The sequence below is a fragment of the Anopheles ziemanni genome, chromosome 2 (genome assembly GCF_943734765.1).
Source record: "Anopheles ziemanni chromosome 2, idAnoZiCoDA_A2_x.2, whole genome shotgun sequence".
Taxonomy (NCBI): Eukaryota; Metazoa; Arthropoda; class Insecta; order Diptera; family Culicidae; genus Anopheles; species Anopheles ziemanni.
The window spans coordinates 86,649,746-86,718,971 of NC_080705.1; the positions used below are offsets into that span (position 1 = coordinate 86,649,746).

General features: G+C 42.4%; 2 protein-coding genes across 2 annotated transcripts; one reads left to right on the top strand and one right to left on the bottom strand.

Annotated features, from left to right (window-relative positions):
- Positions 1-2,541: 2,541 nt before the first annotated feature.
- LOC131294628 (uncharacterized) lies at positions 2,542-29,544 on the bottom strand. The gene is given in 10 exon segments (XM_058322672.1): positions 2,542-4,418; positions 6,675-6,834; positions 7,850-7,955; positions 11,896-12,034; positions 13,932-14,146; positions 14,526-14,635; positions 16,182-16,206; positions 16,208-16,242; positions 26,522-26,697; positions 28,701-29,544. Coding segments are annotated over 10 exon segments (3,687 nt in total).
- A 5,446-nt stretch (positions 29,545-34,990) lies between these two features.
- Positions 34,991-37,827, top strand: LOC131294629 (uncharacterized). The gene is made up of 4 exons (XM_058322673.1): positions 34,991-35,008; positions 37,294-37,401; positions 37,465-37,539; positions 37,636-37,827. Exons 1-4 carry the CDS (start codon positions 34,991-34,993, stop codon positions 37,825-37,827), a joined length of 393 nt encoding a protein of 130 aa, XP_058178656.1.
- The last annotated feature ends 31,399 nt before the right edge of the window (positions 37,828-69,226 follow it).

Below are 69,226 nucleotides of genomic sequence, written 5' to 3' on the forward strand. Positions count from 1 at the left end.
TCCGGGTGAATAAAGTTACTTAATTAAACTAATCGTTTAGTTACTAAGTTTCTCTGTAAAGGACATGAGTGGCATAAACAAAATAAGCACTTTGGGGATTATGAAATTAAGGGGTCCTGTTTGAATATTGATCTAGTTTTCTATTCAATCAGTTGGTTTCCGAACTCAATTTGTTCCGATTTTCTTCGATTTATTGTAGCATTGTCATTTGGCTGGGGGAATCAATTTATACCTTTATTGATATATATTTGTTCGAGAAAAACGTGTTTCAAATTTGAAACACATTGATCATAGAATTCCAATAATGCACAATACGCTCAATTGAGTGAACTAAAAGATGAGTTTAATAAAGGTCATAGATTCTATAAAACAAAGTTTTTACTGAAATGTGAAATATCATCATCCTATGAGTAACACTAGATTCTTGGAAATCCGTATGCTGCTTCAGCGCTATTTTTCCAACGCCTGACGCAAAGCGCACACCGCGAAGATTTTATTCTCAGTAATGCACAAGCGTCAAATACGAGCCACCAGGCGCCTCCACTCACGCCATCGCCATAAATAAGTTGGTTTAAGACGAAAAGAGGACTTTTTTATATTGTTGGGACCTATGCAATCGTAAGCTTTTTGATTTTGTCTGAACCAGAGTGTATTTTGTATTGTTTGTCGAGCCGGGGCAACAAAGTGCCCCGCAGTACAAATAATAATCAAATTAAATTTCACAGCCGTTAATAAACTGTGTTATTTAACTGTTAGCAAAACACGGAAAGAGAATGGAAGATTGTAAAGTGTTTGTAAAACAGAAAGAACCGATAGGTTTCGAATCCACAAACGCGAGCAAATAGGGTAAACTTTCCAATAGTCGACACTTTAAAAAGCTTTAAGCACTTCATTAACTTACTGGCGGCAATCTGTAGGCGTAATCTAACACTTATTGACCTCGTGGAAAATGAACCATCAAATTGCATCGACAGCTCAGTCGCGCGCCGACACGAAAGTGGCTCCAATGAAAAGGAGAGGAATAAAATTACTACTGTATGACGAGGTAAAGCCCCGACTTAAGATGGGGAAAGGAGGCCTCACAAAGAACATAAAATCGGGACGTTTATTATTTTCGCGTTCACCGTCACGCACAATAGAATTTTCTGGGCATTAGTAAATAATATCGGGCACGGAACGGAGATCTTATGATTTCATAAATATCCCAAATTATGGTATCAAATAGCAACGCACGCTTCCGGATCGGTCTTGCTTTTCGGGGGCTCCGACGTTACTGTACGGTGTTGTACTCGCAATAACAACACGAATGTCATATTTTACTGTTTGTGTTCCGTCGGAGGCAGCGTAAGGTGCCCGTGGGATTTTGTGTCGCCGTCCGTCCCCACCGGAAGTGGAAGTAACGTAATGCATTGCAACGTTTGGCGGGCAAATTGTAGAGAAATGTTGGTGCTGTTTACGCAGCAATTGTAATCCAATACAAACAACTTTACCCATATCGGATTCAACCGGTGGGAAGCTTGTGCTCCATCAAGAAGATAGTAACTTTTGTTACGTGTTGCTACTCTGTACAGTTCATAAATTGATTTTACGACCAAGATTTCGACTTACTGAAGGGACGTGTGTCGGTGAGGGGGAGAACATGGAAAGTGTTGATAAGCTGTTGTTGTTTCCTGTGTGCCTTCAGAAAAGGGCACGCAGGATACAGAAATATGACATGATAGTTCAAAGCACGAATCAATTATTCAGAAGCACTTCCGCTTCAACGAAACAAGAAATTCTCAGCGAATTTCAATTCTTGGTTATGGCAAGGTAATGACGACAAGCAATGCTAAATTATGCAATATTAAAACAGATGTTCATCTCATCCATCAACCTAATGCCGAAAAATCTGAGAATTCTAAATGAAAAATAAAAAGAGGAACAAAGTGACACAACATAAAGCATTAAGATACACTTTGCAATAGAAAAAAAAACACTAAATGAAGCATCAACTCGTAAATGTTTTCAAACAAATATGATATAAACTAGGTGAGTATTTTAGTGCAGACGATTTCTGAATAAAATGGGTTTGGTGTTGTATGTACGGTAATGTTATGTTTGTTATCAGTTTATTGATTTGTATGCACTTTGTTCATTTATTGTTCAATTATTTAACCTTCATAGTTTATCTTTTACATTCTTATATTTGTTAGTTCAGCAATCTCTTATCATCAAAAAATCCTTAAACTCTCTGCTAAACCGAATGTGTTCTGGGTTGTATACTCTTTGTCGAAGGTTTTGGATTAAAATGTAATTTACTAAAACGCACAGGAGAATACCTCCGAAGGAAGGTTTTATTCGGAAAGTCTCCCTCTTGCGCCCATATTTCATCGCCACTTTGAGAAAAGGATTTTGATTGTGCTTTGTCTGTGTGACTTTGTTGCTGGGGTGTTCTGTTTTACGTTAGTTTTGTCTTTCTGTCCGCCGTGACATTGTTTACGATTGGATAAAAGTTTGCTTCTGGTTCCGGTTCCGTCCGTTAAAGTTTTTTTCACCACCCACTCATACCGACACCTCTTCGGTGTATTTGGAGCGATCGTTCAGATCGATGACTAACCGTTTTTCGGGAGATTTTTTCTTCTTCCCTCCACCGGAACTGGGTGCTTCCGTGTTGTTGCCCCCACAGCCACCGCCTCCTTCACCGGCCGTTGACGTTCCTGGTGAGTTGGTAGTGCTTCCGCCACCGGTACTACTACTACTACTACTAGAGCTGTTGTTGCTGGTGGTGCTACTGTTGGCGTTGACAGCTCTGTTCCCTCCATCCTCCATTCGCTTGACACCCGCGGACCCCTCCGCCGACGGAGTTGACAGTTGTCGGTCAACTCCCGTCCCGCCGGTTTCCGACCCGTCCACCTTCGAGGCACTCAGCTCCACCGGTGCACCGGAAACACGGGATTCCGGTTCTGGTGCTTCACCGCTCGGTTCCCTCAGCCGACCACGCGGCACGCCCCGCGACCGGTTCTCGTTCTCCAGGTTCTGCAGGGCCGTCGTGAGTGCGTTTCGCATGAGAAAGTGCTCCTTGAGACTATCTATCCTACTGCTATTGTTGGCATACAATTTGTTAAACTTTTCTAGATTCACCAACCGTGTCGCCTCGGCGGCCGCTCTCTCGTCCTCCACCGTCGCCTGTCCCGTGGCTGTGGCCGGCGATGGTGACAGTTGAGCGAGTGTCCCCTCCGCACTGCGCGCTCCACCACCCCGTCCCGACACGTAGGACGCATGATTATCTAAACTATCACCGGAACTGGAAGTTTGTCGTTGGCGCTGCTGCTGCTGCTGCTGGGTCGGGTGTGTCTGGTGTGGCGCCTGCTGCTGCTGGTGGTGGTTGTGGTGGAGGTTGTGTTGATGCTGATGTAGCAGATTATCACAAGATTCGAAAGCTTTTGTACTGAACTCACAGTACTCGCTGGTGCTGGAGGCACGCTGATGCTGCGGTGGATGCTGATGCTGCTTCTGCTGCTGGTTCTGGTGGTCGTAACGGGTCGGTGCAACATTCCCCACACCGGCGAACTGACAGTTCAGCACCAGCTCCGAGTTGTGCTGTTTGGCGGTTCGCAATGGCACCGACTGGCCCGCCGTCCCGGATCCGGAACCGGAACGGTCGCTCACTGCACTTATCTTACAATTACAATTAACCGTACTGCCAGCATTGGCCAGCTGGACTGCACTGTTGGAATAATTTATCACACTATCATTGCGCCGATGCTGCTGCTTCTGCTGCTGTCGATGGTTTCCGGAGGACCGGTTCGAGGCGCAGCAGGTGCAGCAGCAGGTGCAACGACGACCCTCGGCCACGTCCCCATCGTAGAGAGCTTCCCCGCCGTCACTGCACATACACTGGAGCTGCTGATGGTCCAGCCGGAAGTCGCTGCCATCGATCGATCGGGCCTCTCGTTGCGTCTGGCGTCGCTCGCCCTCCTCCTGCCGCCCACTCCCATCGTCCGACGTGTCGTCCGTGATGGTAATGCGCGTGGGCGAAGGCAGCATCCCGTTCGGACCACCGGTTGCGACGGGTGTGGTTATGGTTAACCCACCACCTCCACCACCACCAGCTTCAATTTGGCCATTTGGAATGGTCGCGATAGTGTTGGTGTTGGTGCTCTTGTCCAGTCGGACCACAGCGGAAGCAGCTGAGGGTGATGCGGAGTTTGCGGCGCCCACCGTCGGTCCACCGTCGGTCTGGATGGCTTTCAGTGGACTTGGGGCACCGATGGCCGGCGGGGGCCGGAGTGAAGTGCTACGGCAGGCTTCTATGAGGCTCGAAACGGTCAGGATGGCGGCGCCACGCTGTGGTATACGTTCGTACAGTCGCTGGAGCTGAGTGTAGAGGAGCTTCAGTTCTTCCAGCGCTTCCGTCTCCGTCAGGCGACCTTCGTTGGCTGTGGAAGGGGAAGAGTGGCAATAAGAGCAGAGGAAGGTTATTAAAGATTCATCATCCGATAGCTTGTCTGCGGAGCCAACTGACGGTTTTGGAGAAATTTAAACTCTCATGTGTGGTTAGGACTCATGAAGTACTTGTTTTGGGGTGCGTCAGAACTTTAATACTCTGAAAGTTTCCAGGATAAAGTTGCATTATAATCTAAGCAATAAAGCTATTCGAAAATTAATAAGACTATCTTCATGTTTAAAGTTTTCATGTGTCAGAAAATGCTGTGTGTATTTGAATTTCATCTCAGATTATTTTTTGTAAGGTAACCTTCTTCGTGACGCAAAAAATGTCCCTTTGTTTGTTCTTTTGAAAGAATTTTGACATGTATCTATTTGTATAATCAAATTAACTTTTTTACCTTAGAAATCTAAGGCCTTACAATACTTATTTGTTCACAACTTCGTTTGATTTTGTGAATAATAAAAGGACATTTTTCTATTTTCCTTCTCGATTTCTTCGGTGTAAAAGTGTTCGGTATGAATTTCCCTTTCTCTTTTTCCTACTATGATCTACTATGATCTGCATATTTAGTTTATAGCAGCAGTTATAAAATTAGATAGAGTTGATTTAACAAATTGCTCGTTCGAAAACGTGACCATATGAACTAATTTTTTGATAATTTATTAGCCCGAACAAGCGAATGCAGCTTCTATGCGGCCACATAAAATTTAGGTCGTTTATCGAACCGGACATAAAATATGACTAAAAATTCTTCCTTGGTTCCTTCTCTGCGCACCGGATGAACATAATTGGATTGCTAGTGGCGGTGAGGATTCCTTCCTGTTCCGACCGAAAATGGCCACTCCTGTGTGGCCCTTCCGGAAAAATGATGGCTGGGCTTCTTTTTTATTTTTACTGACCCAATCAATTCCAGCCAAACACACTTGAAAAGGAATGGTCCTAGGGCTGTGGGACTTCGGAAAGGGCTTCCGGATTTCATCTACCAGTTGCTAGCTGGCTCGATGGAGTGATAATGAAAATAGCTGATCGATCATTCTGATCGAGTGCGGAATGTGATAACGATAATTCATGGTCTGGGTGGAGCCCCAGGGGGTTGAGAGGGGTCCAAAAGGGCATATATCCCGGGTGTGGAATCGAACCATCGACCGCCCATTACTGCATTCATCATCCGGGATTCGAGTGCCTCGTCATCATCCCGGCTCCAAGCACTTCCAGTCTCTCCCTTCGCTTTTATCAACCTCTGTTCTTGTGTTGAACGCCCTCAGGGAGCTGTTGAACGCACTTGGTCGGTCGATTCGAGATGCGAACGTGGTGTCCAGCCGTTCCACTGAAAAAAAGTCAAGTCTATGTACGAAAAATTGGACCGATGTATCCCGGTGAACCCTCGGCTTATTCGCTTTATGGCCGTTGCACTGCAGCAACTTTTCCGAAAAAGTGATTTATCGAAATTTGCCTCGGGTTCGTATGTAATTAGTTTGCTCAGTTATTTGCTTCATGCGGAACAAATAGAAGGGTCCGTTGGAGAAAAATCCCCATACCAAAGGGATGCAATGGGGATAGAACGGAAAGGAAACTCGAGCAAAATTCTATTTCCCTTGGATTCTGGAATGAAAGTGACCGACAATGTATTTTTTGCACTTTTTGTATCTGCACTCTCTTCGTTGTCCTCACTTGATTTCTAGACCCCTTTGCTTGATAAATTGAGCTCCTAGTTTAGCCTGGTAACCTCACACATACCCCCACAGCTCGCTCCGAGTGGTTCCGGTCCGTATGTCAAATAGTTTTCCAAATTGAATTTAATGAAACGAAAACAATCTGGCATCCTGCTGCATCGGTCCCGGTGGCGTTGTAAAAAGTGGAATCTTTCCACCTCAATGTCCTGCAGAAAGGACTTCCTATGTCCGTAAAAAACCAACCCTATGTAGGGTGCATCGTACGCACTGAGGCTGTTGCCTGTTCTAGCTTATTCTTCTATTTTTCTCTCCCCACTCGAGCACCCACAACTAGTCTGCTGGTTCTTGATTACTTGTACGAACATTTCCGGAACAGCATGCCGTGGTTTGCTGTAAGCATCCAATATACTAGAACTGGCTGTCGACAGGATTCGATAAATTCTAGACCCAACCCCCCCAAACACCGAGTTTGGTCTTTAACCTTTGCTTCGAATTCACCCTCACACATGCATGCATTTTCCATTCTTGGATTTGACCGAAGTGTCTGTGCCACCGAAGCATACTGTACTTACCCATGTTGCCTCCGAGCTGGGCGGTAGACGTCGTGACGCTGCTGGCGTTGGCAAATGTTCGCTCGTGCGAGCGGCTAATAAATTTAGCACCAGATGGCTTGATGCCCAGCCCGGTCTGATCGTCCTGATGCTTGCCACCTCCACGGAACACCAGGTAGACCTGATCGAGAAGAGGAAAACAACCGGGTCAAATAGAAGAGAAAACGAAAATCCGTTCCCAAAAGAAAGAAAGTAATCGTGAATGACATCGGGGAAAAAGACGGGGGCGGTAAAAGTTTCCCGGAACGACGCAAATCACCACGACAGGTATTGAGGAGGAAAGCTTTCTTTGCGGGTGAAAACTCGAAAAACTTGCCGGGAAGTAGAATGGAGAGCAGGAAATGTAAACGGGAACGGTATTTACAAGGAATCGAATTAGGCATTCGGTCTGGATTCGGCGAAGAACACTGGGAAGCGTTTCGGGTAGTAGATATGTCGAAAGTCTTGATTGCGAATTCATCTTAAAACCATTTTTTTCGGTCGACAGTTCTTGTAAAATAAATTTGCTGGATTTTGATTCTGGGTTCTGATGAATCGTTCGGTGAAGAGGGTCCAGATGAAGGTTGAATGTTTTGAGAAGCTTTTGGCACAAATTCTCTTGTGGGAATTTTGGTGAGTGTATTTGATTATTTTAAATTTTCCGTACATAAAGTTTTGTTATGTTTTAAAACTCCTGAAAGTCAGATTAATGTAACCAAAATGAAACACCGATTACAAGCGGGTTCCCTTCAAAGATATTAAAAATGAAGTAAAACGAAATGAGCCTAAAATATGTCTAATGTCTAGCAATCATTATATGCTTCGAAATTGTAATATTGAGAAAAAAAAACAGTTTATCGCGGCACAAAGTCATCAGCAGTGCGATGCAACAAAAAAGAATTAGAGATAAATCATAAACAATTGTATTTTTGGATGATGAATTCTTTCTTTTATGGATTCACAGAAAACAAAACAAAACAAAACAGGTAAGGTATCAGCTGAAGCTCGTTTCGCTGAAGCATAACCCAATTCGCTTCCAGTTGGGTTGAGCAGAATGATGATGAGAGAAACGTAGGACAGCAAAAGCCTTCCGCAATATCCTCGGATAAATGGATGACCGATGAGTTCTCCGCCATCGTCCGGGGTGTTTTCCTTACCTTGCTGCCAAAAATCAAACCCAACAGTAGTGTGACCGTAAGCTGCGTGTGGCAGAAAAATATGATGTACAATAAATCGGGATTAGCCGGTGATTGCAGGAACAACCTGTCGGGCAGAGAGTTGGAAAGGTGTAAGAGAAAACCCGGAGTCAGTATGAAACGGCACGAATGAAAATAGATAGAGCTGAAAGGAGAAACAATCGTCGAATTCCGTACAAAAAAGGAACAAAGAAGTTTCGCACAGAAGCAAAACGGGCGTTTCGCCGGCAGCCAAGTTGCGAATGAAATATCACCAGCTAGATGGACCAGTGTAAAACATTAACAGGACATTGCCACAAGGAGCTGTCGAGTGGAGCGGAGGGACGAATAAAAAATGATGATCACTTCCGGTCACTGGAATGGCGCAAAGGCGTCCAAGTACGAAGGAAAGCATAATGACCGTCAACACTATCATCCGCGTTGGTCTGGTGGAAAATCTCGATTGTTTTTACTTTCTCTATTATTGCTACTCTTTGACGTGCCCAGCATGCTTGAGGATTATGCGATGATTTTTGCTGTTGAAAGTGTTAACGCTTTTCCCTGGAAAGATGTTCAATGGTAAACCATTTCAGTTTATTACAGATTAAAATTGAAAACCTCTTGGGGATTATTTTTCTACAAACTTTCAATTTATAAAGAAAACCATTCTCAAAATTTAATCCTCTTTGTTAAATCATCATCAATCCTACGCAAAAGAGAAATTGTGACATTCCTCAATAAATAAATCTGCAATGCTTGTCCTGGATACTAGAATCACTTGGTAATTATGTTGACCGTGATTCTTTACGTACCAGAGAACTCAACGGTAGAGCCACGGAATCTCAGACGTCATCTAATGATCGTCATCTGCTACAAGGTTACTTGCAATGAGCCAGCAAAAATACTGTTTCGGAAGTAGTTTGAATATTTTATAACTTTATTTTTTCCATTTTTTTGTCATTTAGCTGTAATGTTCAGTACACTTTATTCGCTTGACCAATTGTACTTCTTGGACTAGCTTCTTAGCTCTCTTTAATGATGATTTTTCCCGTTGTTCCGGCGCAAGATGTATTTCTGAAGAAATGGAGCTCTCAAATGACCCTCTCAATGTTGGCAGCACCGAATGCTACGACGAACTAGCTGGCACGATTTATTATCCTGGGACCGACTTTTTGCGGCTGACGTGACAGAACCGCTTGAAGCCATCCGCCAACTAGGTTGATTTATTTTACACCATGTTTCGTTTGTTTTAGTAAGGTTTTCCTGTCATGGAGAAAAGCGTTACGTTTTCACCGCATCATCCAAACACTTTTCACAGGATAGACAATATTTCATCTTATCCGGTTAGTGAGTGTGCATTCAAGTGGGTTTTCTTGTGTGCGTTGTTTCATCTTCCATTTCCTAAATCAACAACACCTTTTTTCGACTGATTCAAAACGCCTGGATCTTAAACCATCCACTTGAAGGCAACCATTCTATTTATTGCATGTGGCAAAGAGTTTAGTAAAAATCTTCCCTACTTGAAGTTATCGTGGCTATCTGATGAAGAGTAAAATAAATAAAAAACAAGAAACCTCTTCAATCCGAGACAAATTGGATGACTTTCCATGGTCATCTTATGTCTAGTATGGCGGGCGTATGAAAAAGTGCAGAAGTCTCTCGAATTATCAACTCGTTCCCTTAGATTTAAGAATGAGTGATAAAGTCTGCAATCGTTCAGGTTCGAGGCATAGACACATATTTTTTTACAGTCGAAAATGTGAGTTACCTTACTAGAAAAATGGGCTGCATATTCACGGAAATCTGAATTGTTTGTGTAAATTGAACAAACAATACGCTTAACAAAATAGAAAGTATGACAAAACACTTAACAAGATACTTGGTAATCAAAAGTGGAAAACAAGGTGAACATGTTTAATAAATCAACCACGTAAAACACAAGAGCAACAAATAAACTTTTCCATCATAAAGTTCAATAAATCGGTACGGATGAAGGCCATTTTCGTTGAACCTTGGATTAGTATAGCTGCATCTGTGGCACTTACTTGTGCCTTAATCATATGCTGGTCGAGCGCGGTTTACTCCATGTCCTCCCGACGTCCGCGTAACCAGTGGAAGGCAAAGGAAACATTGGTCCATAAATACCGCTCGCCTTGAATTTCAACGAATCCTATTTGCATATCCCGAACCCGACCGAGACAGGCTGACCGGCCGATCGACCACTCGAACACGGTCCATCTACACAACCCGGCGCGCTGGAGCCATTAACAGTAAATGCAGACGCAAGATAAGGGAGGGACAGAAAAGAGAGCGATGGGAAAGTGGGGTGAAAAACCATCAAAACTCTTCCCTCCCGCAATGTCTCCGATGCGTTAAGATAGTCGGGGTAAGTTAAGGATGGACATTAAAAACCCATCATCCAAAAGGTCGATAGAAGGTGGTGAGGCGCTAGTGAGCTTTCTAATCCATAAACTCAACACATGCACAAATCGATACGGACGCAAACAAGCCTGGTCTCGGTTTAGGGTGACTTTTCCGTCCGATTTTCCACATTACATTTACTTTTGAAAATAGATCAAAGCGTTTTGAGTATTATCTTGGCGGTTTTAATGAGAGCAATCGACATCGCAACCAATAATCAACCCGAGGACATCGATGATCCTGACCATGCTGGTCAGAAAAATAGGGAAATTCACCACAGAATGCAATATCGACACGCGGTTTGTGTGCGTCAGTGCACGTTTGTGGTTTTACGCCAAAGGCATCGCACCGAATCGGAACTTCCAGCTCTCATGACCCGCAATACGGTGGCGATAAACCAACCATATGTAGCCGGAACATTCCACGAAGGATAGTGGATTGAACTCACTGAAAAACGACTGATCAACGATAAAAAGCATCGTTTGGCACATCATTGGCAAACGTGCTTGCCTTTTCATTGTAGCAATCTGCCTGAACATCCGGCCACAGCGATGTGTCTGCTCCGGATATTACGCCTTGAGGTCGTTTTTTGCATTTCCTGTGCGGAACAGTAAAACGATAGGGTTGTTTTTTATCCCCAAGTCGATTCGATGACAAGTGAAGTGTTTAAGGATAATGATTTCCATATTAAAATATTCATTTTTCTGCTGGACAGAGGATGTTACTTCGCTCTAGCCAAATAGCTTTGCATATTGGCTTGGTTGGTAGTGAAACGGGAGTTGGTTGAATGCATAAATAATCTCAACATTTGCTAGTCACTCGCCTTTTTTCCCCTTGTTGTAAAGCTCACTTCATTGCACCACTTTCATTTCGTTAAATATTCATTCGTATTGAATGGCGTTCGATTCCCTCGTGGGTTTGGGTGTCTGCACGTGAATGCCGCGAACATTGACCGATCCGCAAATTAATATTCAATCGGCCGTTTTGGTTTGATGTGTATTGCTTTCGTTCTGCTTGTTTTTGTGATTCCAGTGTTTCAAGAAATGTGTTTTTGGTCTTTTTTGTATCCGTTTTCTTTGTTAAATTTAGCACGGGTTTGTTGACAATTACATCTCATACGATACTTTTGTTTTCATCGTCATGTGTTTTGCACTTTGGATTACTTTATTATAGCTTTTTCTTCTTTTCTTCCTTCTTCTTGCTTTTCTTTCTAGGCGTAACAACCATCTTGGTCACGCCTGTCCATTAAAGGTGCCATGCCGCTCATAGGCCGATTTTCCGAACCGCATGAACGTTCGGCTGTTGGGGAATATAATATGACATAGTTGTCATAAAACATTGCGCGTATCTTCTTCTTCGGGTATGATACAGTTTCAAGGGCTTGCTGGAAAAGTTGAAGAAACATGCCAGTTTTTGTCATCGATCCCGATTGGCCTCGATGAGCAAGGTCACCAAACATTCAGGCACAACTCAATATCCGATATTCGATTCACTTCCCGGAAGTGACTACACGCCATGAACACCACAAAAGCGAACAAAACCTCTCGGGCTCATAATACATTCAATGCCGATGGAAGGACACATGTGTTTATTTACGATATACTCACATTGACACGTTGAGGAAGCACGTCAGAAGAAACTCGTTGTAGATCGCCATCGATATGAAGCGGCTTTCGTTGAACTCGGACGGTGCCTTCCGCACCATGATGCACAACCGGACGCCCCATGCCAGGAACAGGACTTCCACTGGAGGAGGACAGGACACGAGTACGACATTCGTCCAGGATCGATCCGCGCGTCCCGTCACATGTGCGGCGAAAATGTGGTGTAATGTTGCGTTGTTTGGGGGTTTTATTATGTACACATTTTTATTTTTGGTCATGTTTTGTTTTCATTCACGGTCGTATATCAGCGGCACCGACGACATCCGGAAAAGCGAGCACGTTCCATCGGGTCGGACCGCGGCGAGTCGAAAGCTCGAACGGTCGGAAAAGAGAATAAAGATACGATATAGACAACGTATAGCACGTTAACCTCTATTTTTTATGGTAGTACAATACACCCCGTTACATGAAGCTTTCTTTATGATGAGTATACGGTAGCGGATTACCCGCGGAAAAGTTCTGGAGGGCAAACATATTTCTGCCCAGTTTCGGTCGGTAAAATAAACCATTTTTATTAGTTGAACAAAAGCTTTTTCAAAGAAATCCCGAAGTTGAGAAAAAACAAGTTCGTTAAAAAGTTTTCTAATAAATATTGCTTACAAAAACACGCATTCACTATTGAGTCAGTAGCTCAAAGAACCTTAGTGTTCTAGTTTTCGCAAACGTTTTAGTCTGATATAAACATAAGACTGAAACTTTTGACTAGCCCTTTTGAGCCTTTTTTGTAGTTCATTTCCTCATTTTTCCTAACAGCATGCTCGAGTGGTGTGCAGTTTGGGCCGCTGTTTCTGCGAGCAGGTGAGTCTATCCAGGGTTAGTTCCGGGATTTACTACCGGGCTCTCCGGCAAACTATATCCGGAACACGTTGCTGCTCTGTTGTTCGGCAATATGGTTCCCATCGGAAGGAGGTACAAAAGGTTCAATAACAGCATGCACTTCACACGAAAAAAACCAACTCATGGGTGCATTATGACAAAGCACAATAAGGAGACAAGGTGAGGAATAAAAGGGCGTCTTTTCGACTGCACCATGTGCTAGTAATTTGGCTCTTGACACACTGCCTGCACAAACCATTCTCTCAGGGCCGATAGTGGATACATTAAGGGCAGCGCATTGCGAAATTGTGCCGGAAAAATGTAACGTAGTCAAGCGGTTCTTTCCTGGAAGCACATGCATCATAGTGGAAAACCAACGGTTCACATGCTTGAAAGTGTTGCAAAGGGAGAAGAATCTCGTCGAAAGGAATTTTGCTACAATTTTACAGTACGAAATGAATGAATCTTTCATTCAATTTTATGAAAGACTGTGTACTTATGAGATAGCAGATAGTTTTTTCTATGAAACATCATTCCCATGCCAAGAAAAAACTAACACAATGGATACATCCATTGATTATGTTAAGCTTGGGCAAAGTAGCACAATATTGAAACCATTCCAACACACCGTAACCATGAAAGTGGATCTTTAAAAACGGCCAAAACCAAGGCCAAGCAGCCAAGTACTAAGTAAGGGTTATTTATTTGTTTTAAAGTGAAATGCACCCATGCAAAACCTTTTCTCTTTAAGAATCCTTTTTTTCTGCCGTCAAGACAGTCGTAACTTTCACTGTTTAATTAAAGGCCGTTTGTAATTGGAAGTTAGTGGCCGTTTTAAACAAGTGGCAGGGGAAAAAAAACTCGAATCAAACCGAAGGCAAGGATCACTCCGGGAAGAAAAACAACAAGTAAATTTTCTTTTAAAACAGATAGGAAGGAAAGCATGATAGGTCCAACACCATATCCCTCGCACCACCGCGTAGAAAGCCAATTTAACGGGCGAAAACATTTTAATTAATCCACCAACTAGATCATCGCCGTAACTCATTAACCCTTGCTGCGGGACCATCCGCTTTGGGGGGATGGAAAAATGGAAATCTGTGGGCAGGCTCGTGACCGTCGGGCATGAAAGAAAGAAGCGGGTTGGATGAAAGGCTACTTACTCGAGGTGAAGGTATGATCCCACCAATCCGTTTTGCACAGGAAAGCCTTCAGGTTGTCCGCAGTCCGGCCAACAATCACGACCGGGGGCGCGACCAGCGTGCGAACGAGCAGCGCTATTCCGACGAAACCGCAGAGCACTCCGAGCCGCTTCAGCAGATACGCGTCCGTTATCTTGACTGCCTTCGCGGAACGGACGCGAAAAATGACCGATATCCTGTTTGTTGCGAAGAAGAGAAATATTACAAGGAAGCATAAAAAAGGGTGCGTGAACAGATGAGTTGGGGGTTTGAAAATAGAAGCCAAGACAAGTCAAGCACACATACAAGTCTCGTATTGATCCATGTTCTGTTCAGCAAAAGCATAATAAGATTGGCTTCTTTTTTTATTGTGTGTCACGTTGAGCCTTGTGTAATATATTATTTTTGTAAATAATAATATACATTAACGAGTTAAAATAGTTAAGAGAGAGATTAAGCAAACGGTATGTTATATTATGTTAATGTATTAAGGCCGCTCTTTTACACCAATGAATATAACAGCATCAATATTCGTGACAATTGCAATATAAAAAAAAACTGAGGAAAGGTACTTACCGCCACGTTTTTAACATCAGTGCACCGTACGTTAAGGAGAAACCAATCTCCCGCAACCATATCCGGGCGGTGCAGGAGTACAGTGAGGGAGGCGGGTACATCACCACCGACTGTTGGCGTTGTTGAAGTTGAGAACGGTGAAAATAGTAACGAGAGAGATAAAAAATCGTTAGTTAGTGATGTGGAAGGAGAGGAAAAAAAACACGGCTAATAGGAAGATTGAGTGAACGAAAATGGAATTACGGTCCGGTTGGTCAACATCCACGCAAGTTCTGTATGTAAATAAACGTAATTAGCGAATCCGGGAAGTGTTTGGGGAAAGTTGAAATTAGAATTTTTTCATCTCTCTGTTTGGCCAGCAGTTTTGTAAAATTTTCAACATTCCGCCTGCGGTCACGTGGCAGCTGTGGGTGAAGGCATTCGTAATGGGTTTCGAACAACAGAAGAGAAAAATTCCCGCGGTCTTGTCTGGTGAAGTTGGTGAATTCAGCGAATTGTTTCCGGCGAAAAGTGAAAGCAAAATACGAAACGAAAAATGGTTCACCCCGACGGCTTCACCCAAGTTACGAAAAGTACGCTTCACCGGAAGGCATGGGTGGAAAGTCGGAAAAGTACGCCTGCAAAGCTTTGATTTACGTCGATCCGCCCTGGTGGGCTGACCAGCAGACTTTACTAGGTCAGAAGATTCTCATACCGAATCAACTTACCGAAAAGAGGGGAAGCGAAATGGTTGAAGGAATGGAAGCGGGCAAATATTTGCTGCGTGTCTGAACCGTACGAAAAGAACCCGAAAGAAAATTTCCCAGAAGCTCTGGCTTTAGCTGTTCCTGGTGGTGCAAGTGTTGCGTGGTATTATTACATTCCGGTCACGTGCATTTAATTTCGATGCACTGAGAGTTTATTTATGGGCTGCAACATTTTGTCCCTAATTTGCTACTTGTCGGAACGGTCCAAACTGGGTGCAGCAGGATGGAATTCACTTTCATTTATAAAATAACTTTATTGCGTCCATGTTTATCATTTATTTCGTTCATTTTATAAACATGCTCTCACAATTGAACTGCGTCTACTGAACAGGGAGAAACATTCCATTAATTAAAATAAAATTGCACTTCGCTGGAGCAGAAGCAACATAACCCATATACTCGATAGCCGAAAAATGTAATTGAATATTGCAATGCCAATTCTCTCAATTTTTCGTCCGCACATTAATTTTAAAATGGTTTTGGAAGTCGATTCACACGATAACGATTTTTTAAAAGCAGAATAAAATGGGCAATGGAGAGAATGGTAAAATAAAAAGTATAGTAAGCGGAATTAAATGACTACCGTTCGTCCGAGCCAAGCGCAAATTCACGGAACGGGTTTAGCAGCAACATAACAAATTGCTGCAGTTGAAAGGAGGGAACAAATTCAACATCCACAAAAATCCCAATGCCAATGGAAAGCAACAAGATTAATGTATCCTTCGCACGGAGTGTATCCATGGTTTCAGTGAGTGTAAAAGTATGAAGCAAAGAAAAGACAACAAACTGAAACATCGCATGGGTATTTGTGTATGTAGGTTAAATTGAAACATAACCCAGCTTGCGTGCAAATGAATTGTAAGAATGCAAAAAAGGTAAGCAGTACGAAAAACGGAAACGAAAATGTTACCGTCCAATAAATGCAAAATGCACCCCACACACAGAAACGCCGGGCTTGTAGCACAGACGATCTGTAACGGGATAAGCGGAAAGGAGAATGAGCTTGATGAAAAGTGGAAACAGCGTTTGCCAAAACCTTGCTGGAGAATCCGAAATACAGCAATTTAAGTTTTGTGCAAATTCACTACAAATAATTGTCGGAATTTAAACCATACCTACCCCACACGTGCGCCTACAAAAATTCCTTTTGAACATTAAGCCATTCATCTGCTGGAGGGTTATTACTGCTTTTTAAACTTTTGTGTGGATGCTCGGTGTTGAATTTTTAATTTATTATCAACTGAGCATTCGATTGGAAAGGGTTCCAACATGTAGTTTCATAGTTAACTAGGAATCGTGCATGTCACCAAAAACGATAGCTAATTTATCAAGTTTAATGTTGCGACAATGTTTTAAAAGTAAGATTTTCATTGGAAAATTGTGTTCACTGCAGTATTGTGTTTAAATACAAGCGAAGTTATCATCGTACAATACAAATTCAATGCATTTAAAAATGTTTTATATCTAAACTAATAATAAATTGAGCATAATAACTTATAATAAAAGTGACTAAACAAATAGTCACACTGGTTCATAGTGGAAAATTTTCCCTTACAAGGTGTCAGGGTGACAATTCAATGCACTGACAATTCGGATATTGTATCCTGCTATTGTAGAAAACCGAATTTTACACGTGTCTGTGAGGTTTATCTATGCCCCATCTCCGCACTGCATCATGCCTTGCAGAATGTGTCAAGTCACACCGCGGGAAACAAACAAACCAGTGACATGGGTGGTATCATGGTGAAAAGTAATTTTCATTTTCCGCCATGTTGCCCCTTCATGGATGTATTTCTGAGCTGCATGTATTGTGTTGCATTTTACCACATAATAATATGTTTGTGCTGTTCATTGACAATCAAATCGACGGGTTGACCGTGAGAAAGGCGCGCAGATGGAAATATCAATCAAACATCTGGTGCATACGAACGGAAGTGAGCAGACGGCCATCAAAACTGTTGAACTGAAATTTGAGCAAGTGACGTATTATAAAGAATAGTTAGGCCAAAGCTAACTTCTTTTGTCATTGAGCAAACATATCCAAAAAGCCAATTACATCATAAAATAGTACCCTTGAAAATGGAATGATCCTCTTGGATTAAGGGGTTTTCACTGTAGGCCAAGCATTTGGTTTCGGTTCCCTTACCAATCCTCGGTGAAAGTCATGCACTAACGGACATAATAAAAAATACACAGAACGAATCAGAAGAACAAAGACTAAAAGTTTACAGGATGGAAATAGAATTTCCTCTATCCCTTTCATTGTTTTAAATATGGAATTAGACATGACTTAGACAAGGGAGCAAAACTGTTTCGAAAAAGTAATTTTAGTTTAAAGATAAGGAGTGAAATCATCATGTCCTAGGGTATCACAAAGGACCCAATCAAGAAATAACGTAGAAAAAAACTCTCTCTTCAAAGAAAGTCTTCACAAAAATGTTTAGAACCGGGGGAAGAGAGAATAATTAAACTGGAAATAAAATTTCATCCTCAAACAAGCCGACATTGATGAGGGCCCACGGCCGCCCGACGAGTGTCCCTTGCGTCACGGAAGCGGCACAACAAAGTGGACAACGAAGTAGCGCGGAAAAGGAGCAATAACATCGAAACAGCATTAAATTAATTAAAACTAATGAAAGCAATGAAAATTTATAGCTTTCCGAGATTTTTTGTTCTCGCTTGTACACTGCCCGTCATTTCAAAACGGGTCCTGTTAGAATGATAGCGTCCAGTCGCGAGGCCTGTGGGTGGGTGCGTGAGAAAAGGCAAGGGAGAAAAATAAATTGCGTGGAAAGCGGCAAGCACCGGGAGAGATGCATCACTTTGCAACTTTAATGTGGTACCATAACTCAACATCTCACTTACGAAGTTTATGTATGCCAAAAATTTTCCGGTTGTTTTCCTACTTTCCCATCGTTGGAAAATAAGGCTGATGGAAAAACAAACCAAAAAGTTACTTGTGGTCCTGGCGGGAAAATGATATACGGGGATAAAAACGTGTCTGTTTTGCGCACAAAATGACCCCGTGCCCTCGTGGTCGATGAACAGTGGAGGAGCATATAGAGAGGGATGTACGGGTTCCCATAAAAATGAAACCAGGGATCCATTTAGACGTTATTTGCGAGGGTTTTCCGCACATGGGTTTGCGCTTGGGATAAGGGTTTAAATTCCTGTTTCGTGAGCGGAAATTAGATTAGAGTTCTTCGCTAGGGCGTTTTAACTGACGGTAGTTGAAGCTTTATGATATGCAGACGTGTAAGGAAAACCGAGCAAAGAAAAATGGCGAAGAAGGAAAACCAATCACTATTTGAACTCTGTCCTTCCTTGCTGTGTTTGAAGGATGCATTAGGATTTTACTTATTTATTTTCATTGTCATGACGCAATTTCCATTCACTTCTTGACTTAATTTGTCTTACTCAAGGTTAGTTAGAAAATATAACAATTGAACAGGCTAGAGTTAATTTTCGTTCTTTGAATCAAATATTTAACCGCTCATCTCTTTGTTTTACTCATTTAAGGAAACTTTAAGAATGGACCCCCACCAGGCTCAATGGTATGCCATGTAACAATTTCATCTCTTCTGTGGACCTGAAATGGATGGAAATTATGCACAGGAATTAATGATTGTTTTGTTTGTTTTAGTCTATTTTGTTTTAGAGTTTGACTGAGCAGGAACCAGGAACTGGACCAAAAGCGTTTGTCTTTGGTCAGCTAGGTGCCAACGTAAGGAGCAAAAAAGGAAGTAATATCCCAAAAACGACGACACAGTACCCCTATTAGCGGGTGAGTTTGGGTGTCAGCGAGGACACAAACTAGGGATTAGATGCACGGGTTTGCGAAAAAGGCTTTTTACTCCTCACATTATGTTGATGCGTTCGGGAGTATACAATATTCTATGCTTACTAACAACCCTACAGTGCTATGCATTATGCAAGGATTTTCTAATATGTTTGGGTTGGTCAGACGGAAGTACTTTGGAAGTACTGAGAAGTTAAGCAGTTTAATGGTTTGCTGGCACTTGCAATCTACACACAGTTTTCATTATTTAGTTCGGACTATCGAACGTTACATTAGAATGCTGCTCATTAAGCTATGGATGATTTGCATACTGTCCCAACATTTGAAAACTCAGCGTCTTATTGTATCGATCCTCAACAAATCATAGACGCCTTGCATAAATATATAATAAAAGTTCAACATGGTGGTTATAAGCCGTCGTTTGTGTTAAACATTAATTAATTGATACTCTAGGTTAATGCACTCACGATCCTTTGGTTAGCATGCTCCGAAAAAAATTCTCCGCTACAATCCGCATCGAAGTGTTCTTGCAGATTATGCTCATTACTTCTCAAATGGAGAATTCGCTCAACGGTTATCAGTTTCAATCTTCAGCACAACGTTGCCGTCGGGAGACATTGGCTTCAACCTACCCACACCGGCAGCCCTGGAGTCGTGCAATTGAAAGTTCTTGATTCTAATTAATTTTCTCCCTTTTCCGATGGGAATTTACTTTTTTAATTTTATGTTGTGAAGCTTCGTTACCCGATGCTTCGTATGGTACGTTGTTTCGATAGATACGGTTCAAACCCATTCTCATTTCGGAGCAATGAATGTGTCTTCAGTGGTTCGATGGTGATGGGATCCATGTCACCGAACCGAAGGACTGGGATTGTGTCCTTCTTTTTCTGTCTTTGTTTCAATTCACTCGCTCTTCGGTAAGGAGAATATGGTGAAAGTTTTCGAGATGGTTTGAAATTAAATTCATTACCCAAAAAGTCATTTCGTTGTTGAGTGGCATTTAAAAATGTTCGTCGTCTTATAAAAAATGATCCCGAACATGAGCGTTGGTCTGTCTGATCCTACACCCAGTCGAAACACGTGTCCTCTTTGTTGGAGTAATCGAAGAGTGTTCGCATTTGCCACACTATTACTGTGCAAACCGACGTACGACTTGGGTTTGGCGAAATCCACTTGATTTAAGCGAGGGATCGATCGAAATATTAAACGAGAAGTAACATGCTCACGAGCCGTAACCTTTTTTCACCATCCGCTGGTTTCCTTTCCTGTTTCGTTCGGGTGTGCTGGTGGGTGGAGGGGCAACCGTTTTATATTAAAAAAGTTGCTCAATTCCTTTGCAGAGCTTCCCAAACGAGCTTCTACACATATTGGCGCGCTGCATTACTTAACGTATTGGGTTTTGTGGGAAAGTTACAGTAAAAAAGAAAATTTCAGAAAATCCTTAAACTTTTGCACAAGCAAGAAAATAAAATAAGGAAAAAGCAAATCTTAAAAATAGTAAATTTGAAAGCCAAGGAGATCACGACAAGCCAAGCCAAGGAAAGTTAAACAACTCGGGACTTTTTTTTTCGTGTCAGTGAAGGTTGCGATGAGAGTTATTAATATTGTTCAGATGACATTTTTTCGTACGATTGTAGTCGACCATGACGCTGTGTCAATCACTCCCTACCGTTACACCACATTTATCCTCAAACCTAAGGTGCCACCCAACATCGATTATCATCATGCAATCAGTGCGTCGTTCCTTGTTGTAAGTCTTTTGAGGTGTTTTTCATCAACCATTCTAACAGCGATAACTTGCATGAGTCAATTGAGTCAATTGTTGGAATACGTGCGCCAGAGGAAATCTTCAGAAAGCCTTTTCCGATATCGTCAAATCGCATGTCGCTTTCAAATTCAAACGGATTTGATCCCATAACCCGAGGTGTAACTCTTCGGTTTAAAATGTGGAAAAGATGTACAAATCTATCATATAAAACTTATCAAAAGTTGGTTTGTTTTGTTTTTCTGATTTTTTGGTAAGTTTGAATTTTGCACAACAGTTCCGGTATTTTAAATATTGACAGATATGTTGACACTTGGACACATCCTTATATACATTTACTTGCCACATGTTACCCCAATTGAGTGAAGAATTGAACCCTCATCATCTTCCATACTCCTTCTACGTAGGTCAGTAACCATCGGGTTTAGTTTTTGTGTCGGGTCGAAGAATCTGTCTAAGGCTGAGGGCTTTTGAATTGCAATCAGCTTAACTGGCATCCAAAACCTATGCCGGAGGTCAAAAACCGACCCGGGTGTTTTGTGCTAGTAGTAAAGCTAGTAGACCTCTCATCATCCTATTCGAAACGCCCCGGGTGGAAATTACAATGTAGGTTTACGTTTGCCGGTCAATTGTTCTCATAGTGAATCTTTCGTACAGGATTCATTAAGAGCTCTGATAAAAAAGGTCGCTTTCATATACACAGACACAACAGTATACGGTAGGGTAGGGAACTGTGCTTTGCCATAGAAAAAAGGATAAAGCGGATGGGAGGGAGTCAGATTTGACATCGTTTCCAAATTGCAGCCATAAATAAATCATAAAAGCGGGATTACCATGCTATCGTTCATTAAAATTTACCTACCGCAAAGATAACGAAGCGAGCGCAAAACCAACTCCGGAGTTCCGTTCCTAGCCTTTCGACTGATGAAAAAATATACAAAGGCGAAAATTTCAGGCGAGCAAAAAAAGTATATATTTATACGACAAACTAAAACAAAATAATCTGGCCTGTGTGTGTGTGTGTATGTGTGTGCATATATGTGTGTGTGTCAAAAGCGTTCACGAATAAAATATGTCATAAACCCTTGTCCGTACATTGTGCGAATGTCCTTTCCCTGCTCGGCGGTTAAAGGCGGCCGCCATGGCGATACCGACCCTGGAAACCAACATCCACTCCTCAGGCTGTCTGTTATCACGTCCCACCGGTCGGTTAATAGACATGGTAACTGGCACCGACCATCAAAAACCTTCCCACAAACTCTACCTGTCGGGTGACCGAGGACCAGAAGAGGAACATTCCTGTCGGCGGGGCGTGGAACACGAACCGGATCAAAACTGAATCGTATCCAACGGTCATCTTTGTCGGAACCGGTGCAGGTAGGTCGTCCGGCAGAATTAATTTCATTCTACCTATGGAAATACCACATGCAGTAATAATGCCGGGCGCACAATGGAGCACACTAATCCGCTAACTTAGTTCTTCGTGGTGCGTAGTGATGCTGTCTCGGGTGAGACGGGAGCTGAAGAAGGGATAAGTAATGCCGGATAGGATTATGACATTGATAACGCCGTTGTAGTGAGGAAAGCACAAATGAGCATCTATAATGTGGCTCTAATAGCTGCTTGGTTTGGTATGAAAACTATTCGGGAAGGATGAATGAATGTCTTGAAACGTAAAACGATATATGGCAATAGATTCCAGCATAGCGAAGGATACTAGGTATTGGTACTGGATTGTGGTGAAGTGAGATTCTACAGTGAAGTAGGATAGGATTGTGGATTGAGAAGAGAGATTTAACAAAGTATCAAAATAAGGATCGTTTAAATAAATGTTTGATATGATTACGATCTCTTAAATTAATTGTTTGGAATACTCTAGCAACATTGTGACGCAATGAAAGGTTTGAATAACTTTTAAGTACAACAATAAGAAGTAAAGTGTCATAAATTTTTTTGGAACGTTTTTATTCAAAAATAATACCGCGTAAACAATTTAAAAGGAACCATCGAAGGTCTCTTCTATTTCACGAAACACTGACACTGTATTTGTTCTCGAGTGCATGGAGGTATAAATCTTATGCTCAATGCCCTAGTTAAACACCATTTTACTCCCAATTAAGTTGCCAAATAGAACATACCCGACTGTGGCAGAGGTACGGTCTGCTACAAGTCGGTACTTAACAACTGTTTCAATGGTGATTGTAGCTCTAACTTAACCCTTTTGAAATGTGAGATCTGGGAAGAACTAAGCATTCCGAGTGAGAAACGGACGAATATCCAACACCGATTGTATGCAACATTAATAACCCTATTACCGCGTTGCTTGATGGAATTGCAAGACGGTGTGAAGAGAGAAGGTTAGGTAAGTATTTGTTTGCCTTCTCACAGTGTGGTAGTTTTCAGAAGGTATAGTGTTGAGAAGAAGAAGACTTAAACCGGTTTCCGGTAGTGTATTTTCTTGTCAGGTTAAACTGAAATCCCAAAGATAACACCTACCCATCGGGCACACATTCACACATGCGTCGTTTTCTATTGTGTGCTGTTTTATTACGTGCTCCATTGTAAGAAAAATAAAATACAAAGTTTCTATTCTCCACAACAATTGCTCCCAAAGGGCTGCGGTAAGGTTAGTACTTCGACCGGTACGCTTTCCTAGAACGAAAACCATGCCCTAGAAACTCTCGGTTACGCTCAAATTATTCAAAAACCAACCATGACCAACGTGGACGGTCCTTTCATCCTCCTGCATCGTACTACCTTCCACGCACTCGAGTCTAGTTTTGATTGTAAATATTGAAAATTTATTACAATTCCACCCTCTCGAAGCGGCTGAGCCCTGGGAAAAGCGGAAGCGCCCGAGAGCCCAAACCCTCGCACAGGCTTCCGGCTCCGGTTAGGCGGAAGCTCGTTTGGACTGGCTTAGATATGCCGGAGAGTTATAAATTATATTTGCCTGCGGTGTTGCGAAAGCGGTACATCGTTCTGGCTTTTCCCACTAACTTTTCCGAGATGTTACTGAATGTTGAAGTTTCAATAAATCCATTGCAGAAGTCATTTGTAACCGAGCTATGCCGCATTGAGGGCAAATGGTGGATCATTTACTGTTACAAAATTAGATCATTTCGCATCCAAATGGCTCGGGTATTTATGAATTTCCCCATTCCTATAGGTTCCCGCACAGCAGTCCCTTAATACTTGGAATGCCTACCAAGCTTTTGGGAAATAGATTGGTCAAACGGTAAGTTAATGCTTCGATGCAATGAGATTTTAAATGAAATTTTTTTGGTGAGGTTTCGTTTCATGATATTGTTTTGTGTTTCGTAAAAAGGTCTCATGTCATAACTTTCGCCCCAAGCCATCTACTTTAATTGATTTGTCCTTGTTTACACTTGTCATGGTGGTAATTAAAATGTCATACATAGGTAGAGTCATACCGAATGTTATTGAGTGTTTATTAACATTATACATTTACCATAAATAAACTAGTTGTTGGGACGTTTTAAATAAATAAGTCTTGTTAGTGATGATTCAAATCATACTATTTGTGATTACCAAAAATTATAAAAAGAAAAGTAACTTTACAAAATAAAGGTTGTAATCTTGATAAGGTTGATCAATCAAACAATCGATTGTCATGGACAACCGATTCGTGAATAATAGTTCCTGTGGTGCATGATTTGACAATCTTGAACAAATTTTCGAAAGCTCAAAAATCTGGTAGCTTAAATTCATTGAATAATAGTGGCATTAATCAAACTCTCAATACAATTGGAAACCCGCAGTGAACTCCTCCGCTTCTGCTAAATGTGATAAAAATCCCAAATGATTTGTTTTATTACCGTCATTCGCTCCACGTTTCCTTTATATGACAAATCGTACGTACGCTCCCCGTTTCGGTGATAAAAAGGGGATAAAAAGATGAAAAACTTTCCCCCGACCCTACATCCTTATGCGCTACGACGAATACAATGTATCATCATTTCAATAAAGCTTGAGCCGACCATTTTTAACCCATTGTGTTGTGATTCACTTTTGTATGCGTTTTATATTGTTTTATTGTCACCACTTTGCGTAAAGAGCCCGGTAATTTTTTTTTTTTTGTAAAATATGATTTATTTGTACAGTTTATACACGGGTTTACATTATATTAGGTATATTATTAGTTAACGGTTGTATATTAGGTAACAAGTAAAATCCCTGGGATTTGGTATGGTGGCCCTTATAGGGGCAAGGAACACGCGAGAACATTCAGGTCAATCACACGATCGTTGTTTCCAACGATGTGGATGATGTAGTTGGCGAAATGATAGAGTACCGTGAGGCGTGTACTGGTGCTCATTCCGGGGAGAACTGGCCATCGTAGCCCCGTGAACGTACATGACCACCCCGGAGCATCACTGTGAGTCACATTTCGCAGCAGGTCCCAGGCCGCGGTGACTCTTGGACACAGTGTGAACTTGTGCTCCAGGGTGTCCACTTCGGGGCACGACGCACACGTGTCCGCTGGTACTCGCCCCATCCGATGCAGCAGTTGACCATGTGGAATCTTTCCGTTTGCGAGCAGGTACAGAATAGATCGCTGTTCTGACGGGAGTCTTCTGTCCAGAATATTGCTCCAGACAGTTTTCCACCTGACTCCTGGTGTGCAGGACACCTTTGGCTCCGGTAGGCGATTAACCAGGAGCCTCCGCAGCGATCGGGATGATGGAGCGTCAGCGAAACCTGGGGCGTACGCTAGCTGTTGCAGCACGATCCTGAGGCATGGGTAGTTGGACGGAGCATTCACCCAGTCCGGGGGGTTTCCCGCGCTCAAGATGTGCCGCTCCCCCAGCCGCAGGCAACTTGCATCGGTGACGTATCGGTTGGTGATGAAGGCCGGGACTGATACTGCTGGTATGAGCAGCCCCAGTCCTCCGCGCCGAGGTGGAAGCGCCAATTGACTCAGCGGCACGCGCAGGCCCCCGGCGCCGGCCCAGAGAAGGGAGCCCATCAGGTGAGACACCTTCGCTATGTCCAGCGCTCTAGCGCCACAAACGGATGCGACGTACCACAGCTTCGGTAGTAGGAAGGTGTTCAGAAGAACAACCCTCTGTACCAGGTTAAGGTGTCTCACCCGATGCAGCCAGATCAGGTGACGGAAGTGCTGTATCACAGTGTCCCAGTTGTGTGACATTGCCTCGCGTATGTTGTTGGAGAACATAATACCGAGGAGTCGGAGCCTCTCCTCGGTGCGAAGCCACGGGACCGTGATTGGATTATCTGTACATCCTATATCCAGCGCGATACATTTTGCGACATTTAGCCGCGCTCCGGACACGACACCAAACGCATTGAAAACTCCTCTCACGCTTTCGATTTTTAGGGATGAGGTAGTCACCACCGAGACGTCGTCCGCGTATGCGACTACCAGGTCGTCCTGGCCGCAGCACACACTTTCCAGTCTGGAGATGAGGGGTTGCATGTAAATGGTAAAAAGGTGCATCGATAGAGGGTCACCCTGTCGTACCGAGCATTGGATGGGAAAAGGAGGGGAAATGTTACCGTTTATAAGAGTCTTTGAGGAGGATCTGTTTCCAATAGTCTGCAGTAGCTCAATCAGCCCCGGATGAAAACCCATCGAGGTCATTGTGGTCATCAGGAAGTCTCTCTTCACCCGATCAAAGGCGTGAGAAAGGTCAAAAGATACCAGTTTACCACGAATTTTCCTCCTCTTCAGATCGACTATTCTCTCCTTCACAGAGAGTACAGCCTGGAAAATGTTCTGAGGTTTGTTGCAGCATTTTTGTGCCCTCGAAATCGTCGGCGTCGCCTCAAGGATACCCTCGATGCGCAGCTTCAGAATTCTCGACAGAATCTTGTAGTCTGTGTTCAGGAGAGATATAGGGCGAAAAGAGGACAACACTGAGCCACCTCCTCGCTTCCCCACCGGGACAATGACCCCGTCCAAGAATGCCCCTGGTATGTTACCGTTCAAGGCTTCGTTTAATATGGTTGTGAGTTCCCTCCCAATCATTCCAAATGCCTTTTGGTAGAATTCGATTGGTATTCCATCCGGGCCAGGGGATCTGCGTTTGTTTGCTTTATTGATAGCATGTTTTATTTCCGCCGTGGAAATCTCTATCATGCAGTCGTTGTTTTTCTCGCAATCCACCGGGATGGAGCGTGAACATTCAAAGGCAGAGTCTCTGTGCGTATAATTTGACTCGGTTTCGTTATTTGTGTACAGACCAGTAAAGAAACAGCTGAGAATAGTCTGTATCTCATCCTTGTCCTCCACAACCCTACCCTCTTCTGTCGTTATACGGTCTATCACGGTTCGTTTTCTTCTTCGCTCGGCAAGCTGGAAGGATGAGACGTTTTCACCACAAACGCGTGTCTCATTTATGCGTGCAAAATTTTCTGAGAATTGCCTTTGGAGGCTAAGCATTTTCCCTTTGATACGATTTATGTTAGTTATCTCGCTGGGGTCCGCCAGGTAGCGTCCGTGGGCGTTTTTTAGCAATCTGTACAGAATGTCGTGATGTAGTCTGAAGTTTGCGTATGCTTGATTAGTTTTCCACCGGAAGAAAGATTTTATTTTAGGCTTCACATATTCAATCCACCATTGAATGCACGTGCCATAGTTTCTTTTTTGTCTTTTCCAGTAGTTCCATTTGGTCTCGAACTCTTCAAGGTTTTCGTCTGTCAGCACGTGTGGTCTCAACTGCCAGTAGCCGTTTCCGTGTGGGCGGGTGGGTGAGGCAGGAAGGCAAAGACGAACCGAAATAGCCTTGTGGTCAGTAAAAGACAGGAGGTGCATGCATGTCGTGCGCAGCCCATTGCGCAAAGCTGGTGAGGTATAGCAGCGATCGATGCGCGACCCCGAGCCACGCGTGATGTACGAGTATTCTACCTCGTTTCCGCGGATCTCCTCCCAAGTGTCAAACATCCCCATACTGCTCACAACGCTCTGCAGGGACATGCTGAAGTTTCCGACACCCGTGGCGTCCACCGACCGCAGTACCGAATTGAAATCCCCCGCCATGATGACGTGTTCGGTGGCATTGGCCAAGTAGTGCACCAGCGTTCGGCCGAAAAAATCCTCCCGCTCCGCTCTGCGCTGCGACCCAGACGGGGCGTAAATATTGCACAGGGTAGTGGATCCCTCCAGCCGAGCGCATATTAGACGCGAGTCCAGGCTGCGCTCGACATGAGAGTATCTCAGGTGGTCGCGCAATGCGATCGCTGTCCCTCTCCTTTCTTCATCGACATTGGTTATTATATTGTAACCTGGCAGAGTTATCTCTGCGTCTGCTACCTCTTGCAGAAACACTATGTCTGCTTCTATGGTCCTTAGAAATGTCCTCAGTGCATGCATTTTGGTAGAGTTTGTCATAGTGTTTATGTTGATGGTAACGAAGATAAAGCTTGTGTTAGCCATCTTAATAAGCAAAAATAAGTGTGATAAATAGGGAAGATGATGGAGAAAAGGAGAATAAAAAGAAAAAGAACAAAAAAAAAAAAACAGACTACCAACTCAGATAGAAAGAAGAAAAAACAAAGGAATCTACGCTTATGTTGATATCAAAACAGGGAACTTTATGTTTCCATGGTTCCGCTTTCCCTTCCTTCGGCTTCCTTCCCGAGTGTGTCTTTACGAGTTTTACGATTGCGTGTACGTCCACGTTTACTCCCGACTGAGTTCACAGATCCTGCCTCACTGTCAGTTGTTTCAAACGGCTCTTTGTCTTTTTTAGTGGAAGGGAGTTTGATAATAGGGGAACGATCGCGAGGAATCTTAAACTCTCCCGGTGTCGTATCGTATCGGCCCAGCACCTCCGTCACAATTACCTTTCCCCTCTTCGTCGCGCTTGCCAGGTACCTACCCGTCTCCGCCTCGTCACAGGCTTCCCCATTTGTAGCTGTTTTGGCCAGCGGTTTGTCGGCACTTGTCGGTTTGTCTGGCTCTATCTCCATCACCTGTCGAGTCATCGAAGTGCTGGGGCCCGGCGATGGCGGTGTCGTAGTCTCTTTTGATGGTGTCGTCTGCGATGGCGCCGGCGTTTGGGCACACTTGCTTACGCTTTGAAGCGGTGCCCATTGTCTCACATCTTCTTTGGCCTGCGGCAGGTTATTCATCCTAGCCAGGTCCAGGCGCAATTGGGCAATTGATGTGTGTACAGGCCGGGACCCGTTCGATTTTTTGCCCTTTTGTTGTTGTTTCGGATTGGTTTTGGGTACCGTGGTTCTCGGTGCTGTGTGTTGCGATGGTGTAGGTGCGGGCGTACGCTTCGCCATATCAGCGTAAGACTCACGCTTCGTCTGCGCACATGTCCTACCCAAATGCTCTGGTACCAGGCAGTACTTGCAGTACGCCTCTTGCCCGGGGTATTTTATTGGTGTGCGTTCACCAGCAATGACCAGCGTCGGTCCCAGCTTCATTTTGGCATTGAACGGTATTAGCCTAACCGTCCGAACGCCCGTCAGCACACCTGGAACCCGCGTTTCTGCTCCATATTTCTCATCGTGAATTGATGAAATTTCGCCGAATTTGGCCATTTCATCTTTGATTTCATCATGTGTAATGTAAGAGGGAAGCTCTAGCAGCCTCACCTCTATCGTTCCATCCTCCAGGATCAATGGTATGGTGTAGGTTTTGCCATCGATGGCAATGGCGTGTTTGTTGCCGTTGGCTGCGACAACCTCTCTCGCCAGCTCAGCTGTCTCCATCTGGACGAAGACGCGCCCGCGAGATGAGCAATTCTGAATTGCTTCAATTTTTTCGCCAAGGCCAAGTTTGTCAACGATAAAATCGATGACTTCTGTTCTTGAGGGGCGTCTTGGCATCCCCTCGTAGTCGATGCAGAACGTGTTAGCCCGTATGGGCTTCCTCGCTCTTGCATCCTCCATCTCACTTTTACTTCGCTCTCACTGACTTGTATCGCACTCGTATCTGTCGCACTTGACGTGGTGTAGTACGTCTACTCGCATCTGCGTTTCAGAGCGTACTGTGTAATTCATGGCGCGCTGTGTGCTTTTCGTTTCGCTTTGCGCCATTTTCATAGCCGGCACCCGCACCGGGGGTTAAGCAAATGCGGCAATCAATGGCAATCGAAAAATGGAGGGCATATTCCGAAACATCGTGAGAACGGGAACCGTTTTGGTGGTGTTTATTTTACGCACAGATCATTCGATAAATGCCTCCTGCGGATGTTTATTCTTTTTTATAGTCATAGTTTTCGGAGCTCATATGCGTTCCCGGGCAGCCTCGTGCTACCAGAGGTCCGCCGGGCACTCAATTCCAGCTAGTTTGGTGTGGTTCCGCCTGGATCGACCAAACATGGTGCTGCCTCCGGGTGTTATCGAATTCCGAGAGACAAATCATTTTTATTGCACCGAAAAGCCATCGCGGTCGACCATTTACGCCACTCGGTGTTAAGCGTGGATCCCGGTGTGCCGGGATTTGTGGATTGGGCGACTTTAGGCCACGGATGGCTGTAGACAAACGGGAAAACCGAAATTCAGATACATTGCCAACGCGGGTGCGGTAGTTATCAAATTATGTCGCCGGGAGAAGCTCAGTTTTCAATCAGTTTCACCCGGAACGCGAACCGGCGCGAATATAAATGCTAGGGCCGTTGTTGGCACAACTTGTCATGTTGTGCTTTTGCGCATCCTTTCGGGGCCGTGAGAACCCCACGGACACGTCGAAACTCTTAAAAATCCTCCAAATCTACGGTGTTTGCGAACGCACAGCGTGGTTTTATTTGCGGCACAGCCGCGAACACTTCGATAAGACCTTCCTAGCGGAGAAAAGTGTCCACGATGGCTCGACCACATCGCGGTTGTGATCCTGATTTTATTGGCCTATTTGCGTATGCAAAACACCACACCAGTAGGTGGATGGAGTTATGGATAGAATTTTTCCCGATAAACTCCGATCGCGTGACGGATGACTTATGCCGTTTTGTCGCTTTGCTCTTTCACCAATGCTGTTGAAAAAGTGTGTTTCACATAAATCGAACATAACGGGGTACGCGTGCAGATGGATGAAGTTTATTACTTTGTATATTTAATAACAGCTTCAAGAATGATATATGACTCTACATGATCATTTCACCAACCAACATTCAAAATTCAGTTAGTATTTAATTGGTCGGTTTGAACTTGATTCGTTTTTGTGGAAATCCTTCAATTTATGTACCCAGTATGATTTGTACCATTGATTTATGAATATGAACTTAACTGGCCTTAAGTGAATATATTGAAACATCATATGATTACCATGGAAAAGGTTAATTGGTGGATACTGTAAGCTTTGTGATAAGTAAATTTCAATATCGTTTTGATGTTTGTGTTTTGTGTTCTTCTGGTTATTTGGCCTTGGGAGCTTAATTAATTGGTTGAGCATTTTAAGGCACCGAATAATGAATATCACCTCAGGCGTAAAAACCATCGCTAATCTATTCGTGCCTTTAAAGAGATGGCTGATCTTAGTCACAATCTGGAATAAAAGAAACCGTACAATAAATAATTCGGCCCCTTCTTCAGCATCAGATGTTCGCTTGAGTTGAGGCGCCTCTTTCCGGTTGCTCTGATTGATGGGGCAGCTGAGGCTAAAAATAAACGTTCAATGCCGTAAAAATTTTGTTAATGGGTTGTGGGTTGTTCTTATTTCACTTTGTTCTTCCTTTCATCGCCAGACACGGACACAGGAGGTGCGAGCTTTCGTTCGGTTGATTTGGGTTCGATTTGCCTCCACAACATGATTGGGAAAAATAGACTGCTAAATGGTTGCGCGTTCCTTATGGTGTTTTTGGGTTTATTTTCCAAAGGCACGTACCGGCAGCAAATTGCCTACCACTTTTACGGAATGATGGCGTTGGCGGTTTGTTTTAGCATAGGAATTGGTTCAAACGGAATGGTTGTTTGCAAATATAAGTATCACATATACGCATTACATTTGTCTTAAAATGTTCGATAGCTTTTCTGTTGGAATTTTCAATATAAATAATTTACTTATTTACGCATTTCAATGTTCAAATTATCTTTCAAAATATATTATCAAAAGATTTTCGTACGCGCTGTCTTTAGCAAAGGTTAATTAATAAATTAGAGAGTAGAGTACCGATACCAGAGAACTTACTCAATTCCGAAAGGGCATTATAATTTAGTAACCTACCGCGACTTAGAGTCAATCAACAGCCTCTAGAGAGTCTTGTGCTTTGTGGTTGAGAGATTATGTGCAGTCTGTTTCTCTATAGTCAGATTGTTTCTAGTTCCCAAATTAGCTTCTTCCGGAGGCGAATACTAAATCTCTCCAGGATCCTGTTTCATTTCAATGGAGCTTACGCTAGGGAAATGCGAAAGACGTGCTTCGCTTGCTGACATGACGCCACGCATTGCGCCTGGCATTGTCAACTGCTTGTCACCACCCGACATCCGCCATTAACCACGCTGAAGGCGGCATTCGGGAGCTATTTAATCGAGATAATCTGATAACACCCGACCTGGACTGGCCAGTCGACAAGATACCGTCGGTTCGTTGTTGTTCCGGCAAATTAGTAGTCCAAAGGTGAGCCCACCCGCTAATTAGGTTCCACCATTGTGGGGCACGTCAACCGTTCCGCGGAGGTGTGTGTATTCGAGTGCAATGGCTTGGGGAGTTGCTTATCGTGCCCTTTGCTGCGAAGTGCGTGCTGGCCAGGAAAGCGGGAAGTAAACAAACCGGGCGACTGGTCAAACCACTGTTTGACCGATGCAAAACTAACCTACACCACAGACGACCGGTTTTCCGTTGGTCAGCGTCGATGCTCGTGACTCACGATAATCGTGGTGATTGTGTACCATTGGGTCGGTTGGTGGGTCGACAATACAGAGACAAACCCACCGCATATGAGAAGAGCTCGTGTTCCTCACTATACACTCGCAATATTTCTCGATCCTGTCGTTTTGATCCACCGGAAGTTTGAGGGGCGGTTTGAAATGTTACTCAACATTATATTGTTAACTTTACTGTTTGTTGACTGAATGCCTCTAAATATAATATTGGATCTTTTATGTGCTATATAAAGTTATTTTACTTTGCGTTAGCTGAACCATAACGTTTAAAATACCCTCAGTTCCTGTCAATGTCGATGAAATAATTTCAATTACCGTGATGAAATTGTACGTTTGATCACAGCATGAACCGCACGACGGTTACCCTACTGCACGATAATTACCAATTAGTTACCTTTTGCTTCAAACTACACTTGCAGCGCGTGACGATTCTTCTTTTTTTCAATGTTTTATGTTCAATTTATGGTTAGTTAGCCCGAACGGTTGATGTGCAGCTAGTAGCGTAGAATGGCATCAAAGAGTTTTCTTCTGCAACAGTTATAGCTTACATGTTGAAGGGTGTGGTAAATAATTAACTCTAAACGGTGATGTAATAGGTTTTTAATGGATATTCTTTGAGCTCGCGTGTCAGTTAAACTACATGGAAGCTTGAGTGAACCATGTTTTGAAGCGAAGTCACAACATGCAGCCAGAAAAATTGGTTTTCTTGCGTTATCGAACTCTGTTTTCGGTTTTTAATTTTTCATTTTGTACAATCACACTAACGTGATGGCTATGACATTTCAAAATCTATTAAATATTTTTTTATTTGAGCAAGAACTATTTTGTTGACCGATGACGTATTTTTTGTCAATATTTAAAGAGCTAACATCATATTTCTTATGTGTGTGTATTTGTTTTAATTATAGCGTATAGGATTTTTACCTTTGTAACCTCAAGGGCAAACGCTTCAAAGCACACTGGAAGCAAGTATTTTAATTTTCTTTTCTCATCAAACTGATGCTACATCGCACGACCTTTTGCAGCTGGTTTAAGCACTAAAAACATACATTTCATTAGTTAATCTTGCTAGCTGCATCGTGAGAATTTTATCACGGGGTTGTGTTTGTTGTACTGGAACGATATTCATGCTACAGATGGAAGCTGGTAAGGTAATCATCTTCAAATTTATGTTGAAGATTGTAAGAGTTTTTAAGAGAGCTTTTTTTAAATTTTCATCCAAGAAATCACCTTTTAGGCTTCTCGATGGATTGGTTCTTTGAAGGCCATGCGTATCGAACGTAGGGGTTTTTCCACGAACGCCCTGCAATGCGTTCAACCGTTCGGAACTGGCAAAGCATTCTAGGAATATTGGGCTCGCCATCAAGCAGTGAACCATCGTAGCTTGGAGCCCTTCCTTGCTTCAGGTGCTAGGCCATTGGAGACTTCGTTTCACCTCTTTCTCACGCAACGGTCTAGGTTACCTTTAGGTAGCTTATTTTATGGGTCTGTAACCCGTTTTGGAAGTGTTTTGCTAGCAATATGGCAAGTTGTGATTGCCGGCGGTGGCATTGCAGCAACAAGTTGGACTTTTTCTTTGTTTCTACCGGGTTTCGAGGCTCTTGGTGCTCTTACTTTTCTTGATGCTGGCTTGATGGGCTTCAATTCAGGCTGGACTAGTGAACCATTCCGAGGGGAACTTGGTCAGCAATTGACTTAACGTGGAACAAAGAACAATTTAAATCAAGCAGATGTCTCATACATTTTTTCCTCATATGATGGTTTCTAATTTTTTTATTTGCTTCATTTAATACTGTAGCTAAACAAATATGAAATCTAATAAAAATGTCGTTTAATGGTTTACTAACAATCTTTAGATTTAGGAACACATGCACTGCTCAACATAAACATGTCCTTTATTTGCGATCCGATGCACATTCACTGCCAAGCGTACTGAAATCCCTCAATCCCCACTATCATAAGACAGACCATAGAGAGCCATCGGACCATCGCATGCTGCGCAAGACGTGTACAGCACGATGAAGCATTGGCACTAAGAGAGGGGGCAAAAAGATCAAGTTGGCTAAAGTTTAACATTCACCCAACTTCGCTGCACGCCACAGTCTGCCAGTCGTCGTTGAGCCAACCGCACGTTACGGTCGTATCTAGAGCCGGCAACCTTCCTCAGACCGGTACGCAAGCGAACGGGCGCAAACAAACCAGATTCCGGTTCGGCTTCGTTGAGCAACTTTCGCTTTTCAATTCCACCCATCGCGAAGTTCGTCGCTTGACTGTGCGTCCAAGTCGCGTTCTTCTAAAGTGTTTCTTGTGTGGATTGATCGTACAAATCACAATAATGGTTCATCAAGCAAAAGTGAGTGAAATGCAACGGTGTATTATACGGTTCTTTATTGGATCGACGAATTGAGCGTATGCACAACAGATGCTGTGATGTAGTTTAGTTCCTCTTACTCTTTTTTTATGTGTCACGTGTTAACCGAAGGTTAAGAAAAGTCAACAGATAATTATACCTTTATTCCAATCTGTGAACCCGTTACTCATATATCTAGGTGACTCGATTTGTTTGCCTCCATTTTGGGGTATTATGCAGTGAACATCTGGTAAAATGTCTAGCCACGTCAATGAGTCACCCGGTGGCTTTTTTCCTGCCCGGGGAGAACGCAAATCTTGCATCGCTTTTGGTGGGGCTGTTGTTTAAATCTGCCTTCAAAAGCCATTTATTAATTTGGATAGCGTGCACAAAAACAACCTAGTTAAATAGTGAAACCGGTGATCTCACATTGGACAGAATGATCGCAAGAGAGTTAACTTCATAAGAAACCCATTGATCAATGCATTTTCTAGGAAACCTATATTTTAAGACACTGTTTAAATTACACTTGTTTTCTATACACTTTTTAAAATATTTATTATTTCTCTTTTTTTAAATATCGAGGAGTCTTGCATCGAATTCTATGAACGTATGAAAGTGTAGAAACAAGTTAAAGAATACTTAGTTAACGAAATAATCGAATATGAATGTGAGATAATTTTATTTCTAATGTGATGTTGACTCTGCTACGTTATGTTTGCTTGTGTTTCATTTTTTCTTTATTTCTTGTGAGCTTTAAGTGTGTGTATCTAGTACACTCGTTCAAGTTTCGTGTTTCAAAGTAAGCCTTTCTCTCAAAAGAAAAAAAAAATGCTCGTAACAAGAAAACAGACTGTTACAACACGATATCTACGTAGGTTGGCATTCTTAACATTTTGTATGCTTAACTGGTCGTAAAATAGTGCGATATCCGCATGCCAGTTATTTGTGTAAGGCATATGAGTTTTCAAAACATATGCTTTGTTTACATTGTTCCATGAACTGTGTTGTACAATTCCATCCTTTTACATTAATTGATCAGAAAATTCTTTATCGAATGGAGGGATAATCATCCGTCAGAATTGAGGCCCGTTGGTTCGCTTGGGGTAAGCTCGATAGAGCTGTGCAGTTTATGAAATTGTCTGTATTCTACGGCATCCGTTCGAAATTTCAATTGCTTGCATGTAGGTTTTGGCTGGGTAATGTTTTACAGCGCATCCGTTTTCCCAGGCACAAAGGCATATTTCATTCATCCGGTTTGATGCCACTCTCTTCTTTGAGGATATCAATTCAACAGCCACATAATTTGCTGGTGGTGCGAGTGTAAAGTCCCTTGCCCTGCATCACTATTGCCAGTGGTGATGTATTCCTAGGCAAACCGAAGTGTGGTTACGAACTGTTGCAAAAAGAAAATAAAACATAAACCAGCAAAGCACAGAATGTTTCATCGGAACAAATCGGAAGTCCGGGCTTATCCCGTGGCTCGGTGGCTATAGCAGACCATTTGTTTGCGGTTGAGCTGTAGCGTGAAAATGAACGCCAGTCGAGTTCCGGCAATCCGCCCGAAACGTCAAAACCGAGCGAATAAAATCTCGGTCAGTGTGGCGGAACAGGGTTGAAACTTTTTACGATTTCACTGTCATTTTTTCCCAGAATCCGTGGCGTTGCCTTTGCGCCAACGTTGTCGCAAAAAAGTAAAACTACTCGAGGGGAGAAATTAATTTTCCAAAATGACACGAAATGCTGCGTGTGGTTTGAGGGAAAGTTAATTGTCCGGAAAAAATTACCACTATCGTGTCCCAGCTGGCTGTCCTCGGGCTACCATATTGGGAGGTAAATGGTGCTTGAGAATGGGTTTCAGCACTGTTGGTTTTTGTTGTTGTTACTTGATTGAAAGGAAAACCAAAAACTAAAACTTTCGAACGCAGAATTACAGAACGTTTCACAACACGCAGGAGATTTGATGCCGAGCTATTTCGTTTTCATCCGACAAAAAGTGTTTGTCGATAGAGAATGAATAATTGAGAGAAACTTTTCTCATCTAAAAATTTTCTGTCACCTATTTATGAAATTTACACCGAATTACCTTCTAGCGGATGAAGTTAATTTTCGTACCTCACTAAATAATTGCAGTTAATTCATAACAAAATTTTTCACCGTAACGGATGCCTTTTTCCACTTCAGTGTACAATGTTCTGAATTTACCGTACTTGGAAAAACCAAAATTATAGATGAACTATTTATGGTACCACTGCCGACGCATTTTACGCATCGTTTCTATTTTCCAGATAACACTCAGCAAATGTCTCCGATTCGGTGCCATGGCTATGGTTTTGGTAGCGCTGCTATCCATCACACCGTGCAGCGCTCGTCCGGCTATCGAGGCGGACGATTCGGTAAGCTTAAATGCGTCCAAGCTCACCCGAACTCGTAGATCTAACTTAAACCACATTTTCCAGGCTGACGGTAAAATTGTAAACCAAAGTGCAAACATCAACCAGCCGCGGTCAAGCATATTGGACAACATTTTCAACGTATGTACCTCTAGTGCGCTTCAGAATGTGTCAACAGTTACCTTTGTCCACTGCCTCACTTTCCGGTTCCCTCATCTCTTCTTTTCCTTCCAACAGATCCCAATCCAGACGCTGAAGGCCGTCAACGATCTGGTGCAGAGTATTGCCGGAAATTTGCAGCAGGCCGGTTCCGGCAGTAACTTCCGGGCTCCCTCGGGCAACAACGTGCGCAACATCAACGTCAACGTGGATGGCGAAGAGGAGGAGGCGGTCGCCGAGTTGTCGAAGAAAAATGAAATCAAGAACTAGGCTGACCATCCTCATTTCGGCTTCCGAGTCGCACGCTGATGGCGAGTGCGATACGAAATTGTTCGTAATTGTAATTATTATATGTAAATTTGCTCATCCAACAACACACTGTACATAAGTGAATGATCTGTGATTGACGTGGTATGATTTTTAATGACGCAAACGAGACCTCTTCCACCTTGATTAACCTGGTCCGAAAGCAAGGTGATTTGTGAATAAAAACATTGAGGAGCATATTTTTCACAGAACAACGTACTGTACAAGAGTTAATTGAAACAACTTGAGCGCCCAAACATGACTATCAAAAGTAATTAATCTGAAGGTAAGCATCGAGAGCTCATCATCGCCGGCATGGTTGAAATACACCGGTGTTCGGTATCATCTCTGTTCGAGCACAAGGGAATGGTCTGGGGGCTTAAAACTTTTACTCGAATATGCATAGTACAATAGCAAAAAAGACGATAGCTGACGAGAAACTGCAGTCTGCGGTGCGGTTTCGTTGGTTAATGAGGAAAAAAATGATTAAAAGAAAAACAAAACTGGTGGTTTTAGATGATTCAACAATCAGTAGACCGAGATGTTCATTAGCGTTTCGTTGGTTATTCATCATCGAAAATGTTACTCTAAAGGGGCATGATTTACATTTCTTTGATATTTCAAACGTCTGTGTGGTAGCCTTATTTGAAATTTAAATTTTATTCAAACATTGAAGTGATGTAGACAACCAATAAGACTTTATTTTACCAATGCGTATATTGAGGTTGTGCATTGAAAATTTGGTGCAAAATAACTTTAAATTCTATACTGTATGCTTAAAGTCTATAACTTAATTAAAAGTGATTCAGAAACATTTCTCATCCATTTTTTTAAATTAGAATTTGTATGTATAATATAAGCGTGCAAAACGAAGCAGAGCTGCAACACGTTGCCAGTCTGTGCAACTAGTGTGCGTGTATGTGGGTAAATGCATCGTCACGCATCGTAACAGAAGTTGATTTTGTACCAACGCATTTGATTTATTTAAATTTTTGTTTTATAACTTTTTTCATCCTCGGGTTTGCGTGGAGTTTGATTTAACTTTGATTTTAATAGTTCACTTGTGTTCGATTCATTGTAACGTTCTGTTAAAGAGCTAAACATAATAATAATATCAACTTATTTCTGGGAAAGATATTTTACTTAAACGTTTCTCAACCTAGTTCTCATTAACGACAAGGAAAATAAATAATTAATGTAGCTCCACACGTAAACTAACCCCTTTCGAATTCAACCTTGGCAGGGATGGCACTAGCAGATAGACAAAGAACGAAGGGCCAAATATAAAGATTACAACATTATCGACCGGTGACAATCGAGTGGCGAGCGGACCATTAGTGGCAGTACGTGATTCCGGTGAATAGATTTGCCGCTCGTGCTCATGAAGGCTCGTGGCTGAATATCGTTTACTTTATTTCCTTCCATCCTCCCATCCCTCCATCCCAGTTCGGCCATCTTTCCCTGGTGTAGAAATTCTTTTTCTCTCTTTCATTTTCTCAAACCGAGGCGGGACAGTGTTTGGTTGAGCTGCAGTACAAGCTGCCACTATATGGTTGACTTCCGATCCAAACGAAGAGAGAGAGCAAGCAAACGTAGTAAGCTATTTTTAGGAAGGAATCAGCTCTTTTTTTATGGGTTAAGAAACATTAACCAGCCACTAGCAGTGTCCACTCTGGTTTATGATAATGATGATGACAAAAAGCTGCTCGCAATGGAGTACGGATCAGGAACAGGCAGGAGTAAAATCTGTGTCCTATGTTGTGAATCTTTTTTGCTCATTTGAGCCTGTGCATGAGTTTGTTGAATTCAATAAGCTGAAATGTTTAAAGTTACGGATAAACAAGTTTTGGAGTAGAGTGAAAATCACTGTACATAGGAATCACACACAATTTTTTCAATTGGGTACACATTTGATAGTGGTAACGGGCATCTTTGAATTGAATTTTATGCATGCAGTCTTTATGGAAAACGGTCGGCGAAGTAGAACTTTAATATTTATTCATAACATGGCTTCAAGATGTTGCTTCCATCCACCTACATACCACTAAAGGCACACAAAGGTACAAATTGACGGCACAATTTACAAATCAGTTGACAAATCAATTATTGCGCCAGGTTTAACGTAAACGGAAACCCATTTGGTGCACCATTAAACATGGTTGCAGTTTATTTGCCAAGTTGTGTGTGCACAGTACGCATCAATAATTTAGCAGCCCAATCAAAGGAACAAAGCAAGTCACATACACTGAATTGATTGATTTTTATTCCTCTACCGCCTATGGGTTTCGTGGTTTTCGCAATACGGAAGCAATGTTTACCGGAAAAATAGGTTAATGTTTGCTTGCGTTAAATATTTATGCCAAAAGGTTTGAAATGAACGGCAGTTGAATGCATTGGAGCATACAAGAAAAATACACAAATGCAAATACAATACAATTGCTGCAGGCATTTATTTGACTGTTGACATGATCTATTTGTACAGTGAAAATGAAAAGTCGGAGTCAGTTCACAAAAACGCTCACTAGAAACAACAAATCTACTTTTACTAACTGACGAATGCATATCCGCACGGAAGTGCGCTATGCGTGTAATTCATTAAAATGCTTTACGTGACCACTTCAGTTGGCCCAATTAGGAATGCAGACGTTTCAAGCAAGCTGTCGATTTAACGACTGGGCCAACTAATCGACAGCACAGCCCCAGGACTGTGCTTTATTGATCATCGGTTATAAATCGTACCATTAAAACCAAACGCTTGTCCCGGGAATGATTCGTGGAACTCCGTTTAAGGATGGGTCTCCGATTGGGCTTACTGGTTTCGCTGGAGCACAGCATAAAGCTTAATGAAGCAAATTAACGATGGGGTGCGTTTATAAGTGGCAGAATTAATGGCAAATGTTGTACAAGCTCGATGGTTATAACGTTGCTGTTTTCGGATAAGACTTATTTCGCAAAGCAAAATGGATGGTAACTCAAACTTACCCAATCACACGAGATAGCCAGTCTATGTGCTTTGATTACTGGTCATTTGCTTTTTACTTGGCAAGATGTATGGCAAGCTTTTCTTCTTTCTTCTATTTCTGGTGTAAAAAGGGCTACGACTATGAGTGACGTTCCATTCATGAGTAACACCTCAGCTGCCGCAACAGTCTGGGCTGGAAGCACTCAAAATACTCGCTGAGATTGGGCGGAAATAGAAGCAAACAAAATTCTCAATGCTTTTCTTGCTCTAAAGGTCAAGCTGTGGGTCACCAAACACCAAACGTACAACAGCTGTTCCACTTACACTTTCTTTTTGGTCGTTCGTTCCGAACTCACGCTGCGCACAAGGGGAAACGTGTCGACTGGAAACTTTAAAACAAACGAAGTGCCGAGTGCTTCAAGTGGAAATATTGAACATCGTTTTTCCTCACCGAGGCATCAGTTCTCGCTGGAAAGACGAACACGTGTGGTGAACACTCAGTGCACATCCTTGTTCTTCCAGTCTCATTGGAAATGCGAACAACACGTGCGGTGCGTGCCTGCCAAACGTTACGAGACGTTACGCGAGTAGCCCACCGGGAGCGCTATTGCATGCCTGGATGTCGGAGTGGAATCCTTTGGACAGTTCAGTTGCTCGGTGAACCTCGTGGCGATAGGACGCGATCCGCAAGACGCAGTTTCGGTCCGATAGGAAAGCTTCCACAACTCACCATCGTACATGGTCCTGTTCGCCCGCTGTTGTTGTCGGTGTTATTAAAGTGAGATACTTGAATCAAAATTGATAGAGTGGTAACGAAGCGGCGGGGGATTCGCTCGTTCCTTTTTTATCAAACGAAAAAATGAGTGAACTTCAAATGGTGTTAACTTTAAGTTCAAATGGTGTTAACTTTTTAATGGTGTTAACTTTAGCACCTTGTGTACTCTTGAGTGTATTTTACAGTGAATAGATTTAATACACCGATTTTATAATTTAATTGGTTCGATCATCATGTCAGTGCTTCTATTAGTAGCAGACAAAAATTCAGAGCATTGATATTTGTGTGAGTGTAAGTATGGATTTGTGGTTGTAAATGTTCCCAGTGAGAGTGTTTCAGTCGCTGCTCAGTGATGACTGAAGAGAGTGACCTTTTAACGAACTGTTCGTCTGGCATCTTTACCCGAAGGCTTTCCTTGCCTCGTACTGCCTTCGTCAATTCGGTTTGCCAAGATGGGAGGAATAATGGGCACAAAAGTGTTGAACTTCTGCTCCCCGTTGGAAGCAGAACAGGATTTTATTGAAGTGTTTCACGGTCTCGTTCTGGGAGGGGAACGATGGAGGCGCCTGGTGGGTTCGAAATTGAATCATCTATCAGCCCGTCGTGCCCTTACGAGAAGATCATTTTTTTCAGTGAGTTTATTGTTTGTTCCCGTTGAAAGGAGCATCCATGTGTTTGGTGCCTAGAGGTTTAGGATATTAAGAAACCAGATGAAGGATTAAAAAGTGAAAAAATTTCCACGTTTCTTCATATTTAACCTTAAAGTGCTGAAAAGTTGCTGCGAATATATCGAGTGCTTTGCAAATGAATGCTAAACAAAATTGTTTTAAATAAGTAAGAAAATGTCAATATGAATCACATTCAACGGTATCAGTAAACAGGATAAACTAATTAAAAAGTGGCTGTGTGTTTTACAGCGGTGCGTGTATAGAGAAAAGAGGATTTTCAGGTCACGTGGAATTTACTTGTTTTCGTTAAATATAAGCAGTGAGGTGGAAAACCGAAACATAACCAATTTACATGCCGAAGGGCAAGCAAAAAACGGAAAGAAGAACAAACAAATAAACAACCGAAATCGACCAACACAAACATCGAGAAAGGTCGAAAGTAAACAACAACAACCCATGCCCCGTGAGTGGCACATCCGAGTGCGAGGTGCGAGTTTTCCGATGTGATGTACCATTCGACGGTGGTGGTGAACGTTAGACAAACAAGTGACATGCAAAAGCTGTTAACGCTTCCGTTCCCGTGCCGAGCTCAGGACCCTGCATGATTTTATCCTAATGTAAGTTTTGCAAGCATGGCAACATTTTGGAAGAAGGTCTCAGGAGGAGAAAAACCACTGCAGTTTGTTGATGGCTCTTGATGGATTTGTTATTTCCTTCTCCGTTCAGGTTGGTTTTCGTCTTAAATTTTTCACCACTCATTTTTTATTGAATTCAGGTTTGCTTTAATTTCGTCCATCCTCTCCCTCACTTCCATGTTCCTCGGTTCCTAACAGTGCGAGGCGTAACGTTATGTCGTAAAATATTTACTAGCAGTCGCATCAGTGCTGGGTGCTACAACGTTGCTGGTCGGAAACTTCGGCAACAAACACACCTGAGAGCCATAAATCCGACCAGCAAACCAAACCACGCGAGTCCTCGGTGGAACCAGCTCACAACACACAGCCGCAAGTGACCATAAATTTTAGCTCACGGATTTTCGTAGAGGACAGGGAAAAATGGGCCAATTGTAGACTATGCCCTACGAGAATGTCATGGACTTTTTGTTTTGGTTACAATCAGAAGGATGATTATAGAGCTTTCAAATAAAGATGGCTTAGTCTTCTGTTAAAGCGTGCTTTTTAAGTTGGCAAACCAACTTTCCTGCTAGGACAAAAGTCCTGTGTCTCTAAATTTGAATGTTTCAAGTAGTATTTTTTCAAGCTATTCTTCCATCTAACGCCCCGAACAAGTAGCATTTTATTTGGATATTTGACCAAACGATTACTCCACATTTAAAAGGAGTGTTTTCACTGTCTTGCGCCTCAAAAAAGGTCTTTCCCCGTGGTGTTGTTTGTTTTGCGTAGCTTATTTATTTAGAGACATGAAAACAATCGTTTTATTGTCATTCTTCGCCGAAACCGCTCTTTTGGAGGGTGCCATAAGCCGTGCGTTTGATTTCTTTGCTAAGGGTATTTTTATCTGTGCCATAAATGGTGGTTGTTATCCTCTGGCAAGCAATTCTTTCACACTTGCACCACACCTGACTTGGGCCTGGCTAATCTACCGAGACTGTGTTTAACGATGTTCTATATGTGTTTCTTTTACGATTATTAGCAGGACGATACCAAGCAACGTGAAAGTTCCCATTGATGTATCGAATGTTTTTTTCTGGTTAATCAGTATGCATAATACAAATGCAATTTGATGATTGTCTTTAATTTTAGGTATATAGGGTGTGGCATTTCTTTGGCAATACAGGCTTAGTGAACATTTTTAACGATTTCAACTCGAAATAAAACATATCTCCTATCAACGCACACGTGCGTATGCAAACAAAAGCCATCCGTTTTAAGACACGTACTGTATATTTTACAATCAATCTAGGACGTGCCGTATCGTAAAACTGAAACTTGATAAGCCCTTGTTTGTTTATTTCGTCTCTTCCCTGAAGAAACCAGCAATGAAGAAGTTTAGAGCTTTTGAAACATTTGTTTCTATTCTAAACTAGAAAAAATAAAGTTGGACCTTCTTAGAAAGGGATCAGAACAGGAAACAATGGCGAGGTCTAGTCATCTGCTGCAACTACCAAAGTTTCGTCATCGAGCGGCGCAATCGTTCGGCTGTCGTTCGGACTGGTTCTCTGGTAACGTTCCTTATCCGTAGCTGGCAGAACAAGATGCATTGTCCAGGAAATAGAAGTTTCAGGCGCCTGACGGTTTGGATCGGTATGCTTTGTAGAGCTATAAACCTCAGTCGTACTGATATTTTGCAAGGTACGTTCTGGGCGAGCCAGAACAAGACGGAAAAGTTTGAGATGGGTTTCTCTTGTGTGTACAAAAGTCCAGCTTACACCTTTGGAGGAAGCATATCCAGAAATGAGGGACCAACAGATTGTACAGAGGAACCTTCATGGAGGGAAGATTGTTTTCGATAACTTCTTGCTTCAAGCTCTACCTTTGCAGCTTCCTCCTTCATACTCCTTCTGATTTCCACTTGGTTTTCAATCTGTAGCTGTACAGAATGAAGTAGATTCCTTCTAGTTGCACTGAACATGGGCTGCTGCAGAATCGATCCTATCGAGAAATGGTCTATAATTAAAACCCGCTTGACTACAGACGTTCCACAAAGCAACTTGCTGAACAGGAATTAGACTTCACCATGAGAAGCAATACGACCCTTATGCCATTCTTGCGGATGTTCTGAGAAGCTTTTTCAATAAGTGCTATACATTTGGATAAGCTGATGCATGTTTGACCCAAGGTACTTAAAAGCATTTCCTTTCTGAAAACTTCTAAAATGTACAGTTTCAAGCAGGTACCGTTGGTCAGGTGTTGCTAAGTTCGAAATATCCTCGTTATGTGGGGAATTCCGGATTTAACGGGTGAGATTATTCCCTTGCAGTCGGTCAGACATTATTGCCACTCAAATATATGCCAACAATCAATTTGCCCCACAATCCATTAGTCACCGTTTGCAATCTTTTGCCTGCTATCACATTAACAGCTTCATTAGCCAAGTTAATGACACATTTTGTACGCCTTATGGTTTGCGTCACCCGGTTCAGCGCCAGCGTTTACCTTGAGAAAGCAAGATTTTCCTGAGGGGATTCTTCACCAAACTCCAACGTGTCCTGTACGAAGCGGGCACGAAGAATTTGGCGCCCAATCAAGAGAACCGTGACCATTTCGTTAATGTGTCACAACCTACATTGTCGAAAGTCACGCAAAGTTCAAATTTACCTTTCAGCAGAATGCTTGCTAGTAAGGCGGGCATAAAACAAGCAAGGAAGTAACAGGTTTCTTAGCGTTTCAGCAGAACGAAAATGAAACAAGAGGGAGAACTTAGGAGGAAGGTAACTTTTTCGAAGAAATATGCACATCACACAATGCTCATTTCGATTCATTTGGTTTTGTTTTCAGTGCATGAAAGTAACGATTTGTAAAACCATGACTAGAATCATGTTTTTAAGACCGGTACTCAAAATAAATATTCAATAATCAAGAATCGAAGATTTATTAGTGTTATTGCTAGCTTGCCAGTTTAAAAACAGCGTATTCTATCAAACCTAATTTTACTGTTATGAAAATTAACATGCTGAAATTAAATTAATTCTACAAGAAATTTAATTCAATTTGTTGTATGTATATCAAATCCTTGGATATTCGGTTTCAGAAGGAAAGTAGTTTTTGCAGAAGATGCAATTTGTTCCATCCTTCTTAATTACTTTTATCGTAAAAAGGCAAAAAAGTCCACGAACTCGTGTGGATTACGGTAAAGAAGACAGGGTTCTCTTAACACATTTAATGACTCTCATTCCCGCCAGAAGATTATGTCGATGACATCGTACAGCTTCAACATGAAAACTTAGTCCACCTTCCATACATTTATATGAGAAGCAATTAAATGCTTCGACGGTTTCCACTGGCAGGATGCATCAGTCCGCTGCTCCATGGAACGACGCGGACCAGTCCAGATCAGGTGAGCTGCTCAATTTTTCGAAAGCAGACATTTATCAACCTCCACACACGTACTCCAGAGCGGGTTGTAAGGCGTGTAGCGGTGGAGGAGTACCACACCATTTACGACACACCTGAGACCCCCTTGACGTTAAGCTTTTCATGCGGTGTGCTGTAAAACCCGAAAAGCCATTGGAATTAACGGGCGTGGAGATGCTTCCAGTCATTTCGTTTCGCATTTGCGTTTCAACGTTGGAGGACTTTTTGTTGACAGAGTTGAAGTGGCCACTCGATGACGAGTAGTCGACGTTTGTTTATTTTAATGATTCGGTAACTTTTGGATTTTCTTGGTGTCTTTCGCCATTCCGATCGGTTACAATATCCTTCAACTTTTTTTAACGCCTCTAAGTGGCTACCGGGAAAATGTGGTCATGCTGTTCCACATAGTCGTAAGTATGCAATTTATTAGATTCTTGTATGGGAGGTCAGGGCTTGAGTCGTGATTTCTGGGATTTCCTTTCAATGACGTCCGCACCGAACCCCTTCCGGTTCTATCGGACTGGTTGAAAAGGACTCAAGAGTTTTACCCCGGCGACTTCAGGTTGGATGGTAATGGTGAGACAGTAGGGTGACCTACGCGACCAGAAAAATCCAAGTTCCTGCTACCACTGGACGGAATTTCTCGCAGTTCAAGTGGCCGAGAGTACTAGGAGTTTGTCTTTCTTCGAAGCTCGGTGCTTACCACAAAGCTCAACGGACGTGTGGGGGAAGCGAAGCGGAAAGAGGAGCATCGGTATGGGCTTTATCGCACGACTTGGTACAAGCCCATTCTGCGGTCGAAGAAAAGTGTCTCAACTGCTCGGAGGGCCCAAGTCTTCGATGGTAAAGTGTGTACCATCATTGGGTTTTGGTGTCTTGGAACGTTGTCGGGTTACCCGCATATGAGGGGAACTACACGAGCTCTTCCACAAATTTCCCTCAGGCTTTCCTGGAGTTCCAACCGCAACCACTAGAAGTTTGCCCTCATGTATGGAAGCGCTTTCCATATACGTCCTGTTTCTAGGTACTAAGTTATCTTTCCTTATCTGATCACTTCGGGAAACTTTGCGCGACAGAGTTTCTGGAAAGTTGTCCCACAGCAAAATATATGGCGTTACAGTGTTGCGTAGAGAATATTTGTGTGTGTGTCGTACGTTAATGATTTTTTCTCTCATCCTCTAGTCTTTGGAAAATGTCACGAGCCTTGTAGTTTGGACCTGCCGGCATCGATTTTGCCCATTTTCACGACTCTGGCGATGTGCGTTGAAGTGTTGAAAATGTCTGGCGATACGTTCCCACACATTCCGCAGCCGCTGCACGCGCCAACCGTAATCGAATGTTTGCCATGTGAGTCACGTCGCTGCCGGGGGCCTTTCCGTCGTTGTTGTTGCCGGGTGGTTCAGGCTCCCACTCGGTCGAGCCGAGTGTTTTTCCGGTTGTCAACATTCAGTCGGCACATCCTTCGGCCGTGTTTAGCGAACGTGGCGACGCGTTCCGCCCGATCACTTTTGGAGCCTGTAATCTGTTTGAATTTTAATGAAATGGTACTGTTGCATGTGGGTTTGATGCTGCACGCTTCAGTGGGCGATGTGAAAAGATTGTTTGCGTGCTGATTGAAGCCGATAGTTAAGGGTGGAAATCAGATTCGTTGGATGGAACGGCATTGGTTTTCCGCGAAGTGTGTAGTGTGTCAATGCCAAAAGGGCGTTGGTCCGTGTGATACATTTATTGGATTAACAGCCTCAAGGCAAAATTGATTTACTATTTCCAATATCTGCTTAATCTTCCAGGATGTTTCTCGTTTGTAAGCTTGCCATGGCGATACTGATAATTTGTGTTAAGCGAAGTGGATATGCATCAACAAAAAGAGTCGTGATAGGCGCTTGAGGTCATGTTCTGATGAAAAGAGTTGATTCGTAAGAATTTGAACTTCCTTTATAATGTTTGGTAGCTAGGATAGTATTTCATTTATCACAAAACCACCATTTTTTATGGTAAGAAATCGTCATAGAAATATTTTATGCGAAATAGACGATTGATGATTGTTGTTACAAAAATAGTAACAATGTTGAAGAAAGCACAATTTGACAAAATTATAATTACACTAGGTTTGTTATTAAAAAGTTGGAAGCAGTTTACAGTAGTTTACAGAATTTGTTAGCTGTGTTCTGCAAATCCGCTGAAATCAAAATGTCAAGGAGAGCAATACGGCCAGGCGGTCCTTTCTGAAAATAAAAAAAGAGTCAAGGAGATTACAAAGAAGTTACAATCTTCCTATTTCAGTTGCTTTTTCTGACATCTCTTAAGTTGGACGGATGCTCAGCATTTTTTCTAAAAGGAATGCCCTGGTACTCGGCTCTAAGACTGAAATAGCGTTTCCATTTGTACTGGGTCTACCTTCAACGGTATTCTGATGTACTTATGGATAGTTCCTAGAAGGAAAGGTTTGCAAAGTCCTATAAACAATCTATGTTTACGATGTCTACATTTACGAGGCTTGCGAGGCAGACCTATTGTGTGGGGTTAGCCTGTACGCACTATGTAGAGTTTCCCCAGATTTGCCTGTCTCCTCAAGTAAATCGGAGTCTCACTTGTAGCGCGTGAAATCATATCCTGCACTGTGCAAACATCGCCGGAAGTAGGCAATAAAGAAGGTTAGTGCCCTGTATCCGGCAACCGGCGGTACTCAGCGGAATTACCTACATAAGTAATGAGCTACATTCGTTGCGGACATTTCTAAACGGCTGGGCAAACAATGGGGCGGTGGTTCTCAGCTCGAGGTTCTGAGTCTTGCAGTTGGCCTAAGGTGTAGACCTCGGTCAGTAGAAATGAAGGAAGAAACTTCACGAAACAAAATCTTCATTTCTTTCTGAAACCACACTCCCACACGGGTGGTCGAAAAGCTAAAATGGATTTCTTGACCTTCCTACGTCCCAATGGGAGTGAATCCGACTTTGTTTCCTACTTGAAATCTGACAGAGGAGATGAAGCTACGTAGGATATTGTATGTAAAGAGCTTTTTTGGGTTCCTGTCAAAGTTTTGAAGAGGGTCGGAACGTTCAGCTAAGTGTCAGTTTGAGGCTGTTCGACAGCTTGAACATGACAATCGGTTTCAGACTTCCCACAGTAGATGGTGCCAACCTCAGAAGGCGTTCATATGCGTCCCATAAAATAAATTCTCTCGAGCAGTTCACAGCAGGTTCGAATGATATTGTGGTTTATTATGTACCACTAGACATCCCATATCTCCCTGACCATTGTTTCTTATGTGGCTTTTCTACTTTCAACGAATCGTCACAGCAGAAACCGTAGCTACTGAAATGTGGCACGACATATTTCTGTTCCTTTATATTTACACTGCACTTCACCTCGGAGCCCCATTTATTTTGTAAGTATATGCAGTATCTCGAGAATGATGCTAAGCGTGTGTGAATAATTTAATAGTTTGTGTCTGAAGAGGAGGTTGAAAAACTCCAGTTTTAATGATATTTTAATGAGCTCGGAAACTCCTTTTACGTCATTGTTTGTTTATGAAAAAAAGCTTCCTAAGCCAGCTTGTTTTTAAAAGTAGTTTTTTAATTTGAAATTGATTATAAAACATTCTTGACAATTTATTCTCCGCATACGAGCTTTGAAAATTCAACCTGTTGCAAAAATTCACCTTCCTCAAATTGGAGCGTTTGTTCCAGGAAGGGCGATAGATCCATTTGAACCTTCACCTTTACGACCCAAAACAAGATGTACATTCCAGGCGATGAGTTTCCTTCATTTTGCAGAATGCATTATTTCATAGGAATTAAGCTTCTCTCGTGGCTCGAGAATTCTGGACAAGACGTACCGGTTGGTCTGCTTCTGCTTTTACCGAGATGAAATATGCTTGAGTATGTTGCTTGCTTTTCCAGTTTAGTCGACCAAAAAGGGAGAGATGGCACGAATGGTATTCTAAGATATTGAGGTAAGTCTCAAGGACCGTAAGGAAGATTGCAAATAGAAAACGGTATCATTCTCCTTTTAGTATGCTCGAGTGGACGGAAAAATATATGGAATAATTTTCTTCCCTTCACTACATGCCCTTTTCATGACGCATCATGGACCGCGACGTTCCACTAGAACTATTGCATCACATTTCTTCTCTCTTTCCATGAGGAGTTGTATGAAAGAGAGCGGGTAAAAAAATCTGCAAATGATAATCAAGTCAATTTGGTTTCCATCTATTTTTGTCCTCGGTGACAAGTGCGCTTCTGCTTCGGAAGTAACGATGCAGCTGCACAATAACATTCGATCTGTCAGCGGCACATCCCCATGGGCCATGTGCGAGTGTCTACAAGAGAAGCAAACAGTGTGGCGCTGTCTCATTCTGGCACTAGCCTATAGCTTCGTTGCACTTGCAAAAGGCCGGAGGCAAAAGCAAGTCAACGTGCAATCTGATGCTCGTTTGTTTTGTGCAATGTGAAGATCGGAATGGAATTCTTTTTTCCCCGGCTCAGTTCCATTCGGTTTGAATCAAATCAGCGTTTGAATATCAGATGAAGCTCGTCCACCGATGCCTTCCGTAGCGGCAGGAATCCATTGTTGGCGCGTGTGTTTTCCCCGCCAACGGCCCCGGATGGAGGCGCCCAGTAGTTCATCCCGTGTCGTCCCGTTAGGCTGCATTCGTACTTTTATTTTCGCTTGCTTTTTTCCACTCATTTCAATCCACCATGCATTCAGTACCACCATTTTGTGTCGCTAGTAAAGCACGTGTCGGTTGGAAGTGCGAGTCACGAAGAAAAGATACGTTTTCACGTTAGTACAGACACATTCACTCGACGAATGGCAAATACACTCACACAGAACACTCTTGTTTCATCGCTGATAAGCGAACACAATGGAGACATTTTCTATTTTTCATGGTTTATTTGATTTGCATGCTGCGAAAGTAGCTTCACGTCCTGGCACGCTATTTAACGTCCGTTTCGTTCCAAATGACAGAGCGTCTGCCATTCGCCGTCAGAGCTTTTTTCCTCAATTGGCCTTTGCGTGTCGTTACCGTTTAGTGTCGTCTTGTTTTGAAAATGTTTGGCTGCTCTGGGTATTTTTTCATGGATTGTTTCATCCCTCTTTTCTGCCTATTTTCCGGAACAAATGAGCATTGTCTGTGCGTGAGCTTATTCCGGAATGAATTTGCCGTGGGAAAAAGAAAGTAGGAAACAATCACATTGTTTTTTTTCGAAATCCCATTCACCTATTGAACATTTGAGTCCTCACAATGTGAGCTGTAACACAGCACTGAGGTTTTTCTGACCCGTGGGAAACAACCGATGTTTGGATGTCGAAAGATCTCTTGTATCGCACTGGAGTGAAAATACAATAGCTAGTCTGTCGTCGTAAATCCGACACACATGGGAAGATTTTGTAAACTATTCAATCCTGGCTTTTTGTTTACAATCTTTCCATTGTGTTCATTTTATCCGAGCATTTAAGCTCGAATGAATTCTTTACAAAAATATGCTGCAAATTGTGATAAAAACAACTTAAATCTTTCATATAACTTGATGGGCATTTCATTTTACTTTGAAAATTCCTTAAGTTTTTTTGTTTTGTTGTAAATATGTACTCCTATCTCCTCGATTAATCAAACCAGTCATTCAACTATCCTCCGTCATCAGGCACCTTCCTGAACAAAGTTATCTGCTGCTTTTCTACATTTGAGGTGGTATTATTACATACCATATCAGAAACCTTCGAGCTCCTTCAGCTTAATAATCATCCCTTCGCATACATGCATTCATCACGGTCGGACGGTTTGGTTGGTATGTTTGCTTTACGATCCCACAATTCCCCTTACGATGGCAGTAATTGAATTTTCCCGTCTACTCAGATGCATCCGGCATTCCTATTGCTTCTATTATCTGGTAGCGGTTATCGCTTGCACCGAGGCAAAATATCGAAGGCAATTAAAAGTTCGAACAAAGGATTTAGCAGTTACCGTCTGCCGGTGCTGCCGAGAAGAACCCATTGGAAATTTTATTGCAAAACTGGTAGAAGCCCTTCGATCGTCAGTTCTTCTGGTTCGATTCTCATTTTATCTTTTATTTTTCCTTGTATCGTTTGATGCATGAACAAAGTGATTGGAATAAAATGAACCTATGCATAATGCACCATATTGTTTGCCCTCGATCCGAACCCATGCCGTATGCAATCATAACCATGGACAATTGTAATGAGAAACATTCTCTGACATGGCTTACGAAAACATACCCAAAAGACATGTGGTTTTACGTACGATTATATGTTTGCCGGAGTTTGCAGTTTTATCGGTTTGCACTTTCATCGCACTCGTTGCTTTCTAAATGGTCGATTGGCTATGGGGTACATTTTCACAGCCATAGCGTATTTATGAAAACTACCCACTTTGCACCGGGCAGATGCAATTTGTTCAAAATGGAAATTCAATATGTTTGTTTGGGCTGAGAGATCCTGGCAACCCGGAACATCTGGCTCGTCGTCGTCAATGGTGATGTTGCGCTTATTGGTTTCTGTTGTTATGTTCGATTTGTTCACGAGTGATTACACTCTGATTGAGATTTTCCGCTACTCCGTGGTGGAAACTACCCACAAAGGAACGATTGAATTGAATAGCTTGAGCAAACTGCTGGTACAGGAAAAGTGCATCGATTTAGTATTCAAATTTCGTGATTATTGGGTGGTACGTGTTTGGGATCCTTACGAGATTGTTAAACCTTGGAAAAGTTGATTATGGTACCGATTATTCAGGAGTGATGTATATCCGTTATTGTTACATACGTACTATTCCACATAAATGACCCCAATTTGTGGGGAAATATTCTGTTGCAGAGAGGAAGAACCGCATGAAACGAAGCAATATCAATCATCCCTGAGGATTTAATTTTGAAAGCATATCACTTTGATCAACTAACGGCATCAGATCCTACCTCTTGGGAGGGGCTGCTGGCAGATACACAAATGATGAAAAATAATCCGCAAGCGTCACCACAAGTCGATTGATCAATTTATAGCCACGAGCCGTTCGTCAATACGGTGGAGACGGTAATTAATTTTTCATTGTGCCAGAACCTAATTGGAATCGTTATAAAAATTGATGAAATATCCAGCCCAAAGGGATCGAGTTGAGAGGCGAGATGCGGGAGAGACCCACAGTGTGCATTATTTATTTCGTAGCGTTATTCAATTTAAAGCATTGGCAACACGCGTCCAATTTGTTGGTATGAGGCAGAACGATAGCGACGTGATTGCGGTACGAGTGTTAACTATTTCAATAATTGCTGCAATCTATTTCGTGACTGACGTACAAGCGACTGATTTGTTCACAGTAGTTCGAAATTGATTAAATTATGATGAGATCCAATGGGAGCAATTTTCAATTAGCATTGTTTGATGTTTGTGATTTGATTAATAATTTCAAATTTAAATTTAGGAATAACACGTTCTACTGTTCTTTTGTTTTCTGGTTTCTAAAAGTAACCTTGGTAATAATTAGCCTGAGTTATCTCTCAAAATTAAAGCTTTTTACTTGATTCTATTAAATTTCCCAAGCAAATTCAGTACTTTTGTAGTTCATTCATATGCCTTACAAACCGTCGTACCATGGCAAAGATATGGTAATGGGAAATAGTTCTCACTTTCGAGTATTGCATTCACAAAAAAATGGGTAAATATTGACGATATCTATTTCATAGTGTACTCTAAGATGTATTATGTAAAAAGTAAATATTTAAAGAAGATGGTGAAACTGCACAACTAAAAATACAATTTCACTCTCGTGAGTGCTCGGTAAACACTCATCAAGTTCGGCCGGGCGAGCTGCCTTAGGATGTTTATTTTGGTTCGGCCAACAGTATACTGTACCAACTTGAAAAATAAGTTTGTTGCAAAATCGTGCGAAAAAATGAAAAACTTCCCCAAGAATTCTTAAGACGGGGGATCATAAAACTGGTCGTAAGGTTCATGTCCGTAGTGTTCACCGCGTTCAAACATATTCAAGATTTATGAACCAGCCCTGCTGACGCCTGCCAACAGCTCCTCCGGGTCAGTTGTTCAAGCAGGCATCCGGCAAGGGTTTCCGGAGGTGTCAGGGATGGTCTGGCCTTTTCCAGCACTTTGACGACGGTCTGTCATGCCCGGTCCTAACCCGGCTGACCACTGTAGACTTAGGTTTCTTCTCAGCACGTGCGAGGCCCACGTTCGGAGCTTCTGGGAGTTCAACACTTTGCAACCAACACTATCCTCAGCGTCCTACTGAAAGTGTAAACCAGACTATTCGGTTTTGTAGTTCTTGTTTTTCGTTGGTTTATTACTTTTCCTGGTGTTCCATCTCAACCACTTTTCTTGGGGGGCGGGTTTACGAGCGGTCGTCATAAAGCAATTACGGTGAAGGGCCGTCCCAAGGCCAAAGGCCGTCCGTTCACGTTTGCGGGTTGAAAACGTGCGAAGAACAATTTCTTAACCCTGCTTTCAACCGTTGGTGTTTTAAACAAGGATATTTAGTTTTCTTTTCTCCACGAAATTGTGCTCGATGAGAAAAGCAAGGGTGTCTTGTTAAAAAAAGGATGACAGATTGAGCAAACGATCTGTATCCTTTACATATCTGTGTTATCCCAACCGTAGTCGGTGACTGATTAAGGTTTCGGTTCATGACTGAGTTGAAGATTAAATCTTCGCTTGAATAAAATGTTCCCACGGTTTCTCACAAACACCCACAATCATCAATACACACACACACGCACACATAACCTTATAGGTACAAGCCTTACTTCTTCCACGCTGTTCAACCTATTTGCAAGCCTATGGCTTCAAGGAAAAGTTACTTGAAACTTATTCGCCGGATGCTGATACCGGCCTGATTCTTGAAACTGGGAAAACATACGGGTGCTGAATCACATGGGAAGTTTTCAGCTCCTACACGGCCCAACCACCAGCATTACGCAACGTGTGCTACAGTTTGGCGGAACTTCTGCTAGTATTAAGGATTATTCGGCAACCCTAGCCGGTGTCAGTGAACATCCGGAAGTCGATGATTCTTTAGTCAGCGATTTTGAACAAATAACACGGAACGGTGCAACTTCGTGGAATTAAAAGACCTTCGTTAGTGTGATTTTTTTTTGTTTATCAGAATTGTGAATAGTTTAGTCTCAAAGTTCTGAGGATATAAAAAAATTAGAAAATACACTATAATACATTTTAGTTTATTGATGCTGTCAGAACTTTCCCGACTAAGGATTTGCTGTTTATTAATTTTTCGCGGAAGTTTCTACTACTTACTTACGTCAAGTCACTCTCATTTTTACCTGTTGATTCCAGTTGACATAAGATTAAAAGAAATGGAATCTTTGAAAAACCTTCGCATTCGAATATGCGACCTACCCACAAAGAAATGGTTTGGCTAACCGGAAGCAAACTCGACCCGTCCGCCGAATGCGATGAAAGTAAATCGACTTTCGAAAGCTTTTAAGTAAATTAAAAATCGTTTTCCTTTCGACCGGTAAGCCGCGATGAATGGTCGAGTTGAGTTTTTCACCATTTTCCTTGGATTTTTTAGACTTCCGTCCTCTCACTACAACCCATAAAAGACCGTCGGAGGTCATTCAATTTTATTTTCCTGCCCTCCATCAATCCTTTGCAATGATTATGTTTCATTTAATCCTCAACATGAAAGTGGATTTATTTCCGCGTTGGTTCCGGTTCGCAGCTTAAACTCAGGCCTGTAGGCGTTTGATATGAGGTAGGTTGCACGAGAAGGGTGGAATCACTTCCTGCTATTTCAATATTGAACCTGCCATCAGCTCACCATTTTTTACAAAACTGCCCGTTCATGGAGGTAAACGTGACTTGCACTGAAGATTCGTGCAGTTTTCAGAGAAACGAAAAGCAAAGGAGCGAATATTTCGAAAAGTTATTAAACTTTTTTTGACAAAACTGTGCATGGAAGCCATGTGAATTGCCCTGCGGTGATGCACCTGCTTTTTTGTTTTAATGCATTGTGCACGTATGAGGTAGCAAACATTAAAAACCCTTCCAACAATGCGCAATCCATTTTTCCATGTCCTACCGCTTTAAGCGTCATGTCTTGTGTTGGATGGAAACAGTTTTCTTTCCTTACCGATCTACCAGTTTCTTGCTGTTCTCGCGGGAAATGATTTGGTCCGAGTTTTTGGAACTTGGAAGGAAGTGAGAGCTGAAAAAAGAACATTCGAAATGTTGTTCCCCGCAGCGGTAGCCCTCAAGGAAAAAGCTGGAAATTGAAAGTGATTGCTTTTTGGCACGTTTCCTATGGAATGCTACTTTGGACATGTTTTCCACAGTCCACCAAGTCTCGTTGTGTGTGCGGGGGAAACCGATAGATGGTTGGCAACACGTAATTGTGTTCGTGACACTTTCGTGTTGAAAGTTAACCTTTCAAAAGCGTCACGTTCAATGTCAGCGGCTTGATGTATGTGACATCTGCACAACATAGGGCTTGGCGGAAAAAATGTTCCATTCCATCATCATGCACTGGCGTGTGAGGTACACACAAAGAATGAGAAACTTTTTATAAGTCATGTTGTTAAAGTAAGAACAATCAAATATGCATTAGAGAGAAACAAAAAGTATAAAATCCCTCCTACGCTCTTTAATGACTAAAATGAAAGAAGAATGGTTTTATCAAAACTAGATCTGGATCTGGAAAAACGATAAAATAAAAGATATCGCCAAATACAATGATGAGTAATGCTGACATTTCGTCAAATTCATGCAATCATAAAAGTTTTGACACAAAAGGTATTACGGACCTGAAAAACATATTGTACCTACCTGTTGATTCCGAAGCTCAGACTCAGTTGCCAGAAGCTAAAAGCTTTGCTTGTGAATGTTGAAGTACACGATAAATCCTTTGTTACTTTGCTCGCGGAATTCATTCAACCTTCACTAAAGAAATCAAAATAAATGCCATTTCTGTGCGCGTGGCGCTTTTTGCATCGAATCTAGCGTCTTCATGTCTATGGCGAACATGACAGTCTGTTGGAGTATAGTTTGCTTTCTTCCAGCACAAAAGCAGCCGCCAGGTAAAAACATCCTCCTAGTCATAAAAAGCGATTGACATGTTCCAGAGTGCACCTGACACCGTTCCGTGCACTTCCAAAATACTTTTGTACGAAGAGCAACCGCTTCCGTCGAATTAAACCATTTGACGTTGCCATCGCCAAGCGCTTCCGGCGATCCGAGACAGTTTGGTACATCTTCCAGAAAGTCGAGAACGAAGTCCCCAAAACCGGTATCGTTGTTTACATCGGAAAAATGCTGCTTAAAAGCAACTTTCCTAGTTTCATAGAAACGTCACCACCAGCACCACAGCGGGCGTTCGTTGCAAGCATTCGGGAAGCTGAGAGCGATGTTCCTTTCGTTTAACACACCCAAATATGCCTGGCAGCAGCAAAAGGAAGGCACTTGACATCCATCGACGATGCTCCTGCGGTGAACGATATACAAGTCAATTGATTTTTGATGTTTTCTCTTCAAGGCATCTTGATACCTTCGATGTAGAGCTTTTCTTGTAGACTGGCTCCAAATTGTAGAGAGTTTTTCCTTGAAACGGGAAAAAGCCACAGTGGTGCCAGATGTGAAAAATATTGCTGCGTTAAGTAGTGGCAATTGCATTCATGACATGACATTCTTCGCTTTCGACAGAAAAAGCACGCTTTTTCTATCAACGCTTGTCTCTAAGGTCTCTAAGAATTATCACTACCTGTACTTGTCACTAACCGCATTGATAACTTTTAAAATAATTAACATTAATTACCATCGGCTAGGGAAAAAAAGTCTTTTAAACAACGCCCTTCACCCGCCTCTAGGGAAACAGCTTGAAATCTTGTCACTTATTAGCCTTCTGTTCCAGCACCTCGCGAATATAATTATCTTTGCATTACGGCCGGCATGGTGGGAGTTCGTTGATGATGCAATTTGCCCGTCTAATTAGGAACTCGCCGAGAGGACACTGCCTTACAGTGTATTCTCTCCGCCCGACATCCCAATCGCACTGCGTTCTTTGTTCCTTCTACTGATTGCAGTTTAAAAGTCAAACCTAGTGCACCATCATGCGCTTTTCAAGCAAGGTGCAACGCTTATCTTGAATGCTGCAGTGTTGGAAAAACACATCCTGTTCAAACATTGCGCGCTGCACGTGATCCAGTTGAGCAGTCCGTTGGGGCAGATTTGGAAAAAATGTACAGCACACCTTTGGCAGGCGGAAAGGGCAACGATGGGAAACATTGGTGTAGAAAGTAATGAAGGGTCGAAATATCTAGGGAAGAAGAGGAAATGTTCCGGTCAGGAGGCAACCCTCTTCAAGCTCCCGACACGATACACAATCCAACACTTACCATGGCGAGGAAGCAGAACAGCTGCATAATTGCAAAGTCATTACGCCGATTTCCTGACCCCGACATTTGTGAGTTCCAGCTTGGCTAAATTCCTTCCTCCTTATTCCTCGGAGACCATGGCGTTTCCTGCGATACCTTCGCTATCTTGCAACTTCACATGCGCTCAAAAACGTGCATCACTCGGAAAGCGTGATACCGGTGCATAAATTCAACCCTCATCCACTCCACGACCAACTTCAGCTGAATCCTGATAGTACCCGGATTTTGCGGAAGTTTAACATAACCATCTTCATAAGTTTTTGCCTACCTTAATCGAGGGTTTCGCCATTGTGAGGAATGAAAAGGCGTTCTTTGAGAAATGTTCCTCTTGGGAATGCTGAAGCAATGTTGCTCTTTGCTTTATTTTCTTGTCAAGTTTTGTTCGTTTGGTAATTTGGTTTTAATTTTCAAGCAGGTACTTTAAATCAGCTTTTGCATGAAGTTTTAATTATTTAATGTATCTTTGAACTTTTTGGTTATTATTACCTATTTATTTTTTAGTTATGTATCATTCAAATTATGTTACAAAAACATTTTCGAAGACATCCAACTGTAGAAGTGTCTTTTACCAAGTTGGTTGGCAACTGACAAAGTCAATTCATCAACTGATATAGAAATGTATGTTTTCAAGAAGATTAAAGTTTTTAAAATTCGTTATTTATCAGCAAACCGAAACATTTTCCTGTTTGTGTAGCTCGTTCTTTGCTAGTATACTTCGTGGTTCATCCTGGGTAATCGGAAAATGCTCCGACATTTAGACAGATAATCTCTAATTATAGATGATAAGGCATTTTCGTTCCAAAATATCAAAAAAATTCAATTGTTTATTTAAATAAGTTTACTAAATTTCCATTTGATGTATGATGTCCTGCTAAAGCACGATAAAATGTAAGCCTACTCATTTACATATGCGTTCTTCTTGAAGCTTAAAAACTGAAGGATTACATTTCCAAAGCACGAACGAGAGTACGCGGAAACGTTTTGAACTGTTTGAAATGTGGAATTTGTTTGCATAAATAGCATATAAATCTTTATGCAAATCACAAAGCATGCAAATTTGAAGGCAGTTTTACGACGGTAACGTTTCGGTTTGTAACGTTCGTGGAAACAGATAAAATATCAGGAAATGCTTTGTCCTTCTAACGATACATTCAGCCCGATGGGTTGAGACAATAAAAGAATTTCAAGCCCATTGTAGGGATTTTGTTTAGGGATCGGGTTTTACGATTCGCAGGATAACAATTCCTTTCACACAAGCATACAAATACTTCGACCTTTGCTCTACGCCCACCCGGAATGTATACAAGTCCTTCCATGATGCTGTGACCTCTATTTGTAAATCAATTTATCATTCCACTTCCGTATCCTTCTTTTTATTCAGTTTAATTTTAATGCTACATTATGGAGGATCCATTTACCGACCAGTCCCGGGAAAACTCTTATCGGATGAAGTAGGATAAATGGCACTTATCAATCACAATTTTTATTCTGTTATCGTTCGTGTAAAAAAATACACAGCAACGTGCAGATTTGTGTCCCTTTCATTCGTAACTCTTGAAAAGGTTTCCGTTCCCCCTTCTTTCTGCTGATTTGTGCTAGATTTTTGATTCTTTCGTTGAGCATTTTCTGATCTACGGAACCTCAGCCAATCCTACCCTAAAGTAATATTCAGGAAACGTAGCAGGGTCAACTTCTCAATCATGGCTGTTCGTTGCGGTTTTTCTAAGGCGACGTCTGGACGAAAGAAGGACGAAAACAAAAATCGGATGAACTCAACGAGAAACCACCTTTCGTGGGTTTCTTCGGAGATAAGCGCTTACCATAGCGGAAATTGTCTTTGATCTTTTCTCTATCTACTCCTGATTGATTTATGGGAGAAGAAAGCAACGTCAATGTTCATCTTTTTCTCGGAAACTGTTTTGCTTTCGCTAACGGTACTGTTTCCATAAGTAGTGTAAAAATGAATCGAACGAAATTTTATATCCCAACACTAACCTCCCCGAACCTTTTACTTCAAATATTGGAACGAATTAAAGCCTGTCCTTTCAAATATATTTAAATCCACACATGGCAAAGTAAATATTGCCGGTACATATCGACATAAAACCACCCTATGATCGAAGAAACATTGAGCCTCCTGCACGAAGGTCTAAACATTCAATTATTCCGTGATTGCGATCAAGTGAACCGATTTTCTGGAGACACTATTGACACAACGTTGCGCTGAGTTTGATCAAATTCTTTCCGTTAGCCTTAGGTTTTCTTCCGCTTTTCCACGGTTGGGCACGATGGCCAAATGTTCGGTTCGTAAGGCTGCTTTAGCTAATGTTTGCTGAACGCTACGGTTGCTGATTTCGGGAGCACATTTCTATTGAAGCGTGCAGAGGAGACTTTTATTCAGCACACCCTTTTGAGTACCAGATAGTCTAGCCGAGTTTGGATATGCTTCAAAAATTCTGCCACAAACCGAACATGGATTCAAAATTCAGTCGCAGATTTTGCCACTATTTCGACCGATCTCAGATCCTAGATATTCCGACCATTGAAAACTGGTGAAGCATGGCTGAGCTTCCCAACCGAGTGAGCCCCAATGCCTACTCAATATCGACGGGACACTTTGAGACTTCCGATATGTGCTCGAGGGCTTGGAAATGATTTGCTGTCGATGTAAAAGAGGATCACTGGAACGTGCAAAAAGGTTTTCCAGGACTAACTGCTCCCCGGCATTGGTCCGGAAGCATATGATTTGTTTCCGCATCCTTGCTCAACCGTGGAAAGCGCGTTTTGATTGGATTTGAAACTGAAAGCGTCAGTTTTCCATCCCATGTGAAAATACTCGAAGAAAGTAAGAGGGATCAAAATGATACAAAAGTTACATACGATAGAATGGTGAAGGGAAAAAAGTAGATATCGTTACGACAAAGGGAAAACAGGAAGATACAATTACAACTTAAAAATTCAGTTAAATTGTTTTAGTCGTTTAAAATATTACTAACTCGGCGTAAACCTTTGTCAGTAAATGTACAAGATAAGTGTAATATAAAAGTTCGGAAATACTTAAGTTTAAACTGGCTAAATTAATTGTAGTTCCGGGACTCCACAAACCAAAACGTAGAATTAATAATGATAGTGAATTTAAACATACATTACAAATCAATATACGATTTAAGCTATTTCTGTATATTATGCACACCATTTCTCATCGTTAGCATCATGAGTGGTGCAGAGAATTTGTTGGCTTATGCATCGAATGTCAAAATGGCTCTCAACACAAAAATAACATAACGTCCTGACTGTGAAGAGCAAAAGCGAAAGGTTAAAAACAGTCGGATAAATTGCAATCAATTCTCAATAACACTCCATCCTCTTTAACAGAAGCGCTTGGGTAAGAGGGCATCGGCCATTAGAGGTCTACTTACGATGGCATTTCCAAGCCGCCTGGCGTTGTTTTGCTCGTTTGCGTTCTACGTTTCGGTCTTGCGAATCAGAAAAGGTGCTGGATTCGTGTTAAGCACAAGGATGCCAAGAAGCGAATGCTAGTGTATGTGTGAATTGTATCTCGGATCTGAACCGCCAATTTCCCTGCTACTGAACAAGCTGCAAAGTCGTGCATCCAGCATTTAGATGAGAGTTTAAAGAAGGTCAGGTTCAGCACTCTAGACGGCGGATGAAATGGCTTGACTAAAAGCGAAAGCGGAAATGTTCAGTACCGTCCATTGCCCCGAAGTTCCATTTTCCTTTCGAGAAACATGGAGAACATTTCCCGGTTATTCCATTTTTCTTCGGTGACCCACAATGTTATCGAGATTCCGTATGGTGAAATGAGAGAAATTACGATATTTGCATCAAATGCGATATTCATTAGTTATGTCTTTGGTTTGGCAGGAAAATGGTAAGGCCAGAGAAACTCAAAAATTGACCAAGCGAACCGTAAGCCGCCATTAAAATAAATTGATTTGTCCGCGTTACTTCGTTTTACATTTCGCTTCCTTTCTCGAACCGGTGGGAATCATTTTTCAACCAAGGCCGGAAAAGCTCACGAAAGTACGCAACAACACTGGGAAACGCATTTACCGTTTGCCTGGAACAATTTTGTCCACAAGAATGGAGAAGAAGATTGAAAATTGCCGTCGGCCCACTGAGTATGTTGGAAGCGTTGGAGGGAAAACAGTATGCTTTCGGGGAAAATCCCTGGAATAAATTCTTGGCCACGAATGTCCACGTTGGTCTTGGAGTCCGGATTCCGGGAAAAAAGGAATAGATCGTTCCGCTTCTGATTGGACCGGTGTTGTCCTTTTTTTGTATCGTCTTCGTCAACCTTGGCGTAGCCAAGGCGTCATCAGAGATGATGAGCATTCCGTTCGTTTTCGACCTTCCCATCATCCTCCAACCCTAGAGATTCTGCTTGACGACGTCCCCAAGGCTCGGTCCGGTTATTAGCATCGAAATAGTTCGGAATGCAAAGGAGTCCTGAAAACCCACGAAGGCAGAAGGATTCGCTGTTTTTCCTCCTGGGACGAAGTGGGTTGTTGCTCTGGGTTTCGGAACAATTGGCATTCTCGTCGTGTGGTTAGCTGGATCAAAATGGCGTAATTTCGCCGTCCCTCGAGCCTGTTTATGATTGGCCAGGCGGCTCGACGTTACGGCTTGCCAGACGAGCCCGCTACATTATGCTTTGAGTGATGCCAGAGGCCAAAGGTGGTTTTGGTATCGTGAAAGATTTCACTTTCTCGGCGAAATGCGCCGCTCGAGCCCGCAAAACATTTCCAAGTAAGTAGGGCTCCAGGGCTTTATCTTTGTCCAACGGTACGTACGACCGACCAATCATTCCGATGCCTCCGGCACTGGCAATCGATCCTCTTCCGGTGAACGGATGGTACTGAAAATAAACGAAAACGAAAGGAAGGAATCCTCAATACCTATTCAACCATCCAGCAGCAGATCCAAACAAAAACGACCCTTCAAGAGACGTCGGTCGAAGCAAGCACCAGGCAAAGACGCTTCATAACCGTTATCATTAATGTTACGGTTATGTTCACGGGCCAAGCCAATCGCATCTTTCGTGACCCATATTGAGCCCTCGAGCTCCACTCGTAAACGGCGAGCGATCGGGGAAAATAAGCAAGAAAATATTCATTGACCACCAGACTCTCCAGGGCTTTAATATTGGATCTTGAAGCGATGGATGGTGGGCTGTTTTTTTTGCGCCGTCTTCACCGGAAGAGGCACCAGAGTGTTTGGAAAGCTGCTTCAACAGCGGAAAGGAAGTAATATGATGCTATTGCTAATGGTCAACGGCTCGAAAGCTGACAATGAGCCTCGTGCGATGTAAACGATGGATGTTTACGTTACGCATTGATGGTAAAATAATCCTACCCAATCTCGAGGGAAGTGTTAATACTGCATCCGGGAAACATTCCTTGGGTCTTTGGATTAAAATAAGTGAGGGTTTAATAGCAGCCTGAATTGATCATCTAACTTGTTTTGATAGAAAAAGTGAGCTAGTGGCTGCAATTGAGGATAATCCTTTTTTATGCCTAAATAATTACACTATTGGTGGGAAGACTATTCTAAACTTTATTATGAGCAAAACATCATCGTAAATGTGTGTTGGAGAGTTTTCAGTAATGATCCTGCACACTCTCTCACACAAGTTTCATAATCTGCTTAGAAAGGGATTCTTTTATGCAAACGGTTCCTTCAATAGTTGGGTGCAGCATGGTCCTCCACCGGGAACACAATGCCATCCCGCAGGCTAATCTTAGATAAGAGTGGTTCCGGGTTGGTTTAATCCTATGCACCAACATCTTTGGAAGCAGCACGCCTCGAAATAGTGGCAATCGTCGTCACTTAGCAAGTCAAATTGGCAATATTTGTCCTACCGTCGACAACGTCGCTCCCACGACGGTCCAAGTTACATCTCCACGCCGGAAGGACGCCGCTCGGGGGCTGTTAAGTCAGCGTAATTAGCATTTTTGTAACCACATTTTCCAGCGGCTGGGTGTTGTGGTGCTGCCTGGGTTGATGCAGCATCGTCGGGGGAAATTTGCGTTTAACAACTTGACGTGAATATGTGGCTTTGAATAGGGCTTACAATGCATGCAAATGTGGTGGGTGATAGGTTGGGCCGCGGGTGGCGATGACATCTTCTGAACGTTACCACCATTTAAAGCGATTCGTATCTTGCATGTTGCTTATCTCTACATCTCTTGCTAAAATGTGAAAACTGTTAAATATTGGATAAACCGAAAGAGGCTTTGTAACGATACATAGCTTTGACACAAAACTTACTTAAATACGTTTGAAAATTCTTTAGCGAGATTTCTCGTAATTATGGGAAAGAATATCATTTTGGTTCCTGATGCATTGAGTGTTGTTCGGAATAAAATCAACATGCAAATGAAGCGGCGAAAATATATGATGATTGGGAGGGAATAAAAAGACATATAAATTACTTCAATTTAAAATACAACCTAAAACAAAGACAAGGAAAATGAGTAGGAAATTTCCCGAACGCCTTCGGCTTCACACGCATGAGAAAACGATAGGTACTGAAACGATTATAACTTGCTCTCATTTAAAGCCTTGCTCGGTGACCAACGGAAGTGTTGAACGTAGGATGGATGTGTTTATAGCCTCCTGCTACCGTCCTGAAGTGGAGCCACCGTATTATGTTCCGCCTACGATAATGGTATTAGCTGTAATCCTACTATTAAACCTAACGAAAACGAAACCCACCACCAATTTAACTGGGCATGCGTGTTTCGTTACCAATTAGTTTGCATCGTTAGATATTATCGATGTAAAGTGAGTCCGTTTGGGCATTAAGATTTAGTTGGTCGGCAACGAAATGCCACGTGAAACCGGAGACTTGTCTCTTTAACAGCACACCAACAGCGATGTTATATTGTGGAGTACAAATGTCTCTACTCCGTAAAATATTTTGTGGTTGTCTAGCGATGTTCAACTGACGACGCGGATAAATATGAAACTCAAGCTGTTTCAAACTGTGTAGATGGAACTTGAAACACAGCTTGAAACAGCATACATTAAGCTTTACAAACCCCGAATGGATGCCAAATTGATATAAAACTTCAGTTCTTGAATTTATTTTCACACATACAAGAATATGCAAATACTTGCCAATTGTCATAGATAATAGTCATGTGATGGACAACCGTGTAGTAAACATTCAGTCAAATATCGTTCTCCAGTTTTTGCCTGAATACACTCCAGACACATGACAAGCAGTACCAAGTAGAAATAAACTTGTTCACAGTTCATGTTCAGTTTGCTGGTGCTCCCTTTTTCCCGTCAAACGTGAATATACAATACATAATTGAATATGATTCGCAACCGGAAAGGCCGATCGGATTTCCTTCCTAAACTACGGGGAATCATTGATTTGATTAGCATGGGTCTATGGGATAAGGGATGGAACTCCATGTACGTTCGCCATCGGCGTTCAATCAGCTTTTGATTCGTGTAAATGATCAATGCAAAAACCCCTGGCTTCAAACCGTAACCTAACTAGTTGCGAAGCTGGCAGGAAGGAAGCGATTTTCATTTTTTTGCTTCGCTTTAGGCGTCTATCTAATTTTTTCATTCACAACACACAACATAGCATAACATCCTGTTTGACGTTCACATGAGCACGAACTATATTCCGACAGGGACTTGGATAACAAAATCAATTTCACTTGGTAAACAGTTTCCGCTTCGTGTTATTGTTCTGATCCCGAATTGAAATGAACTAGAGCGAGGTTTTCCTAGTTGTTGAACCTAAAGCTTCAGTAATTCACTCAGGAAAGAATTTCTGGAGCAGTTTAACTGTTTATATATTGTTAAGATATTTATTTTACGGAAATCTAATGAAGCTTAGAAATATTGTTGTATTTTCAGCATACATCGTTCAGTATAGTCGCATCCCGTTTACCTATTTCCTCTATCGTAGAATACCACTCAGCTTTATACCCCACAAATCGTGACCATTCAATCAACGTTGAAAAACTGTAAATCTAAAAAAACACAAAACTAAAAGAAAAACTCAGTCATGGTGTCAATCATGGTCATGGCAACGATCTCACACTTCCTGTTTCGATTTGGTGACGTTTCACATAGCTTTCGTCGAGCAAGGTTAAAACAGGAGAGAATCCAGGATAAGCGCCCGAATCGGATACAAAAAAGCAAAACTGCTGTCGATGATAAGAAATAGATGGATTCGTCGTAAAGTATGCGTAACGGAGGCTATATGGAGCTGGAGCCTGGCGATCGGAGGATTAGGGATTTCGGGCCTACATTTGGGGTAGGAATTTTCTAGCAACACTGTTTAGCTCGGAAAGCTTTATTGCACGGGCTTAGCAGCCTTCATTCCATTTCACTACATCGTTGTGTTCAAATTCTGTGGATCGTTTTCGAAGTTGGGTTTGGGCCTGGCTACTGCCGAGCAAGCGCGGGAAAGGATCACGGGAGAAAAATGTGGTATTTTATCCTCCTTTTTCTTTATTGCGGGTTTCATAAGCTTGACATTTATCATTCATGTGACGTTCGCTTTGTCAACGCGTATGATTCCTACCAACCAGATTCCTGTTCTCGATAGTATGAGTTGGTCGTGAAACCGTTGGTTAGAGCCAATCGATTTTGCTGCTTGCAGAAGCTGGTCGTTTCATTTGAACGTAGAAATTTCGGTGTTTCCTCCTTTTCTTTTCATCTCGTCACCTTTTACACCCGACTTTCCATGGAACGTTCCTTGTCTCGATAAAATTCCTTTCTCGGCTGACTTCAAGAGACAAAAAAGCCACAAACGAAAAAAAAATTAAGGAACATTCTACCAAGGTTCCACTGTTATCGGTTTTTGGCTTAGGGTGCTGCGGTCCATTCTTCTGAGCACCTTTTCCTGGCCTTGCTCCGGTCCCCGAAAAACACGTGTTGAAAATTATTCCTTGTCAGGGATTTGCGTTCCGTATCGAGACCATCATCGTAGGCGCTTGTGACGAAAGGCGGGTCCAACAAAGCTTCCCCATATTCTCATGGACCCGAACACAACCCGGGGTTGTCATCCGGATCGATCGGTCCTTCGTGGTCCCGGGGCTTTTCCGCCCCTTGGTCATGGTTATGTATGGAGATATTTCAATTTTGCACCCATTTGTATGCATGTAGTCACTAATCCAAAGTGTTGTTTTTCCTTTTGCTTGTCGCACATGGCCGGATGGAACAGCATGTCCTTCTTGTACGCCGCTTGTCGATCACGGTCTGCCAGGCAACGTTGGCACCTTCTGACACGTTGTTAGCGTTCCGGTAACGAAGCGACAAGCGCGTCAAATATGTGTGTCGAAGCTTCACATTGGGTTTAGCCATTGCCACTTTAAGGCCGGTCTTCTGGTGGTTTGTGATCAGATCTTGCGGTTGCGAGAGTGTTTTGAAATTTAAATTTCCATTCTGCCTCGCAAAAACTGGAATACTTGAGGTTCTCTAATCGGATTTTGTATTTTACATATTTTTTTAAATCTCTTCTGTTACGTCGATCGATCGATAAATGATCCGAGAAACTACAGGAAATGTTTTCGAGAAGCTACTACTACAAAAATCGTGACTTCCTTTTAGCAACAGAATAAGCGTGTTTCGAGCACCGAGTTGATGTTTCGAGTTAGAGTAAAAAATGTACAATTTCTTGTTTCCTGCCTTTTTTTGTTCAGCCCTGAACATCCTTCTAGAATGAAATCAAATCTAATGAAACTGTATGCTCATTTTATCTCCTGAAACGACCCAGCGAAAGCGAAATTACATTAAACAGTGCCCATAAACAGCAGCGCCTGATGCATCTAACCGGATTAGGAAAGTTTCATTCTGAGCAGTAGTTCGTTGTCAGCACCTTTACCGGGTGATTTGCTATGAATGTGCATCGTACTTCCCCCGTGCGCCAGCTGTGTTTGCGTTTCGTCCACCATTAACCTGTTTATTTATTAAAAGCTGCTTACCAGAGTGCTTCGTTAGTGCCTCCTTTAGGAAACAAGTTAACTCTCTCTTCGTAACGTGCGATGCGAGATGAGATCCTTCCAAATGAAGTGGAGCATGTCATTTTGGGTTGCCAACAGCCTAAACTCACATCACATTATCGCTGCGGAATGGAGATTTCCCACGTCCCGCAAATGCTTCTTCTCAACTACTGCTCCCGGAATGGTGGCAATATGCTGTCAAACTGTGGCATCGCTCATCGCCAAACAACACCCTAATATGACGGATAAGTTTTGTAATTGGGCCAATTAGTGAACTTTCTGACAAGTTTGCTCGGTTCACCGTTATATAAGCTTGAGCCTCGAATCGTTACACGTGGTGTGCGGAACATTCCCTGATCGCAGCTGTAACGCCACATTTTTATCTCACACACTTCTTAAAGAGTAGAAGACTCTTTAAATGTTGGCCAAATGAAACCACCTCAATGCGCACAGAATACGATTCGACACGAGAAGCAGCTTACCGACGCCAAAGTGTTCCAGGAAAACCCTGCA

Bases quoted from the DNA above. Each gene is read 5' to 3' on its own strand.
- LOC131294629 (XM_058322673.1), top strand. The intron at 37,402-37,464 runs GTAAGCTTAAAT...CACATTTTCCAG, and splicing joins CTATCGAGGCGGACGATTCG to GCTGACGGTAAAATTGTAAA. The intron at 37,540-37,635 runs GTATGTACCTCT...TCCTTCCAACAG, and splicing joins TATTGGACAACATTTTCAAC to ATCCCAATCCAGACGCTGAA.